The sequence below is a fragment of the Lactuca sativa genome, chromosome 3, assembly GCF_002870075.4.
Source record: "Lactuca sativa cultivar Salinas chromosome 3, Lsat_Salinas_v11, whole genome shotgun sequence".
NCBI lineage: Eukaryota > Viridiplantae > Streptophyta > Magnoliopsida > Asterales > Asteraceae > Lactuca > Lactuca sativa.
In genome coordinates this window covers 38,312,995-38,385,083 of record NC_056625.2, presented here as the reverse complement: position 1 = coordinate 38,385,083, position 72,089 = coordinate 38,312,995, and the positions used below count along the sequence as shown (strand labels likewise).

The window sequence follows — 72,089 nt, the reverse complement described above, 5'->3', positions numbered from 1 at the left end:
TGCGAACAGACTCTAGTATCACAATTGGTACGAAGGTTTCTTCGTAGTTAATGCCTTCTTCTTGGCAATACCACTTAACAACTAGTCGTGCCTTGTTTCGTATCACATTTCCCTCTTTACCTAGTTTGTTACGAAATACCCATTTTAGACCGACAACTGATACATCCTTTGCAGTGGGAATCAATCTGTAGAACTTTTTTTTGTTCGAACTCATTGAGATCCTCCTGCATTGCTTACACCCAATCAGAATGATCAATAGAAACCTTAACATTTTTAGGTTCACTTTTGGAGAAAAACGAATTAAACATGCAATATTCCACTTTAGAGAATAATGCAGTATGCTTCGCCTTTTGTTGTGCTCTTATAAGAGCTCCTGAAGATGATTCTCCAGTTACTTGTGTTTTGGGATGATCTCTAGTCCATTTGGTCAAAGTAGGGTAATTAGGATCATAGGTTGGGTCCAGTTCAGCATTTACATCCTCAAATTCTGACTGCACATTCGAATCATCATTCGTACTTTCATTCTCCCCCTCGAATGATGTATGTTACTCTTCTTCTGGAATTGGATTCTCCCCCTGGATTTGACTTTCATGAGTCACTTGAGGAGTTGAATGCTCCCCCTGAAAAGGTGTACCAGGTGTGGAGGTTGATGTAGAACCCTCCCCCTGAAATGGAGCATTCGCAGCTTGTGGATCTTTCGGATTATGAGGCTCGCTCTTATTTGCAACTTCATCGATAATTTTCTTCAATTCATCCCTCTTGTCATCTGCTACTCTGGATTCCGAAGATATCGCTTTCTCTATCTCCTCAAATAAATTCATGAATTCGTCGTAGAGATTGGAGGGTGGAATCGTTACTGGATTCGGCTTGGGAAAGATCTCCTTTGATTGATTGTCATCCTTCTGATACTTCTTTAAATAATTATCATCGAACGTGAAATAATAGGTTTCTTCTATCTTTTTAGACTTTTTGTTGAGAACCCTATATGCTTTAGAAGTCATAAAATACCTTAAGAAAATACCTTCATCAGCCTTCACATCGAATTTGTTCTTTTGATCTTTGGAATTGAAAATGAAGCACCTGGAACCAAATACAAGAAAGAACTTGACATTAGGTTTGCGATTATTCAATATTTCCTAGGGATTAATAGAAAATCGCTTATTGAGGATTGATCGATTTTGTGTGAAGCAGACTGTTCCAATAGCATCCGCCTAGAAGTAAAGTGGCAGATTCGCAAATGGTAGCATGGTTCTTGCAGCTTCGCACAAATGTCGGTTTCGTCTTTCAACGACCCCATTCTGTTGAGGAGTGTAAGGAGCTTAAAAGTTGTAAGTTACTCCTTTTGCATTCAGAAATTCTTCCAACGCTTGGTTTTGGAATTCCAAACTGTTGTTACTGTGAATGTTACGAACCAGCTTTCGTAGTTGTATCTTAATCTGCTTTATAAAATCCTTGAGCTTGGGAGTGGCTTTTGATTTCTGCTTAAGAAAGTGCACCCAGGTAAATCTAGAAAATCATCAATAATTACAAGTTTATATTTGTTACCACAAATGCGTTCAATTGCAGAAGGAACAAAAAGGTCTATATGCAAAAGTTCAAGTGGTTCTATGACTTTGGTGTTCACAACTGTTGGACGACTCTTCCTACTCTGCTTCCCTAATTCGCAGGTTGCACAAAGATGCTCCGTATTGAATTTCAAGAGTGGAAACCCTCGCACATGATCACCAAGAACGATTTTATTGATGTCTTTGAAATTGAGGTGCGAGAGTCTACAGTGCCACAACTAGCAATCATCTGAAGAAGCTTTCGCAAGTAGGCAGATAGCAGGTTTCCCTTTGATGGGGTTCAAATTTTAGAGGCTACATCTCGCCTTTTCTCTTAGACTTTAGTAGGACTATTTTAGTCATCTTTTCAATGATCTCGGATCCCTCTTCGTCAAACGATACTTCCAATCTAGTACCTACAACCAGTTGAGAGACACTTATTAGGTTGTGTTGCAGACCTTCCACGTATGCTACCTTGCGCATAGAAAATTCTCCATTCGTGATCATTCTGTATCCCTTGACTTCTCCGACAGAATTATTGCCGAACTTCACTCTTCCTCCATCCTTTAGTGTTGTAAACTCTCTCGACTCTTCCTTCCTTCCTTTCATGTGACGCGAGTAGCAACTAATAATGTACCATTAGAGCCAAATTGTTCGTCACGAATCACCTACAAAAGTCAAAGAGATTTAGAACCCAAAGTTGTTTGGGTCCACGTGAGACTTTCACATGAAAAGTAATTGCAACACCAACTAAATAAAATCTTTTAATGAATGTGGAGTTATCTTTATTTGTGATTTGAAAAAAAAAAGTGATCCTATTATATTTTAAGTTCTTATCCTTTGTGGATATTTTCCTTTGTTTATCTTGGATTTGTTGCTTCACAAACATCTTCTCAATTCTCTTTCGGTTAGTTTCAGACCTCTTGAAAGAAATTTTAGGCTCTGAAACTACTTTTTCTTTACCCTTAACATCTTTCGATGTCTTCGGTGAATGTGAAGCATACTTGTTAAGAGAGAAGTGAGACTTTGACTTCTCCAAAGGTTTTGCTTGATTTGAAAAAGAGGGTATTTCAAAAACGTTTTGTTTTGAAACTTGTGGAGACTGAGACTAAGTTTTTGAAAAACTCCTAGGGTTCGGATGTGAAGAGAATTTCGCACTTGGATTTCATGATTTTTCTTGATAAACAAATTTCAGGTTTTTGGATCTCCAGAAATGCTTTCTTTCCTTTAGATTTTTATTATATCTCGCATTTCTTTAACGTTTTGAGAAGCAAATAACTCAGAGGACTCATGAACACTAGCCCTAGGTTTCAACTTTCTAACAAGAGTTTCAGCTTGTTCAGATGATGTATCATTTGGAACATTCTTGGTTCCACTCGGACTTCCTTTCGCGTAGCTTGAGTTGACCTTGTTCAACAGCTCTTCTACGTATCTTCCTTTCATTCTCCGAGAGGTCACTTTAGAGAGACCTTTGGTTTCATCTGCATTGTCAACGGGGGTTGACAAAAAATATTTGTCGCACCCATCAACGTTGTCTTCTTCTACCAGGGACGTTAGTTCTATAGTCTGATTTTTGTTCAGTCCGGTAGTTGCAAAAACTTGGTTAGGAACTTTTCTAACCTTTTGGAAAACTAATGCTTTTTCTTTTAAAATCTTTGGATTATTTTCATAAATACGAGCAAACTCAACTGAATTTTCAGAAATTAAGACTTTCGCAGGTTCAGGTTCACTTTTAACAAATTCTGACCAATCAACCTCATCCTCCATAGAGATCTCACTCATGTCACTATGAATTCAAACACATTTTCAACATTAAGTTTATTTTTTGAATTCAACTTAGTGCATAGAGAGTCAAATTTTTGTACAATTTCAGATTTGATTTTCTCTTTATCTTTTTCATCAAAAATTTGTCTTAAAATTTCCTTATGGTCTTTGGACTGTATGTAAGATTCAGTTTTGTCCAGACCGATTTTGTAAGCATCCGAGACTTCTTCTGATGACACGATTGATTCTCACCTGTAACAATCTGCATCGATTTCGTCCTCTTTCAATTCAAAAAAGGGAAAATCAACTTGTAGATTTTCTTTCCTATTTCACAGTCAATATGCAGTTGTGTAATGTAAAAATAAAGACGTTTTTTGCAATTAAACAAAAAATGTTTTGTTGTTTCAAAAGCCCCAAATTGTCATGTTGCGAATAAACTAAATCATCCCTAGACCTAGCTAAATCCGACTCTAACTTCTCAATCCACATGCGCCTCTCTTCACTTTCATTCGAAACCCTGCCGAGTTGATTGGTTGAGTTCGAATTAGTTAAATGTTTTTGTTTTAGACAATCACGGAAACTTGTGTAACACTAGCCAAAATAGGTCAATAACAATCACATGTGATTATGCCAATCATGTAATGTGACTATGTTAACCTAGTAATGTGGTAAGAATTTTATGTAGTTCATGATAAATTCTAATACAAATATGAACTTTCTTTATGATACAACTCAAAGTATACGTCCATACGATTCCAAAAATATAGAGAACATCTGAATCTGACTTCGCATGAAGAAGTTATGATAAACCGAACACTATAAATCTCTATAATAAGAGGAATTTAAAATAGACTTAGAATTAGCTATTTAAGTCTAAAATAGAGTTTTAGTACTTGTAAATACCTACGTGTGCATATAAATAACGTCAAAAACGGAGTTTGTATGCAAAAGTTATGGCATTCCGAAGATTTAGCTTTTAAAAACCCCAAACTAGCTATTTCACGACGTGAGTTTTTTGACGCTCACGACATTCTGTCATAATTTGGAATCTAGAAGCTGCGAGAGGATAAGATCCAATTCACGACGTGAGCTTTATGACACTCACAACGTGAGGTGTCATGGCCACCATTCAAAGCTAGGGACGCAAATGGCAAGTCTACGGAGTGAATCATGACACTCACGACGTGAGTGTCATAAAATCTTACTAAAAATAGCCATTTCGACCCCAAGGCTTAGTACACCATTTCTTTCATTCTCTCTTGTTTTCGAAGGCCGTTTTCCCCTCCTGAGCTTGAGTACGACGAGCCTCTAACCGTTTAGATTCTATAATCACGCTACTAAGGTGAGTTTCACAGCCCCACTTTCTAATATTTCGGGGGAAAACGCATGCTAGTCATTGTATATATGTTATTATTATGTCTATATGATAATCGAGATATCATTGTTCTAAATATAACACTTTGAATACATACAACTATGATCAATGTAGATCTTGAGTTATACTTAGGATTCTATATATATTTTGTGTGCGATATAGTTCCGAAGTTATATTCGGAAGTTTTATATGTTAAGTTATATAGTATGTTGCAATTAATAGTTTTATGTCAAGATAAAACTAGATATGTTATATGTTGTTATTATTAGTTTTATGTCAAGATAAAACTAGATATGTTATATGTTGTTATTATTAGTTTTATGTCAAGATAAAACTAGATATGTTATATGTTGTTATTATTAGTTTTATGTCAAGATAAAACTGGATATGTTGTTATTGTTAGTTTTATGTCAAGATAAAACTAGAAACGTTATATGTTGTTATTATTGGTTTTAATTTAAGATAAAACATGGTTCTTACTTCAAGATATAGCTGTTATACTGCCTAAATATTATGAACTTAGGAGTAATGTTTAAAAGCATAGTCTAGTGACTTAGGGTTTCAGACATGAAAATGCATTTGTTCTTAGAGCTACAGGAAGCCGTCAAAGTCTACATGAGCTACCTCATTCATCAACTAAGATTGGGGATCTTAGTGGAAGTCCTCTGACCTGTAACCGTTAATCCCGTGTGAGCGAGGAAGTCGTGTATGAATAAGATACGGGTTGACGACCCCACTCGTGGTTGTTAATTACAACCCAAGACAAGCGAGTGACGATTCGTTCCTTTTATTTTTATTCCGGCGTCGATGAGGTGTACGGTGTTGTTTCTCATGCTAAATCATGAGTGTATTGTTTCTCATGGTAAATCATGAGTGTATTGTTTTGTCAGAGGTTTTGTTGTCAAGCAGCGGTTACGGACTCATGGTAGCAAGTTGTTAGAAGCATTATACTTCGTCTTTATACAAGTATTAATGTTAAGTATAAGTTTCCCCTACTTATACCCTAGGTACTATTTATATTAAGTAGATAATTATACCTAGCACACATACTCGTATAGAATTGAAATAGATTTATACGTAGTGGTTTTTCTCGTATAGAATTGAAATAAGATTTATACGTAGCAACTTTTGTTTGTATGGAATTACAAACACTTATATTTATAGTATATGAGACTTATAGGTATATACTTATTTGGTAAGTAAACGTTTATACCTAGGATATATATAGTAAACGTTGGAGAGTCAAAATTATACTTTCAAAACTATACTTTTGAACTTGAGAAAAAGTGTTATTTTTATATGGAGTCAAAACCTGTGAACTCACTAACTTTATGTTGACGTATTTTTAAATTGCATGTGTTTTCAGGAAGTTGATAAATATGATACGAGAAATGACGTTACACTGTCCGGTGTTTCCGCCGACGGCCGGGGTGTGACAACTTGAAAATGTAAATCTTAAGTCTTTTAATTCATTTTCATACCGGGAGATAGGAAAGTTTAGATATTCGAGAATAGAATTTACCTTACTTATCATCTACTCACATTCACTGATTTGCTCAAAAACAGGTTTCACAGCAAAACAATTTTCCGAAGCATATCCTCTTTGCTCTGAAACTTCATTGCTCACCATTAGGCATCTTCCCCTAAAGTGTGAAACATCATCCTTCTCAATGAAGCTTCTCCCGTGAGTAGGTCTGCGAACCTCTTCGTCCTCTGTATTAGTCGACCACACTTCAACCTATAACAAACCAATTTTTCAAAATAAATTTTTCATTTTTAAATAGCCCAACACACTTATCCATAAACCATGAAATCTTAATAGAATTATTTATAAATTTTATATCCATAACAATATTATTTCCAAACATCAGAGTGTCCCATAAAAATACATGAGAGAGAGTGCATGACACGCCATTAAGCCTTGCCCTTGCCCTTAGGCTCTGATGTACCTGATACAAATCCACAAACTATAAGCTAATGCTTAGTGAGTCCCCCAGAGCATACCCCACACACAATCCACATAACACATATCATATTAGCTATAACAGCTACATAAATCACATAAGCCATGCATACTATCATATAAGGATGTCGTGGGCTCATCCAAGTGTCTTATACCTTCATGCCATGGGCTCCCCCATGGTCTTTACCAACATGCTATGGGCTCCCCCCATGGTCTTTACTTAGGAATGTCACAGGCTCCCCCACATGGTCTTATATTCAACTGCCACGGGCTCCTCCTGGGGTCTTCCATACAATAGCATAATAATCAACTAGCATATCATATATCACAGAAGTATCTATCATACTACATAACTCATACATAAACATATAAGGATGTCGTGGACCCCCTCCAGGGCCTTACTCCAATGCGCCATGGGCTCCCCCACATGGTCTTATAACCAACTGCCACGGGCTCCCCTCGGGGTCTTCCATGCAAATATCATACAATCAATACCATACCACTTAGCATATAGCTAACTATCACACCACATATCTCTACTACAGCTAGTGTACCACATATCATAAAATGGGCTGACCTTGGTGCCTTAGACCCATTGGTATGGTGAGAAGACTCACCTCTTGAATGTTGAACTGACAAGCTAAGATCCAATATTTCCCACTTGCTACTCCAACTCAACTGCCTATAATCATCATGTAATTAACTTGTCACAATCCCGGAATACCATAAAACCCTCAAAGTCAACCCTGGTCAAAGTCAAGGTCAACGATCAATGTTGACCTCAACTCGTCGAGTGCATCCAACAACTCGTCAAGTTAACCAAGTAACTCTTCAACTCGTCGATTTACCTAAGTAACTCGTCGAGTTCCTCAATGACCAAAAGACTGAAAACCCATGCACATCGAAAACTCTAATCCCTCACCGAAATCACCCCGAATATCGAAAATGGGTATACCCTACCCGACTCGTAGTGTTGACTAAGGGACTAGACGAGTTCCTTCAGTCCTTTTTGTGTTCAGTCCTTTCCAGTGGTATCCAAGGTCCCAACCTTCAGATCTAACCTCCCTTAGTGCAGATACCACGTAAAGTTGCAAACTTTAAGTGCATTCAATGCCCTCCAAGGCTATAACACCAAAACTAAGCTTTTTACAAGGTTTTAGTGCATTGAAAGGGGCTAAGCTAGATAAAGTGAGCAACTTTATGTTATTGGGGACCGAGAGAGGTCCAGATTTGGAACCATATCCTTGTGATAAGTCCAGATCTGAGTTTGACTCCATTTTGCACCAAAAATGGCCATTTACTTCCAAGAAAAGGGATCTAAGTAACTAGAGATAAAGTTCACGACTTTATACCTCAAAATGATGGCCAATACAGAGCAGATGTCGGATCTACCATTTCTTTCTTTGCTCCTTCCTCTTCAAACTCTAAAATCCTTCACAAGGGCACAAATTTCACTCTCTAAGGCTCACACACACTCAAGGAAGCTCAACTATGCGGCTAGGGTTTCTTTTTGGTTTGCAAGGAAGAAGAGGGAGGCTACAAATGAGCCATAAGTCCTTTAAATAGGATGTAAACCCCTGAAAATTAGGGTTTCGCTCTACAACACCTACTCATCGAGTCGGGGCCTTCCGACTCGTCGAGTAGTATCCAAGTCCCGCGTCCTCGTAATAGTCTCTACTTGACGAGTTGGAGCACCCCAAATCACCGAGTCCATGCACAAAAACCCTAAAACTTAGATAAATTAATTAATACCTGGAACAAGTGTTACAAAACCCTTCTAAACTCATCATCATGTTCCTTCATAATCAAAGCAGGTTTAGCATCATCTGCATTTTTCTTCTTTTTAATTTCCTCCAACTTCCCGAGAAAATAAGCCTCATCATCCTCGTCCTCTTTCTTCTCATTCATTTTTCTTAAGATGCACTCCTTAGCCAGATTATTTTTGCCATGACAATAATTGCAGTTATAGTCGGAGTCTCCCACAAGCTTTTTCTCCTTCTTCACTTCTTCCTTTTGAGAGTTGGTAGAACTCTCATCCTTCACCTTCTCTGAGTTGTAACTTCTCTGCCAGTTTCCGTTTTTGTTGCGTCCAAAGTTCCTCTTTGCGAACCTTTTTGGATTGGACACCATCATAACATACTCTTCTTTTGAGAGTTCACAATTTGAGAGATCAGACTCTGAATCATCATCAGAAACTTTCTTACCCTTTGCTACCAAGAGCTAACGAACCCATTCTAGAAACAACTTTTCCCTCACTTTTCACTTCATCCTCGTGTGACCTTAGAATATCAACAAGCTTTAAAAAGGAGTAGTTTTTGAACAGCTCATGCGCTTTAACCTTTGACACCATAACCTTACATTCAAATCTCAACTCATTCATGAACGTGACCTTCTGCTCTATCAATACACATTTAATATTATGCTTCACCATCCTACTCAAAAGATGGTTGTAACGGTTGAATGTTTGGTCTAGTTTCTCCTCAGGATTTTGAACAAAAGCTCCAAACTCTGAAAGTAACAAACTATAAATAGAATGCTCAAGATCAGTGTAACATCCGGATTCCCAGGTATAATATTTTATTCCTTATTTTTGGAAGTTGTGAGAGGACTCGACAAGTTGGTGTTTAAACTCACCGAGTATGGTCGCGGATTCGTATCCGTGTTCACAGCCGGACTCGGCGAGTCCATGATGTTTAATGAAACCCTAATTTCCTAGGTTTGGGACCTATTTAAAGGCCCTTAGGGCCGTCATTTGCGGCTACCAAACCCCATAGAGAAACCCTAAGAGATCTAGAGCGTTTGTGAGGAAGGAGAGGCCATTTGTGATCATTTTGTTGGTGAAATTGCAAGAAGGAGGAAACCAAGGCAAGAGGAGGCTGAAGGAGGTGTGATTCTGGTGATTTTAGAGCTCATAGACTTCATCTTGAGGTATTTTTCGGACCTTCTTCAGTTGTGGTGTTGATTTCCTAGAGTTAGGGTTTTCTAACCCCCTTTACAGGATGGATTGTGGAGCAATTGGTCCCTTCTCGAGTTCATGCTTTGGATCTGGACTCAAAGGAGTCCAGAGACCTTAACCCTTGGGGCTTTTTGGAGTTATTTTGGGAGTCATGAACTTAGGATGTTATTTTGGGACTAAATCACCAAGTAAGACCATCTAGATGTTATTTGAGTGTCAAGGTCTGAACTTTACGTGATTATCATGCTTGGGAAGGTCAGATCTATGGATTTAGGGAACAGATCTGACCTCAGGAGGTCTGTGGAGTTGGTGCATGGCATGAACTCGCCGAGTCCGAAGATCAGACTCGGCGAGTAGGGTGAGGGTTTTCCGTAAATCACTCAGTGTGTAGACTTTCCGAGTTGGGGATAACTCAGTGAGTCAGAGGGGGGATTGGAGGACTAGAGTTCAAGGCGGAACTCGTCGAGTTGTTCTTGAGACTCAGCGAGTTGAGTCGGGGTGGCCCCGCGATTCATGCCAGGTGTGACTCGTCAAGCAAGAGTAGGAACTCGACGTGCCAAGCGGGACTAAAGAGTTAGTGGACACGTGTAGACTCGTCGAGTCACCCAAGTGCACTCGACGAGTCGGGTCAAAGTTTGACCGTTGACTTTAGTTGACTTTTAGGGTTTGGTCAACAGTGAAGCCTTTAAGCCAAGAGAGGGGTAAAATGGTCTTTTACCCTTATGAGGGTGTTAATAAACGTTTGAGTATAGTTATATTTATGAGATTATTTACTTTATGTGATTAGGTGGAGGCTAGATCATATTTCTACCGAGTTAGAGACTTATCGAGACACCTGAGGTGAGTCTTCTCACTATACGTACCTAGAGTGGTATTATATGTCGACCAGAGGGTCCTACGTGTTATATATGAGATTATGTGCTATATGTTATATGTATGTTGTATGATGTTATAATTTGGACCAGAGAGTCCAACGATACAGATCGGGCCGGAGGGTCCAACGAGCTATGACCGGACCAAAGGGTCCAAAGAGCTACGGGACTGGAGGGTCCCGCTGAGACACAACGACTTAAGGGTTGTATTCTAGCCTCGAGTGGCATATGTGTTGTATGCGGTATTCTGGGGAACTCACTAAGCATTTGTGCTTACAGTTGTTTTGTTATGTGTTTCAGGTACTAGCGAGGACCGTGGAAAGGCGTCGGCGTGATTCGTACACACTAGAGAGAGAGTTTGATTTTTATGATCTTGGGATATGTTATGTTTCAAAAACTACTGTTGGAAATATTTGAGAATATTTTTATATGAAATTGGTTGATGAAAAATGAAAATTTTGTTTTGAAATTTACGTTGTTACAATCAGCATCACTTGAGTAGAGTTCCCTAAGCCTTTCCCATATTTCTTTTGTTGTTTCACAAGAGCTCACTAAGCGAAATGTATTGCAGGAAAAGCAAAATGGATGATCCCCATAGCCTTAACATTACTGATTAGCTTGTATTTTTCATAATTAGGCACATCTACAACTTGTAGAAGAAGATCATTGTACTCGGCATGTGTTTTGATATCCCTTTTTGTACCAGTATGAGCAAACGTCTCCTTGGTTATGGCATCCCATATCAAGGATCCATTATCTTCAAGCCCTAATACGTAATTCTCAAAGTGCAGTTCCCATACTTCATAATCGTTTGGAAAGAGTATAGGGTTCCTTGTTGTAGATCTGATGCTGCTTGAGAGATTGATGGAGTTAACGTGACAATCATCAGGCTGCATGTTGTCGATTCAATAAAACCTGTTAAGAATTAGATGTGTAACCTGAAATCAAATTTAGGTTAGACTATAGATCAAGATTCAACGTCTACTATCAATAACAACTATGAATAAAACTAGAACAAATCTAATAAAAGCAGAAACCCTAATGAAACTCGAAAGAAGATTTGCGTAGATTTACACAATCTCTTGCTCTGATACCAACTGCTATAGTCAAGATAAGTAGATGGACATATTTCAAACAGGTAATTGAATCATAAATAAAGAACATGATGATCAAAGTTGTGTTGAATAATTAAAAGCACTGCCTTAGAAGAGCTCGATGAAGAACTGCTACTGTAAAGGCAATGTAGGGTTACAAGATAATCGACACTAATCATGGTGCATGCATGCACTATTCATAGCTAAACCCTAATCATTAAAGACACCAAGTGGCCAGGCCCAAGCCATTACATAAAATGGACTTTATAAAATAATTACAATTAACGCAATCCAATGACCCAACACATCTTAACATGCAGGATCCAAATATACTCGTTCTAGTGCTCGATTCGTCTTGTATGAACTTGAAGATGAAATGTACAGTGGCCTGCTCATGGTGAAGAAGGAAAAGATCCCTCCCTTTCGTACTCACAAAAAGTGTCAACTTGATCTTACCGTGAAAACCCCGACATCTTGCAAAAGGAAATCTCCTGACGTTTGGGATCTTGAGCATGTTGGAACAGATGAGGCACTAAAGAAGTTGATCTTACTTTCCCAATCCGTAAGCATACTCATTCTATTTTTCATTTTGTCTTATCTTTTACTCACAGCTGACCTTCTTAGTTTATTGATCACGTCTCTCATTTCCATGAGGATCTCAAGGTTAAGCTCGCCCAAACAGACCATGCCTTGAAGGAGCAGGAAGCAGTCAACAAAGAGCTCCTGCAGAAAGTGGAGAAGTTGTCTAGGGAGAAAGCTGATAAGGAAAAAAAAGCATGTGGCTGAAATGGACGACGTGATTGCTAAGGTGAGGACAAGTACTGCCGTTATTGTTGTCTGGGAGGAGAAAATTAAGGTTGCAGATGATCTTGAGAATGCAGGATCCTAGAATGTGACTGGATGGTGTGAGGCCTTGGGCAAATTTACCGGCAAGCCCGCTGGTACCAGTTAGGATCCTGCATCGCAGCCAAAAGAAGGAGGAGAGAAGATAGAGGTGGCTTCGGGTGGTGATGATTAATCTGCATCTTAAGATAGATTTAGTTTAAAAACAATTTGAGTAAATTTGGGTCTGTAAAACAATATTTCACTATTTTCTTTTGTGGGTTGGGTGGGCACCCCTTTTATGCTATGGTTGTTTTATATTCTTTTGTTTGCATGGTTAGTTTATGTGTTCATAAAAATAGGATTTCTAGGTATCCTTGCGTATTCAGAATAATAGAAAGAACCCTAAACAACCTGAAAATTGTTAGTCATCAAATTGAAATCTTAAAATTGTTAAGATATTTTTAAGATAATAAACCTTTGAACATTACATAAAAAATATGATTTTAAAGGATAGATAAAACTTGGTGCTCCTTAGGGTTCACAATCCCTTGAATTAGACATGGAAGGATCCTTACTTGAAAGATCCCTATTAAGGTTCTACTTAGCGAATCATGGAGGTTCCCTCTTACAGGATTAACTATGAATAATCCCAACTTCAAATGCAACATGAGAGGATCCATGTTTATAAAGCCTTAGATGTTTCCTAGAAAAATCCTATCTTTTGACAACACAATTACATTCAAAAAAAATTTGAGGAGAATTCCAACTTAAGATAACACATTAGTATTAAGAAGTAACTAGGGAAAGTCCCAACTTATGATAAACTACAGCAAAATTTATAGGGGAAATCCTAACTTAGGACAAGACGTATGTGTTATAAACTTTAGTAAATTATAGGGGAAAATCCCAACTTAGGACAACACATAGGTGTTATAAAATTTAGTCAATTACTAGGTAAAATCCCAACTTAGGATAACACGTAAGTGTTATTAACCGTATGAAATCACTGGGGAAGATCCCAACTTAGGATAACACATAAGTTTTATAAACCTTATGAAATCACTGGGAAGATCCCAACGTAAGATAACACGTAAGTGTTACAAACCTTATGTTTAAACGTTAGGATCTTGACATATATTCAGAAACAAGAGGGTTGCCAAGTCACTACAGCGTGAAACGATCCCCTTATTCACATCCCGTAGTAAGATTTTGTGCGTCCAAGCAAGGTGTAGAAACCTTAACACGTATGAAAGAGGTAATTAACTCTTTAAACCTTAGTGTGGATTAAGTACATTTATTCATAGGGGAGATGATCAGTCTCTATTCGCAGTTGTCTTGGATAATTACGTATTGCAATTGTCAAGATTACAAAACCAAATATCTATGGGGATTTCTGAATGCTAGGATCCTCGAATGTCAGGATCCCTATGTGTCAGGATCATTGGACGCTAGGATCCTCGATTTTCTGTATATAGAAAACGTTAGCTTGGGGTGGGCATTATCTTGGCTAACACCCCTCCGATGTTTAAGTAAGTATTGGCTTTCAGAAGAATAAAAAGAATTAGATAAAAGTAGAGGGTAGAGAGAGTATACCTTGAGTTTGTTTGGAAATTATCAATATAACTTACAAGAAGTATGCTTTCAAATGGATGGAATTCCAGGATCTTGGCAGGATGTTACCTTAAGGGTAGCTAGCCAATATACCCCCTTTCCTGCTTTTGAATCAATGAGATATGGTACTTCCAATTTAGGTGCCAATTTACCCACACTGTGATCCTTGGTATTTTGGAATGTTTTCCTAAGTACCAAGGTAGGAAAGTCACCTACCTGGAACCTTCTAACTTTGATGTTTTTGTTATGTGCTTTAGTAATCCTCTGTTGATGAGCAGCAATGTGGATCTTGGCAAGATTCTTGAATTCATCAATAGCGTCAAGATCTTGGGCTAGGATCCTATTATTGTTCTCTTTTATTCTGCAATAGATATCTTGTTTTTGGGATTACTGCTTCGGTAAAAAATACATATTCTGTTCCAAACACCAAAGAGTATGTAGTTTGACTATTGGCTACCTTTGAAGTGGTCCTATCTACCTATAGGACGAGATTAAGTTCCTCTGCCCGTCTTCCTTTATTCTCATCTAACCTCTTCTTTAGATTGCTAACTATGATCTTATTTTTAGATTCAACTTGACAATTAGCTTAAGGTTGAATAGGAGTGGACATTATCATTTTAATCCCCCAACTTGCACAAAAGTCTCTAGTCTTTTTGCTTTTGAACTAGGATCCATTATCACATATGATCTCAGAAGGGATCCCAAACCTAGTTAGGATATTTCTTTTGATAAATGAGACCATCACCATGTCTCTTACTTGAACAAAGGCTTCAGCCTCTATACATTTCGAGAAGTAATCCATCATGATTAACATGAATACCTTTCCCCCAAAGGCTTTGGTAACTTGTCGACTATATCCATTTCCCATTTCATTAATGGCCAAGGGGAAATGATAGGATCTAACGATTCTGCTAGTTGATGTAGGATGTTGTTATGTCTTTGGAAATCATCACATTGGGCGTGCAAGAAAGTATCCTTTTTCATTGTTGGCCACTACTATCCGGTCCTTAATGCTTTGGAGCATAAGAATTTTCCCCCAGTGTGGTTTCCATAATCTCCTTCGTGTATATCTTTTAGAACTTTTACAGCTTCGTGATCTTCTAAGCATCTAAGGTATGAACCTGCCATGGATTTCTTGTACAGTCTTCCATGGATCATCACAAAGCGTGAGACCCTCATCTTGAATGCTCTCTCTCTCTCTTTTTCTTGTTTCTGGATTGCGCCATTTTATAGAAATTCCACAATGGGATGAATCCAAGATTTGGAGCCCTACAGAGGATCCTGAATGTTGGGATCCTGGCGGTAAGGATCCTGAGGAAGTGGTTAAGGGTCAGGATCCTTGATTATTGTCATGTTGGTTGTTTGGTCATGGTGATTTGGATCATCTGGTTTATTGGAGGGATCTACTATCATTGGGATCAGTATATGGGTTATAAGAATTCTGACTTTTGGCGGGATCCTAAGGGAAGATCTTAGGTTGGCTAGTGCATATGCCTCAACATTTTCATCTTTAGGAACTTGGCTTAGGCTAAAAGCTTCGAATTTAGAGGCTAGCTTTTTAAGAATCTGGAGGTATAGTTCCAGTATTTCTCCTTTTACGACATAGGATCCATTAAAATGATTAGTTAATAATATGAAGTCAACAAATACCTGAAGATACTTGATTTGAAGATCCTTGGCCAGTTGTAATCCCATGATCAATGGTTCGTATTCAGCTTCATTGTTGGTTGCATCGAATTCACGGTTGAATTCCTGGGATATGATGTCCCCTTATGGTGATTTTAGTATGATCCCTAGGTATATTCCTCTAAAGTTTGAGGATCCATCAGTGAAGAGTGTCCATTTTCCCATGCTTTCTTCTTTTTGGAGTTCTTTGCTTTCTAACTCTACTTCAGGTTGTAGATCATCACAAAAATCAACCACAAAGTCTGCTAGTGCTTGTGACTTTATTGTTGATCTTGGTTCATACTTAATGTCATATGTGCTTAGCTTCACGAACCACTTTTCTATCCCACCTGACATCTCTGGTTTTTGCATAACTTTCTTGATAGGGTAATTAGTTCTCACATGTATAGTGTTTGTTTCAAAATAATGTCTTAATTTTGCGGAAGTAGTTACTAATGGAAGTCTCAGCTTTTTATATGGGAATATTGTTCTCTAGATGTAGGAGACTTTTACTTACGTAGTATATGGTATGTTGATCCCCATTCAGATCCTTGGCTAAAACTGCATTTACAGCGTTAGATGATATTGATATGTATAGGAGCAGTGGTTCACCATCTAGTGGTTTCACTAGCAAGAGTGCATAACTTAAATAGTTTTTAAGTTCCTGAAAAGCGTCTTCGTGCTCTGTAGTCCACTCAAATATTTTGTTCTTCTTCAAGATATCATAGAAAGGCTTGCACCTTTCTGAGGATCTTGAGATGAACATGTTAAGTGTTGTTACTCTTCCTTGTAGTCTCTGTATATCCTTCATCGAGGATGGGGATCATAAATTGTTGATGGATTTTATTTGCTCAGACTTGCTTCTATTCCTCTATTAGTCACCATCCAAGGAACTTTCCTGACCTCATTCGAAAGTGGCATTTGGTAGGGTTCAGCTTCATGTTATATTCGTCTAGTATGATTATCCTTGAATATCTGGTTGACTAACCTTTGGTATGTCGCACCTGCACTTTTAAGACCTAAGGACATACCAATATATAGCGATGAGAGTCAGACCAAACCCGGATTGGTAGACCTGGACCCGAAAAACCAGGGAACCGGTTAACTGGATTTTGTAGGACTGGAAACTGGACTGGTATATAGGAACCGGTTCCGGTTCGATTCCGGGTAAGGTACCGGGTAAAGTGGGTATCGAATCGGAAAACCCGGAAACATTCAAGTACGTCGGGTGGAATCGGGTAAAGTGGGTCTAGAACCAAAAAAACCCGAGAAATCCGAAATTTTTGGTAATTACTTAGTGGTTGAACTTCAAAAAATTTTAACTTTGATATCCTATCTTCAGGGAACTATAAGTCATTGAATATTAAACCAAAAATGAAAAAAAAATATAGTCTAAAATCATGTAAAAACTATAAAATACATGTTGCAAAAAAAAACTAATGATAATCAAACTTCAAACGAATTAGATATGCATTTTATAATTTCACAAAATATAAAAATAAAGCTAAACAAAACAAAAAATTCACAGCATTGATATCAAAACTTTGGGGGACTATAAGTAAATGAATATGAAACCCAAAATGACAAAATTATAGTATAAAATCATGTAAAAGCTCTAAACTACATGTTACAAAAAACCTCATGATAATCCGACATCATACGAATTAGATATGCATTTTTAAAATTTCACAAAACATAAAAATAAAGTTGAAAAATAGAAAATTCATAGCATTGATATCCCGACTTTGGGGGAGTGTAAGTCAATGAATATGAAACCGAAAATAAAAAAATTATAGTCTAAAATCATTTACAAACTCTAAAATACACGGTGCAAAAAACCTCATGATAATCCGACTTCAAACGAATTAGATATGCATTTTTAAAATTTCAAAAAATATAAAATAAAGCTGAAAAACAGAAAATTCATAGCTGTGATATCCCGACATTGGGGGACTGTAAGTCAATGAATATTAACTCAAAAATGACAAAATTATAGTCTGAAATCATGTACAAAATATAAAATACACTATGGAAAAATCCTCATTCCAATCCGACTTCAAACTAATGAGATATTAATGTATTAAACGTTTCATAAAAAACGGTTCCAGTCCCTAAAACCGGTTCCAGTTCCTAACCGCTCCGGTTCTTAAAGTCGGTTTACCTGGACCTGGAGGAACCGAAACCCATATTACCTAGAACCTGAATAAATCCATTCTTTAAACCCAAGACCTGGACCAGTTCTACATATTCTGGTTCTAAAGATTCCGATCTGATTCGGATTCTAAATCTCATCCCTAGCAGTATATACATGTTGGGGTAATGAATACGGTATCCTCTTGGTTGGATGGTTCCAATTAGATTTGTTGGAACCCTGCTGATGCATCCATAAATGTTTAGCAGTTCATGGCCACAAGTAGCATCTATCATGGAGTCTATGTGTGGTAGGGTAAAAGGATCCTTAGGACAAGCCTTATTCAGATCCGTACAGTCCACACATGCTCTCCACTTTCCAGTCTACTTCTGCACGACAACCACATTGGCTAGCCATCTTGGGAACTTAACTTCATTGATCATCCCTATTTTAAGGATATTTTCTACTTCATCTTGGATGATTTGGTTTCTTTTGGGTGCAAACTCTCTTCTCTTTTGGTGTACTAGTCTGAAAGAAGGATCAATGTTAAGTTTATGAGTTATAATATTCTTATGTATACATGTCATATCCTTACACTTCCAGGAAAATGTTTTGCTTCTATCTTTCAGGGAATGTATTTGCTTGATTTGTTCTGGCATCGAGGATCCTATGAGGACTTTGGCTTCAGGATCCTCGAGGTTCAGGGGCACTTCCTTTATATCATGCTCTCTTATTTCTAGCATCCCTCGTGCCCCCTGCTTTAATTGATATCCTTGTTGTGGTACTGTTGAAGATTTCATCGAAGTCATGTAGCACTCCTTGGATTCTTGTTGATCACCTATGATTTTACTGTCCCCCAAGGAGTGGGCATTTTGACACGCTGATGGTATGTCAACGGGACACCATTCATATTGTGGATCCATGGCCTACATAGTATAACATTGTAGGAGGATAATGTATCGATTACAAAAAAGCATTGCATAGAGTTTACCCCCTCTATGTAAATAGGTTATTTTATTTTTCTGACTGTATGTTTTGTTTCTCCACTTAATCCAATCAGCATTGAGGATCTTTTGACTATTACACATTCAGGGTTGTTTATCCCTTTTAAAGTGTCCATTAGTATGATGTTAACTAAGGATCCTCCGTCAACAAGCATCCTTCTGACAGAATGGTTAGCAATGTAAAGAGTGATCATCAATTCATAGTGATGAGGATCCTAGACATCTATACTAGCTGTTTCGCCGAAGGTGATCTCTTTCTCATTTGTGACCGATGTGTTCTTTTGTGGCCTTTCTTCTTTCTCCGTCTTTGACCCTTAAGCATGTCTTTTTGATGCAGAGTAAGAGGTGCCACAAATGTTAGATCCTCTAGAGATTACATTGATTACCTTAGAATTTGTAGGAGGGGATCCTGGTTTTTTTATGGTCTTATGAGGATCCTGATCCTTTTCTTTGGATCTTTCTTTTCTTCTGTCGAGGATCTCCTTGAGGTATCCCTTACTAAGTAGGTAACTAATTTCCTTTCATAGGGCTTTGCAATCTTCATTAATGTGACCAAAATCTGTGTGTTATGCACACCATTTGGACTTGTCATTCCAGGTGGTGGGCTTTTCTCCCTTTCTTGGCCATCTCGCTTTGTCGCCAAGATCCTGAATGGAAAATATTAGACTTGAAACATCCACAATCAAACAGTAGTCAGTGATCTTTGGAAATTCTTCTTCCTCCCCTTCATCTTAAGGGCATTACCCTATGATGATCGGGGTCTGGAATAAGGTTTAGATTTATAGGATCTCTGGGTTGAGGATTTGACCTTCCTGTTGGGGTTATCGTATGAGCTTGGTGAGTTGCTCCTATTTTGGATCTCCTTATCTTCTTTGAGCTTTATGAACCTTAGCACTCTACTTCTTGCATCATTCATTCTTTTTCATAGAGTCATTACAAGCTCTTCGCAGAAAGGAGAGTCTTTCTTTAGTCCCATTTTGAAGGCTTCCACGGAAATTGCCATGTTGATGTTGGGGATACTTAGAGATTACCTACAAAACCTGTTCACGAAATCCTGAGGGATTTCTTAGAATCCCCAACCACCTGATAGATATCACTAGTTATTATCTCAAATTTTCTGCTACAAGACAATTGGTTGTTAAAAATATTAACTAAATATGCAAATGAAGTAATATAGTAAGGAAGAACATCTAGCAGCCATTTCAAGGATCATCTTGTAAGGGTTGAACCAAAACCCTTGCATAGACAAGCTTCCTTCAAGTGTGTGGGAATGGGGGCGATCTCTATTCTTTCCCAGTATTGTGTCGCATGCTCTTCAAGATTCGTGGTCCCATCATAAGGCTTCATGCTGGGAGTTTGGAAGCGCTTTGGGACCTTGGTATCAGCGATTACAGGAGCGAATCTCAAGATCATGTGGCTTGTTGCTGAGACTTTCAGTAAAGGTTGGTGTGACATCCCCATTTTCATGTCCAGAAAAGACCGATTTGTTTATGCCTTATTTAAAATCAGAGTATCCTTTTGAAGAAAAGTGTTGTGGAATTTGTTCCCAGAAAAACATAATAAATACGTTATCAAGCATTTCCGAAGAAATGTACTTTTATTCATTTTAAAACATTGATATGTCATCTTCAATACATAAACATAAGCATAAACAGAACTTAGATTCATTATCACTAGTAATTTATATCTCCTTAATCCCTCAGTATAATGTAACCTCATATCGACCCCTATGATACAAATAAACTGAGTGGGTCAGATTGGAAAACCTGGTGAGTACATAGGGTTTTCAACCCACAATAATATAATTATTATGTTTAATCATCAAACAATTAACCCAATTACCCATCCCCATTATCTTTTTTACTCTTAAGGATTTACCCTAAGAATCAGCTATTCCTCGTTCATTCTTTCCTAAGGATTATCCTAAGGAATCGGCATGAAGTCCATCATCGCCATGGTTTATCCAACAAGCACTAAGTCCATAGTCACTAGGATTTAGGCACTAAGTCTGCATAGTCGCCAGGGTTTATACAACAGGCACTAAGTCCATAGTCGCCAGGGTTCAAGCACTAAGTCCATAGTCACCAGGGTTTATCTCGTTTATTGTCAGTATTATTTTTGAAAGTCCACTCGCAATACATGTCAATGGGTTTTTAGAGTACACCGGGTGAACACATAGTTCACAACACCTACAGTTTGCGAGCCTTCTAGTGCTCCACTGGATTGTCTAGAATAGTCCGTGGTTGTCATCCATACTCTGCTAGATGATGAGGCCAACGCTTGGGTAAAGGCTTCTCTCATTTTTCACCTCTCAACCTCATCTCATGATCTATTTCACCATTTCATCATCCAACTCATTTTTTATCTACCCATCTTTACCCCTTGTATTTTATAGGTATAACATACGTATAGAGTTTAAATCATTTAAAGCATGTATAATAATGTTCATCCAACATAGATAACAAGTATATAGATAATATGCACACATAGCACGTAATTTATATAAAATACTTCATATCAATGTGTAAGATGAAAGTAACTATGCACTCACTTGTTAAAGTGACGACTCGAAATTCGAGCAGCGCTTCGCTTCTTAATAATATGATTTCCTTTGATGAAACCTAATATTATTACCACTAGATTTTAGTCTAATATTTATTGAGACTAATTATTAGTCTAGATTCGTCATTAACTTAGAGTCTACTTCATGATCTATCAAGTAAGGAACAACCAGGTAGGATCATATCGGAGTTAGGGTCCATTTGGTATACGAAGTATACTGTTTGGAAATCCCACTTTAAACACCTTACTAAATCACAGCCTATACATCATCCCCATAAGTAGATCAATCAGTATAGCGACTTTGAATCACTGATAAATCTTATTTATAGGTTCATAATAACGATATTATATTTAAACATAAGCAATACTTAAAATAGGGTAGGCGTACCTTACCTACGAGGGGGTTTGGCAAGGAGTCGGGCTCTGCAGGGGCAGAACTTCCAAGCCGAAAGCTCTTCTTCTCGGAGCCTTCTGGCGCTCCGGGACTCGCCTCTAGCACTTAGGAAGTGTTAGGGAAAGGAAGAAATGGTTCGAGGGTAATGGGAGAGAAAGAATAAGAAAGGTGTGAAGAAAACGAGTGATTTGAGCCTCTATTTATAGGCTATTTGGTCCGATTCACGTCGTGAAAAAGGGTGCTCACGTCGTGAGCTTTGCGCAGGCTTTAAGCCGAAGTCTGGTGCTGATACGTGGCGTCGGACGCAGGTAAAACATCCAATCTTTAAAAATTCATGAATTTCGCATATGAAATCCGTTTTTGATGTTCTATATATCCACCCATAGGTAAAGACGAGATCCATAACTTTCCTTTTGACTCCATCGGCTAATTCTTGACTGATTTAAAATTTAAAAGTAAAAGAAGATTGTACTGTTAAATGACTGCGTAAAATTCATAACTTCTACATACAAACTCCGTTTTTGTATATCTTTTTATTTTTGAGCTCCTACTGATGAGATCTTCAATTCTCCTTTAGGTTGCGTTGGCCAAAAATCGATCGATCTAAAATTCGAATTTCGGGTTGTGCACTGTTATGCCAAATCTTAGAAAAACCATAACTTCCTCATACGAAGTCAGATTTGGGCGTTCTTTTTATGTACGCTCTCGGTTTAATGTATACAACTTTTATTTAGATATCTAAGGCTAAAAACTAGTTTATCAAAAATTCAGTTTTTACATTTCGCGATGTCGTGCCGGTTTTGCCATAAAACTTCGACGACCCATAACTTCTTCGTTATAACTCGGATTTAGGCATTCTTTATATGTATGGAACCCCTGTAACATATTATATAACTTGGTTAAGATTATTTATTACAAAAAATATTTTTTCAAAAATTTGTTTTCGACACTTATTGTCTCTAAATTGACTAGCCCGAATCTGCGGGCGTTACAGCTGGACTACTCCGGGTATGATTGAGATCATCTGTCGTAGCTATTGAAGTTCTTTGGCCATGATCGGGCTCATTCCTGCATCAACATCCACCGAGTTAGTAGTAGATGTATTATTATTGATGAAGTTACCAGGATCCTTCTTATTGGGAGTGACGAAGGTTTCGTAGGGATCCTGGGTCGTATGCGCTTGATCTTTTTGAGTTGCATCCCAAATGGGAGAATAGGCCGGTGTCAAGGATACTATCTCACGACAGTTTGTCGAGAATCCCCTATTGTTAAAGTTCAACATCTTGGGCTGCACGATCGAGGGTGTTGTTTCTTGAGGATTGTGGATCTCTGCCCCTATTCTCTCCTTTTCCTTAAGTATCGTCTCGTTGTCCTCCTGATGCTAAGTGACTTTTCGTTCCAATCTCTTCATTATAGTGATGATTTCATTATTGGAAATCGATACAGGAGGATCCTAAAATTCTTGGGTAGCGAACCAAGATGTGTTTTCTTTGATGCCTCAGAGGTTTTCTTGGGAGCTCCACCTGGGGGTGGAGGAAGATTTTTGTAGGAAATGGGAGGAATGGAGGAATATGATAAGGCTGGTTGCATAGACATGATTCTCGAACGATTGTGAACACCACGGTCCCACGGTGGGCACCAAATTGTTTTGGTCAAAAAATGATCAAGTATAATTCGACCAAATTTTATGAGAGGTTGTGGTGTTAGTGTAGTGTAAGTGTAAAATAGTGATCAAAATGAGACAAGTGAGGTATAAGGAAATCCCCTGATCCTTTATAGGATCTCCGACATAAAACCTTGGGAGGTGATAATGATCACCTTCCTTGATGTGTTTTATTGATTTTAATCTGAGATTACAAAGATGATGAAGGTAATATGAGTACAAGTGTAATGCTAGAGCTAATTGTGTCTGTAGTGTAATACTTATAAGTGTTATTTATAATCTAAGTTAATTAACAAGAAGTCCGAGATTTTCGGGATCCTCCTTGAATAGGTATTTACACGTTGTTTGACTTAGTATCCTCGCATCTTAAGCTTGGTTGAAGCGAATTTCCGTTCAGAATGAGTCTTGTGTTAACTAATTTTGCACATGTGGGAAAATAAAGAAAAATATAGTCATTATAAGTGTTAAGAAATATTAGTAGTAATAATCAGGATCCTATGATATGTTTAAGGATCTTGAGGCAATGAGGCCTCATAAATATTTAAGGATCCTAAATGTGATTCTAGATTCCTGCCTGTAACTATATATATATATATATATATATATATATATATATATATATATATATATATATATATATATATATATATATATATATATATATATATATATACACACACTCACACACACATATACATATCAATTTTCGACTTTGTTTAGTGTTTACAATTTTAAGGGGATGATATTAGTCATTTAAACGTAATCAATAGTTAATACCATATTAAATTAAACAAAATATAAAAATTTATTTAATATAATTACTTAGTAAACTAAAATAATTACTTTATTCATTTCTTTAATATACGACAAAATTGTCACATTTCTTTGTTAGTCTTTAACACAAAAGTTTCATGTGTTTTTGCCGGACTTTAACTATTACACTTGAATAATAAAAAAAAAAGTAGATATATATTTTTACTGATTTGTATAAACCACACTTGTTGGTAACCAAATAGGTTCGTACTAAGTATATTTAGTATGATACGAGTAGTAAAAATTTTGTTCAAATTATAGTTGGAACGGTAAACAATTTGAGGAAAAATAAATCGGTACCATAGCGTATTTATCCATTGTTGTTCCTATCATTTTTCGGGTTCCTAAAGTATTTGGAATCCACTTTAAATGAGAACTTTTTTACTGCACACTATTTTTCAAAAAAATACGACACAAACCTTTTAGGACCGACGAATTATTGTGCTGAAAAATCTCAACATTTTTACCTATGTGCATATCCATATTTAAAAAAGTTATAATTGTCTTAGTCACCGCTTGTGTGTTTCTTTGGAGTTGTTTTTTCGGTGCATATGCTTGTTTTGGTCAAAAAGTGATCAACTGTATTTCGAACAAAGTGTATAAGAGGCTGTGGTGTTAGCGTAATGTAAATATCAAATTGTAATCAAAGTGAGACAAATGAGTTACAAGGAAATCCCTTGATCCTTCGTATGATCTCCGACATGAAACTATGGGGGTGATAATAATCACCTGCCTTGATTTACTTTATTGATTTGAAAATGAGATTAGAAATAAGATGGAGATAATACAGGTACAAGAGTAATGCTAGAGCTAATTGTGTGTCTTGTGTGCTAGATACATGTGTCATTTATAGTCTAGTATAAGTAACAAGAAGTTCGATAATTCTGGGATCCTCTAGAATCAACATATGAACGTTATTTGACTTTGTATTCTAGGTCTTTTTCCTGGTTGAGATGACTCACCGTTGAGAATGGGTCTTGTGTTGACTAGTTTTGCGCGTGTGATAAAAATAAAGAAAATGTAGCCGTTACAAATGTTAGTACTATTAGTGGTAATAGTTAGGATACCAAGATATGTTTAAGGATCTCGAGGCTTCAAAAATAATTAAGGAACCTGAATATGAATTAAGTATCTTGCCCATAACAATTGCCCAAAATTATACCTGCAAAATATTGAGGTTTGTTTTACCATATTTAAAGGTAAATTTTAAAAATAATAAATGAAAGAGATAAGAGATTTTAGTTTTATACCCTCATCGGATAGGGTTTATCTATCCAATGTTAATCATCACGCAGTCAAATCGTACCCTCTCTCTTCTGCCATTGGGTTAAATAGGGTAATCCTCTCAACTCCATTTACCTTTCCCAACACGTCTTCGGCTACCTTCACAGGTAATTTCATCCCCTTGTTTTTGTTTTGTATTCTTCTTTTCTCCGATCATGGGTAAGAAGATTTTCCATTCTCGCGCCATCATCACTGCTCCTCCAAAGAATGACTTTGTCGATCAGGGTATTCTAGTCCATTATGAGGTCCGCTCCTTCAACGACTAGGACATGCAGTCCCTTAAGGCCAATGGAGCTTTTCCCTCTGATGCAATCTTCAGGTCCTTTGATCCTTCTATTCAAATTAATTTTGTTTCTCCTTCTTCGGTATGCTTTCCCGAATATCCCTTTTCTTTGGGCTTCAAATATCCTTTTTTGGGTATTGTTTTTGATTTCCTTCAAGCGACTAAGTTTTCCTATGTCCATGAAATGCCCATTATTTGGAGGATTTTGAATTGGATCGAGCGAGTGATTCATTCCCACAATCTAGACATTGGTCTTACTGAGTTAGCATTTGTTTATGACCTCTCTACTTTTGGGAGTTCTCATTTTCTGTTTAGGGTTAAAACCAACATATACCCTCTTATCTTGAAAACCAAAAACGACGATGGAGCCTGGAAGGAAAAGTTATTTTTTGTAAGGCGAGACTCTATCGATGATGGGGATCTCTTGCCTAAAGCTTGGGTTGAAAAGAGTAAGATCTTATTTCTTGACCTTGAGGATCCAAGGATTTACGTTTCTTACTTTGATTATTTTGATGCAAGTTATATGTTTGGTGAAGCTTTTCCTGTTGTTGAGGATATTGAGGACAACGTGAGGCATTTTCTTGCTTTACCTATAGACGTCAGATCATTAAAGCTTGACTCACCTAGTCTTTAAGAAGGTTCATCTACAACATCTTTGATGGATACTAGTAAGGATCCTCCTTAGTGTTTTTATCTATTTTATCATCACGGTCCTAATTTTATGGGGCTCGTTCTTATTGTATAGGATCCAAAAGCACTCGTTCTATGATTCATCTTGTCCGAACTTAAAGACGACATGTCCAACGATTTGCTCGTGGTGAAGAAGGAAATGGTCCCTCCTTTTCTTCCTCCTAAGAAGACTCAGCTAAACCTCACTGTGAAGACCCCGATATCTCGCAAGAGGAAACCATTTGATGCTTGGGATATTGAGAATATTGGAACTGAAGAGGCGTTAATGAAGCTGATCTCTTTTTCTGCATCTATGAGGATTCTTGTGTTCTTTTCCATTCAGTTTTACTATTTATTTACTGGGGCTCCTCTTAGGTTGTTGATCATGTCACTCGCTCCGATGAGGATCTCAAAGCCAAGCTCACTCAAATAGAGCATGCTTTGAGGGAGCAGAAGAGAGTCAATAAGGAGCTCCAGCAGAGAGTGGAGAGGCTGTCCAAGGAGAAAGCTGAAAAGTAAAAGGGGCAAGTGGTTGAGATGGACAACATGATTGTTGAATTGAGGATGAGTGCGGCTGTTGCTGTTTGGGAGGAAAAAATTAACCTTGCAGACGATCTTGAGAATGCAGGATCTTGGAATGTAGCAGGATGACGTGAAGCCTTGAGCAAGTTGACTGGAGAGTTTGTTGGTGCCAATCAGGATCCTGCAACGTAGCCGAAGGAAGGAGGGTGAAAGACAGAGGTGGCTTCGGGTAGCGGTGAACAGTCTACAACATGAGATTGACTTAGTTTGAAAAAAATTTGAATAAATTTCGATCTGTAAAAAATATATCACTCTTTCTTTTGTGGGGTTGGTGGGCAACCTTTTATAATATGGTTGTTTTATATTTCTCTACTTGCATGGTTAATTTGCTTGATATGCTTGTAGGATTTCTGAGGATCCTTACATAGTTAGGATCCTGAAAAAAGTTCAAATATTACAAGAACCTTTTAATATCTGATTAGTCATCAAACTAGGATCTTAAAATAATCAAGATCTTTAAGGATAAAGAATCCTTTTTATGTAGGAAAAATAACTTTAAAGGATAGGAAAAATAACCTTAGGATTTGCTACCATTTTACTTACGAGAAGTCTTTAAATCCTATATGATATTGAAGCTTCCATATGGAAAAGATCTTGGCTTTAAGAGTTAATCAGGGAGTATACTTGATCGGCCTCAACTTAGAGAACTCGAGAAGGATCCCACTTTGCAAAATAACTCTATCTTGGAGAATGACTGGTAAAATTCTTTTTTTGTAACAAGATAATGCTACAAACCTTGCATATTTTCTAGGGAGTATTCCAATTTTAGACAACATGTTAATGTTACAGTTCTTAGCATATCACTAGGGGAAAATCCCAAAACGTACGATAACATGGAAATGTTATAAATCTTAAGTTTTTTCTGAGGAAGATACCAACTTTGGATAACACGAAAGCATTATTAACCTTAAGAAATCATTACGGAAGATCCCAACTTAGGATAACACGTAAGTTTTATATACATTTTGTTTAAATGTTAGGATCTTGACATACGTTTAGAAATAAGAGGGTTGCCAAGTCACTAAAGCATGAAATGATCCCATTATTCACATCCCATAGTAAGATTTTGTGCGTCCAAGCGAGGTGTAGAAACCTTAACTCGTGTGAAAGAGGTAATTAACTCTTTAAACCTTAGATGGGATTAAGTACCCTTAGTGGTAGGAGAGATGACCAGTCTTTATTTATAGTTATCTGGATAAGTACCTATTACAATTGTCAAGAGTATAGAACCATGTATCTATTGGGATCCTTGAATCCTAGGATCCTTGAATGTCAAGATCCCTACATGTTAGGATCCTTGAATGTTAGAATATTTGAATTCCTACAAAAATCAAATGTTAGCATGGGGTAGCCGTTATCCTGGCTAAATCCCCTTTGATGCTTAAGTCAGTATTGGCTTTCATAATAATAAAAAGAATCAGATATGAGTAGAGGGTAGAGAGAGTGTACCTTGAGTTTGTTTGAAAATGATCGACATAACTTACATGAAGTATGCTTTTAGGTGGATGGCATTCCAGGATCTTGGTAGGATGTTACCTTTAAGGATAGGTAGCCAATATACCCATTTTCCTACTTTTGAATCAATGAGATAAAGTCCTTCCCATTTAGGTGCCAATTTATCTGCACTAGGATCCTTGGTATTTTTGAACGTTTTCCTAAGTACCAAGTCACCTACCTTGAATCTTATGACTTTGATGTTCTTGTTATATGCTTTAGTGACCCTCTATTGATGAGCAACAATTCGGATCTTGGCAAGATCCTTGATTTCATCAATAGTGTCCAGATCCTGGGCTAGGGTCCTTTCGTTGTTCTCTTGATCTTGCAGTTGAAATCTTGTTGTTGGGATCACCACCTCGGTAGGGATCACAGCTTCCGTTCCAAACACCAAGGAGTATGGATTTTGGCCAGTGGCTGCCTTTGATGTGGTTCTATCTGCCCATTGGACGAGAGGAAGTTCCTCTGCCCATCTTCCTTTCTTCTCATCCAACATTTCTTTAGATTGTTAACTATGATCTTATTGTTGGATTCAGTTTGACCATTAGCTTGAGGGTGAACAGGAGTGGACATTATCATTTAATCCCCCAACTAGTACAAAAAGTCTCTAGTTCTTTTCCTTATGAACTGGGATCCATTATCGCATATGATCTCCATAGGGATCCCGTACCTAGTCAGGATATTACATTTGATAAACAAGACAACATCCTTGTCTCATACTTGAACAAAGGCTTCAACCTCTATCCATTTCAAGAAGTAGCCTATCATAACTAGCATGAACACCATTCCACCAGGAGCTTTTGGTAGCTTGCCAACTATATCCATTCCCCATTTCATGAATGGCTAAGGGGAAATGATAGGATGCAACTATTATGTAGGTTGATGTAGGATGTTGATGTGTCTCTGTCAAGTGTCACATTTTTGGTCATGCAAGAGAGCATCCTTTTTCATTGTTGGTCAATAATATCCGATTCTTTATGGTTTGGAGCATAAGGATCCGCTTGCCATAATCTCCTTCGTGTATATCTTTTAGGACTTTTGCAGCTGCGTGATCTTCTAAGCATTTAAGGTATGGACCTGCCATGGATTTCTTATACAATCTTCCTTGGATGATTAAAAATCATGAGACCTTCATCCTAAATGCTTTCTTACTTTTTTCCTCTTTGGGTATTGTGCCATTTTGGAGATATTCTGCTATGGAATGGATCTAAGATTTGGAGTGTTGTGGAGGATCCTTAATGTTGAGATTCTGATAAACGGGATCCTGGAGAAATGGTTGAGGGTCAGGATCCTCGATTATTGCCACATCGGTTGTTTGGCCATCGTGATTTGGATCATCTGGTTTATTGGAGGGATCTCCTATCGCTAGGATTAGTATATGGGTTATATGTATCCTAACTTCTGGTGGGATCTTAAGGGAAGATCCTAGGTTGGCTAGTGCATCCGCCTCAACATTTTCCTCTCTGGGAACTTTGTGTAGGCTAAAAGTTACGAATTCAAAGGACATCTTTTTAAGGATTTGTAGGTATAGTGCTAGTCTTTCGCCTTTCACTACATAGGATCCATTAAAATGATTAGTTAATAATAAGAAGTCAACAAATACCTTAAGATCCTTGGCCAGTTGTAATCCGATGATCAATGCTTCGTATTCAGCTTCGTTGTTGGTTCCATAAAATTTACAACTTACTACTCGGGGTATGATGTCCCCCTATGGTAATTTTAGTATGATCCCTATGCATGTTCCTCTAAAGTTTGAGGATCTGTCAGTGAAGAGTGTCGATGCTTCCATAATTTCTTCTTTTTGGAGTTCTTTTTTCTCCAACTCTGCTTTGGTTTAGAAAAAGAAATCTACATGGAACAACCAGAAGGGTATGTTGCCCCAGGACAAGAATCAAAGGTTTTTAAACTACTAAAGTTGTTATATGGGTTTAAACAAGCCTTAAAACAATAGCATAAAAAGTTTGACCATGTGATGTTGGAAAGTGGATACAAGATTAATGAATGTGACAAGTGTTTTATGTTAAAAGCACAAGTGAGAGTTATGTTATCTTTTGCCTTTATGTTGATGATATGCTTATTATTGGTAGCAATGATAAAAAAAGGTTTGATCAACAAAGAACACTAAACTTGTGTGCAAGTGCGCGTCCTATGGGTTTGAATGCACCACTGGTCAACCAGAAAAGTTCAAGGACCTTTTGCAATTACTTTCTTTTCGCTTAACAGTAGCAAACCCTAATTAAAGACTATTAATAATAGATTTCGGTTTTCATCTATCAATTAATTATGCTATTTAATTGACTCTTATGTTTTGATGTTTAATGAAATCAAAGACGATTTACAGTATAAACAGAGCTTCTCCTTAACTGTTTCATTTACACCAAATGAAATGAAATCACTCTCCTCCCCTCTTACGATTCTACTTTTTCTTTCATCTCCTCCTGCAACCAAGGTAACTTCCTAGCCAAGTGAGGTTCTGGTGACCTATAAGAGTCATTTAATAATGTTGTATCCTGGTAAACCAACACCCATATAGGGAAAAAATTTAAGGAAATTGTGTCAAACACAAGCCTCAATAACAATTTCTGATATTTGTTATTTCATGCATTTTGGGTTATATTTCTCCTAACATATATATATATATATATATATATATATATATATATATATATATATATATATATATATATATATATATATATATATATATATATATATATATATATATATATATATATATATATATATATATATTCAAACTTAATGACATTATGTGTAGTGACTCTAAAGTTTGTAATCTTTTAATTTAATTAAGTGATTGTTTTTCCTTTTATTTTCTGGTTTATATTATACGAGTTGAAAAATACTATGGAGCAAAATTAAAGAGCAAAATAGGATAGAAGGATTTGGGAGCATGGAGAAAAAATTGAAGGATTTTAGGATCATTTATATGAAGGATTCAAGGATTTAGGATACAAATATATATGAACACTAGACGAATTCTTGCGCGTTGCGCAGCGAAGATTAAAAACATATTGTTAAAATATTGAAAAATATATGTTTAAAATGGTTATGTTATTGACATTAACTTTGAGATAATATTTTTACACTAATTTATATATATATATATATATATATATATATATATATATATATATATATAGGCTTAGGTTATTTTGTTTTTACTAACTATTGTGTGCCAGAATGCACAAATCTGGACCACCGGATGGAATAGAATCAAAGATCATGATTTTAGGGTCTATGATATCACAATAGGGTAACATGTACCATATAATCACACAAATTCCAACATAAGGGCATTTTAGTCAATTAACCTATATTAAAAAAGGAAATTTTCAAATTTTTAGGGATACTTAATTCCTTTATTTTTTAAAATCTGAATATTTTAAATTAATTCAAATTTAAAAATCCGATTTTATTCTGTCAGAATGTTAAACATTAATTAGTAAAGATATTTTCGATTTTATTCTTGCGGAATATATTTCCAATGCATATATGTTTGATAATTAACCTGATTTAATAATTCAACATATATTATTCATATACATTAGAATGTGAATACAAAATCATATATATTCTTACAAACTAATAGTCTTATACAATTTACTATAGTTATACATATTTTAACAAAATATCATCAAAAATGAATAAAAATATTAAGAAATAACATTCTTAAATATACAATTATTAAGCAAATACACATGATCTTCATCAATGGTACAAATAATGCACTTGATTCAAACTATGATGAAAATGTGATATATCATCGTAAGAATGTAATTCTTCGCAAAATATACTTGTTGTTGAACTCGATTCCAAATCTTTCTCTTGTATGATCAATATTGAATTCCTTCTTCAAGCCATTCTGAAAGAATAAGATGCATTGTTCATTAGTATTACCAGTGAAGCTAATGTACTTGTTGTTAACAAACATTCTGAAAGACATTGTAATAGAATGCATTTATACAAATAAATTCTGACAGAATACAGGCATTAATTATTTAATAGAAACTATATAATAGAGAATGATAGCATATTCTAACATAATGTATTTCATTTTTCTTATCTTGCAATATTTTTTACTTTTCCTATCTTAACAAAAGGATATTAAAATCGAATTCTGTCAGAATAATAGACATTCTAAGAGTTTTGACAGAATATATACCACATGACCAGATGCTAACAGAATGTATTTCATTTTTCCTATCTTGCAATGTTTTTTTTAATTTTCCTATCTTGACAAATAAGGAGAGATTGAAATCGAATTCTGTTAGAATAATAGACATTCTAAGAGTTTTGACAGGATAAATTCTCTTTTAGGCATTTCCACAAACACCTTTCGTGCAACATATATAGATAATAGAGAATCAAAGCTCCAAGTATAAAAAAACAAACATCCACCAAGTGCAGATTTCTATGTACTGTGAGTGTGGCTTGTCCTTCAATCCCAAATAAAGAAAAGAACAAAATCTAAATTAAACAACACCAATTGAAGAATCGTTTGACAATCCATCTAAAGTGACAAAGAGGAAAAGATAACAGTTGTGTGTATGAAAAACGAAAGAGATAGACCTGAAGAGCTTGAAGGGTAGAGAACTTGAAATCGAGTTTTTCGCCTGATTTAAAATCAACATACGAATGCTGAAGAGGAATTGCGCTTGTGAAACCTATTCATCATCTTAAGCTTCATGTAACGCCCGTAGATCAGGGCTAGTCAATTTAGAGACGATAGGCGTCAAAAATAAATTTTTAATGAAAGATTATTTAGAATGAATAATCTTAACTAAGTTGTAGTATATGTTACAAGGATTCCGTACATATAAAGAACGCCGAAATCCGAGTTATAACGAAGAAGTTATGACCTGTCGAAGTTTCGCGACAGAATCGGCACGACACAGCGCGACGTAAAAAGTGAATTTACGTTAGAGTGATATTTAGCCTTAGCAATCTAAATGAAAGTCGTATAATACGTTAAACCATGAGCGTGCATAAAAAGAACGCCCAAATCTGACTTCGTATGAGGAAGTTATGATTTTTCTAAGTTTCGACTTAGCGGTATGCAGCCCGAAATACTCGATTTGAGATCGAGCGGTTTTTTAGCCGAAACAATCTAAACGAGAATCGAAGATCTTGTTGTTGGTATCGAAGCGATGAAAAGTTAGGCGAGAACGGACGTCAAACGAAGAAGTTATGACTTTATAACGAAGTTTTCCTGTCCGGGCCTACTAAAAATAAATAATAAAAATAAAGTCAAAATTAGCCGACGAAGTCTAAACGAAAGTTGTAGAGCGTAGTCTCACCTACGCGTGGATATAAAGAACGTCGAAAACGGAGTTCGTATGAAGAAGATATGAATTTCCGAAGTTTATTAAATAATTAATATTTAAATTTAATTATAAAACCCGGTATTATCCGAAGGGGGAGTCACCGGGCATATCCGAAGTACGCCCAGCGTACTGCTGTACGCCCCGCGTACAGCGAAGCATGATGACCTTCGCACTCGAGTTCTTCGGATGACGAACGCAATGACGATTTCGGACCAGTACGCCCCGCGTACTCCGACGCTCCAGCCTCCTATAAATAGGATGCGAGGGTTCCGGGCTTATTTGCTCATTTCTCCTCGTTTTTGTGCCGAAGCTCTGCGTATAAACCCCCGAAGCCATCCCGACACCCCGGATCTCATATCCAAGTTAAGAAGGAAGTTTTACGCTCCCGAGATCCCGTGAAGTGCGATTCCCGAACCGAAGCTCTGCCCGCGAGAAGTCCGGTTTTTGTGGAGATCTTCCAGATCTACCGAAGAATACTACTTCTGCAAGTTGTAGTGCTGTCCGATCATCTTCTGATCAAGTGAGTGTGTGGTCACTTTCTTCTAACACATAAATATTAAGTATTTTCTATAAAATACGTGCTATGTGTATAATATAAGTTGTTTACATGTGTGAGTGTATACTACCTTTCATAAACACGATAATAATACAAGTATGGTTTGAGTGTATTAAGTATATTGTGGTTTATACGTGTGAGTGTGTAGTTATTTTCTTCTAACACATAAATATGAAGTATTTGTTATAAAATACGTGTTATGTGTTTATATATTGTTGTTTATTTGAGATGAGTATGGAATGAATGTTTTATATAGTTTTTAAATGAGTTAAACGGTATATGTATTTTATATCTACAAATATGTTGGGTAGAACATGGGTAGATGAGATAGTTGGTATGTGATAAAATGATGAGGTATGAAAGATGATTAAGAATGATATTGGTAGATGCACCAATTAAAGAATGTCATAAAACTAGCAGATGCGCTTGAGAATAATATCGGTAGATGCACCAAGTAATGAATGCCGTGATCTTGGCAGATGCGCCAAATAGAGATTGTCATAACAATAGCAGATGCGCTTATAGGATAATCTTGGTAGATGCGCTTCTAGGATAATCTTGGCAGGTGCGCTTATAGGATAATCTTGGTAGATGTGCTTATAGGATAATCTTGGCAAATGCGCTTATAAGATAATGTCGGCAAATGCGCCTAAAAGAGAATGTCATAAACCTGACAGTCGCGCCTCATAGTGTATGACGTAATCCTGGCAGAGGCGCTTAAAGGATAATGTTGGCAGATGCGCCTTATGTAGCAATGGAAGTTTGTGTAAATTCCTTAGGTCAATCCTTAGGAATGAATGAATGACGAGTAGTTGAACTCCTAGGGTAAAATCCTAAGAAAGATAACAGGGATGAGTAATTGAGTTGATTGTTTGATGGTTGAATATAATAATTATATTATTGTAGGTTGAAAACCCTATATGCTCACCAGGCTCCCAAGCCTGACCCACTCAGTTTTTCTTTGCATTACAGGTAATGGCACAAGAGTATAAGTTGGTGGACTTGACGAGAGATTTTGGATTATAGGCCAGTAGTTATGAATAACTATTGTAAGGTCTATTTCATATTGTTTATGCTTTTGGTCTGTATCGGAACACGACATCCCGAGGTTTTATTATTTAATGAAAATACATTCTCTTTGAGAAACGTTTTGATAAATGGTTATCATATTTTATTTTGGGAACAAATTCCGCAACCGTTTTCTTTAAACGATCACTCTGATTTATAAAACAAAGCATAAACAAATCGGTCTTTTCTGGCTGTGAAAATGGGGATGTCACACTTCATCATCTCCTTCATTCTAACTAGCATCCAATCTTCATAATCGTTTGAACTTAGAATCTTCATAATTAGATGGTGATTTTAGGGTTTATTGTGGCTGTGGTGGTCGTGGTGTCCGATGACTTTTGTGATTTAGGGTTGGGTTGTGAAGAAGCGGAGCAGAAGATGAAGGCAGGTCGTTCTTTCTCGTTTTATTTTGGTGATTTTAAAATCAAATCCCCCATTTATCTCAATTACCATAAATTTAGAGTCATGATTTACTAATTTACCCTTTTTAATTTATTTAATGATTAAATTATTCCTAAATTCCTATTGGTTCATTTATGCATACAATAGTTGCTAAAAACATTTGAACCTAGCTTTCTCTCTCTCTCTCTCTCTCTCTATATATATATATATATATATATATATATATATATATATATATATATATATATATATATATATATATATATATATATATATATATAATCTCTATTATTTTGAACAATAATATTTATTGACATCAACCCACATTCCTCATTAATAGAATTAAATATAATTATTTATTTAATATTATTTTTAACAATTATTATTATTGATTAATTATATTTTTACTTATGCGATCATTTTCTAATTACAATAATGACGTTCATTTAAAATACAATTTATTTATAGCTAAATGTAATTTATAATTTGATGTTATTATCATTTAAAATTGATATTAATTAGTTTTAAACCACTTATTATTAATAATAAGTTAAAGAAACTTTTAAGAAACACTTAATATTATTGTTAAAATGTGAAACTTACGCTAAATAATAAAGTCATTGTAACGACCGAAAAATACAACCAATTTTAAATTTTTCAAAAACAACTCGATTCCATTAAATCATTACAAAAAGGTTTTCAATACAAAACATTTAGCGTATTCCTAGAATCACATTACTACAAAATCATGAGGAGCAATACGATCACGCCTTCGCCTTGCCACGGTCTCTTGAAGAACCTGAAAAACATAAAACCACAACTGTAAGCCCGAAAGCTTAGTGAGATATCCCCAAAATACCAACCACTTATACCATACATGCATAACATGCCACAACATATCTGATCACAGAACAGCCATGCACTTCGGGTCTACTGTGTGATTGGTCTGCCGCACCGGCCTACAGTCCACCTGGTCCACCCTCTGAGTCTAGCCATAAACCTCGAGTCTACAGTGTGATTGGTCCGCCCGCACCGGGCCTTCAATCCACCTGGTCCACTCTCCAAATCTAACCACATACATCGAGTCTGCAGTGTGATTGGTCCGCCCGCACCGGGCCTTTAATCCACCTGGTCCACTCTCTGAGTCTACAGTATGACTGGTTCGTCCGCACCGGGCCTTCAGTCGGCCTGGTCCACTCTCCGAGCCTCGGCACGTCTGGTCCGCCCTCTTGGGGCCTAACCAGGATACCGACCTAACAGGTCACCAGCATAGCATCTCCCTATCTCTCAAGATACCGATCTTAATCAGGTCTCTAACATATACCATCCTAGCTCTCAGGATGCAAACATATCAAAGCAGTAACATAACAACAACTACCCAGATCTCAATCCGATAAGGGCCGGCCTTGGTGCCTTAGACCCTGTTGATATAGTGAGGATAACTCACCTCGAAACTGCCAGCTGAAAAGGATAAGATCCCGCTGCTCCAAACTCCGACACGAACTCCTCCACTGAACACCAAAACACTCAACTCAATAAATACCCTTAATTACCAAAATACCCCCGAAAGACAATTGGTCAACCCTTGGACAAGGTCAAAGTCAACCCCTGATTGACTCTACTCGCCGAGTCAACCCGATGACTCGCCGAGTCCCCAAGCTCAGGACTTCCCTCAATCCGCGACCTAAATCGCCGAGTCACCCCAAGACTCGCCGAGTCCAACAACTCTGATTCCACCTGCACACAACTCACCGAGTCATCCCTTGACTCACCGATTCTCGACTCGACCAGAAAATATTGGGACTCTTTGACAAGACTCGCCGAGTCCAAGAACAGACTCGTCGAGTCTAAGGTTATCTTCAACCTACTCGCCGAGTTGTTCTTCCAACTCGTCGAGTTCCAGCTCATCTTCAAGCAACTCGTCGAGTCCACCCATGTGACTCGCCGAGTACCACCGGTCTGAATCCATACAGAAGCACTCCAGGCCATGCAATTGATCCAAAACATAGATCTAGCCTCCTACAACCCATCCATCACGTAAAGTGGTAAACTTTACGTGAATCCAAAGAGATCTAGGCCTTTAACACTTTAGGGCTAGGGTTTGGGACATGATAGCTTCACTACACACTCAAACACAGGGACTTTCAGGCATTTCAACCCTTCTCCATTCCAGATCTGAGGTAGCAACCTCAGATCTAACCTCTAAACTCCAAAACACCAAAAGAAAAGCTCCCCACAAACCCCATAATGATGAATCCATAAGAATAACAGCCCAAGGATGAGATATTACCTCAAAAGAACGCCCCAACTGCAATGGAACTCGAATCCAAGCAAAGCCCCTTGCTCCAAGCCTCCTACCCTTCAAGATTTCCTCAACAATTGCTTCTCCAAGCTTCCCAATGCAATATGATCACTCACACACGAAGGCTAAGGGTTTCTGGACTTGAGGATGAGTAAAGAGGTTAGGGGAATGAATGTTATGTTCTTTATATAGGGCTCAACCCCGAGAATTAGGGTTTTCTCCACTCAGCGCCTACTCGCCGAGTCCACCTTACTGACTCGCCGAGTCGGTCACTTAACACGCGACCAATTCGCGACTCTACTCGCCGAGTCCACCCATGGACTCGCCGAGTTCCCCTTCCAATTTTACTCTTTTAGCCCTTCAACTATACTCTTTGCTATTTCGGGATGTTACAGTGATAAGATAGACAATTTGCATTTCAAAAGAGACTTGCATGGATAATATGACATATCCATGTAATTTGATTTTATTATTTATAACTAGAGAAGAAACCCCGCGTTGCGGGGTTCGAAATGGCAAAGGAAACGACAAAATCCCCAGAATCACATGTTTACGTCCGGTGGCTACTTGTAGCTACACTACCCCGAATGAGAAAAAAAAATCAGACTTTTTAGTCAACTTCCCGCCTCAAGTATAGCCATATATCTAGAATTTTTCAAAAAATAAATAAATTTAAACATAACAAAATAAAACAAAAGAGGACATTATAATGTCCAAAAAAAGATAGTCATAGTCGTAGACTTACCCAAAGGTTCCCAAAAGAAAAGAAGACATTATAATGTCCAAAAAAGAATAGTCAGAAGACATTATATAGTCATAGACTTACCCAAAGGTTCCCATTACACACATTGTGACATGCGTATTAGTGTACATTGCTAACTTTGCAAGCCCAAAATCTGCCACCTAAGTGAGTGCCAATCTCACAAATATAAATATGCATTTCAAAAAGACTTGAATTACTCTATATGGTTTTCTGTTTGTTGCAAACAAATCATTGTTATTGTAGAAATGCAGAAAAAAGGAAAACTATATTTTGCAAACTATGGTTCGAAAGGTTAGTAAGATACCTGGGCATCAAAGCTACCATCTAACAGAATGTCAGATGACTTAATATCCGTGTATGATCTTCGGATGACCCGATACATTTTATAAGGCGTCGCATAGCAAGGCACTAACAGGAACGAAATGCAATATAAGAGGCCAAATCATGAATTCATTATCCAAAAAATTCTATTATCTCACTAAATAACTGAACTCGTGACTAAATCACAATATATATATATATATATATATATATATATATATATATATATATATATATATATATATATATATATATATATATATATATATATATAATTGAACCCAAAGTGTGTGGGATTTGCTAAAACATACCCCAAGTATGAAGAAGCTAATCAACCTTCGCCTTCATCCCACCTCTCATACAAAGAGAAATAGATCAGTATCTAGAACTGCTACTTTTTTTCAACTAAGGTAGGGGATGTAGATCTCTTGAAAAAGAAATCAAAATAAGTGAAATTAACTTAAAAAAACTTCATACGACTTTAAAAAAAAAAAGAAGCTCATGTAATGGACACATAATCTATGTAAAATCTCAATCAATAAAAAGTTATCCAGTAGACTTGTACAATTAACTTTAAAAAACTTCATACGACTCGTACAACAAGCACCAGTAAACAACAACCTCACTTGGTGACTGATTATATTCTCCTTGCTGGACCACCTTCGATACGTTTTTTTCCTTTGGCTTTTTCTAGCAACTTGTATTCATCTTCCAGATGCAATGTATCATAGTCGATGGATCTCCACCAGTAGCCCCCCCCCCCCCCCCCCCCCCACCGACAGTTGTGATTTCACTACCATTGAACCCCAAACAGAATTCTTGCTCTTTTATGTTTTGTTTCCTGCAATCAAACACATTCCTTGAATTTCAAAAGAAATTCATCAGGTCCTTATACACATTTGAAGGTTAAAAGCAAGTTATTTGAATAGAGGTTTGAAACCTGAAACTGAACGGGCCTATCGGTATGACAATGGACATGGAAGAAAATGAAAGAAATGGATAAACATCATTTACTTAGACAACAAACTTAAAATGGGATTAAGACAACAGAGCCTGTACCTTTTAGGTTCAGCTATCATTATTTCAATCTCAGCCACACGAATCAGAACGTCACCTTCAACCACTTTCCAAGAATCTTCAACATGATCATAAACTTTAATTCTAGCACTTTCTAAAGAACTTGATGGATCCAAAGCATAAAGATCATTATCAACAATCACACTTAATTCAGTCCCGGTTTGTTTCATGGGCCACCCTTCTCCCATTCCAACCGGCATATCAACCCAGGAATTAAATTCCGGATCATAAACTTCACCAACAACATCAACAAAAAAAAGGCCAACAATATAAGCATTGAGGAACATATAATTTCCCACGATAAGTGGTTAATCCGGTTGCTATTGGTTTACGTAAATAATCTTAAAAAGCGGTTAGTAACACTTGTGCTTTTCAAAAGGGCATATTTGGAATTTCCGACCATAACCCGGTTAAAATCCAGCTGGAGATCCCGAAAAGAACTTGAAAAGAGACAGGTGTTCACTTGCCTTGCAAGAAAGTAGGAATTTAATGGTAAAATTATAAGGAAATTAGAATGGTGACATGATAATCTATTAAACATTTTAGAGTTTAACGGATTAGTCAATGCTTTGAAATAACATGTTGGTTGAGGAAGATCTGTACACTATATATCCCAAGTATTACATCTAGTTTCCTCATGGTTATATGGTTTGTGTTATAGTTATACAGTTTCTCCAAAGCAAATGACATAAAACCCTAGAACAAAAATAAACGGATATATCACAGGGACCAGAAGCGTAATTTACTAAAAGTAATGGACTTACAGCAGCTCCCTGTCAGAAAGTAGACCAATTTTTCTTACACCAGGAACTCCTCTCCTACTGAAATGGAAGTACAGAAAGACCTGGTGGCCAAAAAAAGGTAAAAAAACAAATTAAATCAACATACAAAAAACAATCAAAGTAAATTCGTATGCAAATTCCTAATGTGGAATACAAAAAATAAAAGTATGTGAAATAGAATGTATAAAGCTAAAGTAAAGAGGAAAGAGATCTTAGTTTTCCCAGCATTAATTATGAAACTGTGGATGTATGAAGCATGTGTAATTGAGAATGGAGTGGAACTAATGTTACCGATTTTTTGAAGCATTTCATCAAGCGCTTGATGTGCATCTTCAAATCTGTCAAGTATGAACAAAAAAAAAACAATTTAATAAGCCCCAAATTTGTTTTTTTTTTCACACAGAAGGTTTCCCATTCTGAGATCCAACTTCATCAAAACATAATAGAGAAAGTTTCCCTTTTTAGTTTCAACTTCATGAGTTTCTAAAATTTTCGCTAAAGGAATAATCTACGCACACTATTGTGTGCTTATAATTGAGAAAAAACTAAATTGTACCAATAAAATTAAGATCGATAAAGGACTTGCCAGGAGGTAGTTTAGGTTGAACAGACAAGGAAACTAATCAACTGTAGGTTGCTAGAACTGCAGATACATGTAGAAAAACGCAAGTAACGGAGTTCAGGGTCGATTTGAGGAGAATTATCATCATTAGCAACAACATCATTGGACTTCCTCTTGCCTGGAACGTGAGCAACATCTTTTAACTCTAAATCCAAACCAGATTTATACCAGAAAAGCTTTGTGAGGAAGATGATAATGAACAAACCCGAAAATTTGACAAAAAAAATTCGTAGAATTTGATGAACAAAATTACTGTGGCGATATTCCTGGTAAAGGTATTGGTAGATACACGCAGATGATGCTATTGTTAACTGTGCTGAGGTGAGCGGTGGGAATTTGGAGCAGCAGAGTAGAAGAATCCGGAAGTAACCTGTGTAGTAATCCAATGAACGGTAGCCTGATCAGGTACTGTTCGGCTGGAAGAAGCGGGGAATATCGGACGATGGAGTGAAGAGCAGAAGAAGTGGGGAATGCCACCGGCTCAGATGGTTTTCATGAGGATTCGAAGCGAAGATATGGAGAAGAATCGAGAAACAGCAATTAAGATAAACATCACAGAGAAGTGTGGATTGTTGTGAAGGGATCTAGAACAAAAAAAAGCGGTGGAATATAACCATGGTACACTAACTAACCTATGAACTACCCTATGAACCAAGCTACAGGTGAGGTACTGTAGCTAAGATGAGAGAAATTTAATTTATATATATAATTATTGCTTATTAATTTTAAAACCACTTATTATTAATAAGTGAAAGAAACTTTTGAAAAACACTTATTATTATAATTAAAATGTTAAACATATACTAAAATATAAAGTGATAAGATAGACAATTTGCAACTTAAAAAGGGCTTACATGGATAATATGACATATCCATGATTTTTAATTAATTATTTTATTTTGAAACAACATGAACATACAAACATGTATACAATAGTTAATTAAATATTATATATATCATCTTCCATAACATATGATCGATAACATGAATCTAATGTAATTTACATTAAAATTTCAACCACAATATATAATGATATTCTTAAAAGAATAGTTAAATCAAGAAAATACAAAAAATAATCGGTATATAAAAAACTTACAAATTAAAAACTTCAACATAATAACATGACTCGAAAAATTGTTCAAAGCACTCAAACCAACACAAAAAAGTTTAAACTTGTTTTCTTTATGAATTTTGTATGTGATTTGTATTTGTGTGTTTACTCAAAAAGATTGACCTTTTTATAGTAGAGTATCCATTAATTTTTTATTAAATATATTATATAAGTTATAAAACCTTTGAATTGTTAATCATAATTCAAAGATTTTTGAGTGGTATTTCATTAAAATAAGAGGTTTCAAATGCATGAGGTGTTTGCAAATTTTTATGGGGGTTTCAAATGCATGAGGTTCAAGGAAAAATGCTAGCTTTATAAGTATGTATGATATACACAACACTAGCTTGAAGAAGACAACATATCACGTTCAACTTCCTTCCTCTTAAGTGCATATATATACATATGCATGTCTATATGACATCCAATCAACAATTTCTAGCCGCATATGTAACTCCACTTGCATCCACGTCACCAATTTCTAGCCGCATATGAAAGTTCTCCAACTGAGTGCCTGGTAAAATGCTAAATGCTAAGACTCAGCATGAGTTAGTATTGGGATAAAAACGAATGCAAACCGATAAGTTTGGTATTTGAGTTTTGAAACCTATTGGGTTTGGTTTTTGGATGGGTTAGGTTTTTGGTTTTGAGGATCGGTTCTTGGGGTTTAACCTTGGGTGATGAGTTTTGTGGGTCGGTTTTTCGTAGGTTTGTGTCGGTTTCTGTTCGATTTTTAAACCATTAAGTTAGTTTTAATGTGCAAACCAACCCAAACCGAATTTTTTGGTCTTGAAAAATCTAAACCCAAAACCGATGGTTTAGGTTTGGGTTTGGGTTCGGTTTTAGTTTCTCAATTTCGATTTTATTTGTTTTTATCGGTTTTTTTAGGTTTTGGTTTCGATTTTGCTAAGCCCTACTAAACGCCTTATTAAAAAACTTCTATTAAGTTTTTTAGTTTTAGGGTATATTTGGGTTGGCATTTTTATCACAAAAGTATTTTTAGGAAAAATGTTTACTGGCTTATGACCTTTTGAGAAAGGAGTTTTTAAAAATATGTTTGGGGTGACTTTTATGGTAGAAAAATCTGAAAAATCAATAAATTGGTTTTAAAAAGTGTTTGATTTAACTTTTTAAGTAAAAAAGTTAATTTATTAAAAAGTTCTTTAGTTTTTTAGAAAACTTTTTTTTTCATATAAAAAGCTCTAAAAAGTTGTATCAAAAAGTTATTTTTAAATATTAAACTCTTTTTTTAACTATTTTGAGGGGGTGTTTGGCTTAGCTTTTCACACCAAAAGTCCTTTTTGAAAAAGAAAAAAAAGCAAAAGATGTTTGATAAAACTAGTTTTAAAAGTTACTTTTGAAATATTTACATATGAAAAAAAAAATCTTAACTTTTTATAATTTTTTCAAAAAAAACTTTTGAGATTTGAAAAACTAGACCAACCACCCTGAGAAGAGAGGCCGATCCAAAACACCATTGTAAAATATTTGATATTGAAATAAAACCATTTAAAATATATAAATATTAAGACTTTAATGAAATGTTGTAAAGTAAAACAAAAACATAATTTGTTCCTGGTGTGTAGCGACCTCGAGCAAGGAAAGTGTGAAAATATGGTGAACTTCATGTTGTACATCAGCGCGGACCTCGAGAATCTCACAAACTTTCAGCCTGCAGGAGGTGTCGATGATCCTAACTTCACCTACTACTTCAAGGTTTTCTCATTTTTCATTTTCATGGAGTTTCGCATCATGTATCATCGATTCTTCGTTACTCGAGTATCCTGATTCCTTATGTTTCTGTGATTCGCTTTTTATAACTTTAATTCTTGCTGAAATCTGCGAATCATTGTTGTTTGAGTTTGTTTGTAGCGGTTGGCATATGTAATCTATCTGTTTGATCTATTCTGTTTTGCAATTAGGGTTTCAAAACATTTTCGCAGTTTGTCTTATTCGTCTGATTAAGTTTTTGTGGCTTTGAATCGATCTGTTTAAACGATCGAGTGATTATCCATCCATTAACTTTAATTCACTGTACAAGTAAACTTGTTAACATTATTAATCAATTCGTAATGCGTCTTCACCTAATTTTGGTTGGCCTTTAACTTGATTATATCAGATTCTGTTTTGATCAAGTGTAAAGGAAAATTTCTGCCTTTTTTGGTGATAATGAGCAACCTTGATTGATGTTTTTTATGTATCCAATTAGTTTGATACTCCCAACAGTTTCTTATCTTTCTCACAATCCAAATTTTTCCCCAAACAACTTGTTAATTATACCAATCTTTCTGATACAAATCAACTCTCACAATTGTTCACATTCAAACAATATCTTCTTCCACTTGGCTTAATTATAGCTAATTTTGAAGTTTGTTTATGATATAGCTTCATCTTTCAAGAGTTATAGCCATTCTTTTTCAGTATCTTCACTATCTTGCATGTTTGTTCATGTTTAATTTTCAATTATCACATCTTTCTTTGTGGTGTGCAGTTGAAATGTGAAAACTGTGGTGAGGTGACTGAGAAGGAGACATGTGTCAGTCTGAATGAGACACTTCCTCTACCAAAAAAGGGTACCACTAATCTTATCCAAAAGGTTATATATCATTATCATCTCTTTACATTTAAATCAAATTCAATTTTGAAAGAAACTAAATGGTGTAGTTTATTATTTATTGTGTATCAGTGTAAGTTCTGTAAAAGGGAAGGAACAGTGACAATGATACCTGGTCGAGGATCTCCACTCACTAATGAGTTGAGTGAGGGAGGAAAGCATGCTGCTTTGATGGTATTTGACTGTAGGGGTTTTGAACCTTTGGATTTTGCATTCAGTAGTGGCTGGAAAGCTGAATCTGTAAGTCCTAAAAGTATTTTATATAAATATTTCATCATATGATTTTATAATATTTTCTTTGTATAGATTGAAGGAACAAAATTTGAAGATATTGATCTGTCTGGAGGGGATTATGCTGAGTATGATGAGAAGGGAGAGTGCCCAGTCATGATCTCTAATGTGGCTGCTATGTTCAAAGTCGTTGACTTGAGTAAGAAAAATTTATAAATAATAATAATAATAATAATAATATTATTATTATAATCATTATGTAGATTATTACATGATCTGCTGTTTGAGTGGAACTTGTGGTTTTTATTTTGTATCGACTGTTGAAACTGGTGGTATGCATAATGGAAGATCTGTGCAGGGTTGGATTCAGGGAATTTAAGGTTTTAAATTAAAATTGAGCGTTTCATTGAAGCATAAATGTTCGCCTATTTATGCTTCATATCATGCTGCATTACATATGGGAGACTATATGTATTATGTTGCAATTTGCATGCATGAGACATTGTGGCATGACTGATCGATCGTGTTGATTTCATATATTCCATGATATCTGATTATGAATTGTCAAATGCATATCACATGGGTTGTGAGTTGAGCGTTAAACATGGGTCATGTTGTTGTGGTGGGATTCTTGAGAGATGTTAATATGAGTTCGTGTTGATCATGTCTACATGATGCTATCATGCTATTGTAAACCCTTTGACTTGGAAATTTTCTAAAGATAATATATATATATATTTGATGGAAACCGTAAGAAGTTATAGATGCAAAGTTGGACACCATTATAATTTGGTTAGATTAAACCAGATCAATTAAGGCGGTTAACAAAAAAGGAAAAAAAAAATTATATAGTTATCAGAATGCATTTTGAATTTTTAATGCTTTAAGTGAACAAATCATAAAATATTATAATATTGAAGGTGAGGGAAAAAAAAGTAAAACGCAAAAAAATAAAAAATAAAAAAATAAAATAGATTTTGTAGTTTGCCCTGGACACTACCTCCGCGATTCACTGTAACACTGCTACTTCTCAACTGATAGATTTCGTTTGTTTCTAGTTATGGTCCTCCATGCCACCTTATTTTTTTCAAAATATAAAAGGTTGATTAACTGTAATATGTTGACAAGTTCTTTAAAAAAAAGGTTATGTTTGATCATTGGTATTAAAATTAATGGTATACTTAACTTTGATGGTAGCATGATTCTATACTGTACCATCTGGTCTATCTGGTTAGCCAGAAATGATAGGGTGTTCAAAAACTCTTTTACTGCTCCTACGAACGTGGCGGATACCATTATCTCCACATCCTACAATTGGTACAAGTACAGGAGCTCTTCGGGTTATGGCAGTTGGGCGGAATGATGTTGTTTACCTTTCGAACATTTTTTGTAATTCACTTGTTTTTTACTTGTTTTTTCCTTCCTGTTTCTAAAACTTGTTTTGCTTTATCTCTCCATGATTTAGTCACTTGCTAATCATGGGTTTTATAATAATATTTGCTGTTTCCAAAAAAAAAAAAAAAAAATTTGTCACTTCAACCAGTTTGGACGCACATGGGTTTGAATTATGGATTCACTATTGTATGTGTGTTGTGGATATTTCAAGTAGAGGTTGTTAGGAGGTCGGCCTTGAGTTGAGTGTTGCACATTTATTGCATTGTGTGTTTGTGTGCATCCATGAATTAGTGATTTTACATCAATATACTTATTTGTATGATTCATGCATTTATCGCATATGTGTATTTCCATCCATCTAGATTATAAGCCTTAAAATTGTATTTTCGGTGGCTTTGTAGGAGGATATAACATGACTATTTTCGCTTTATTTCAGAGGTATTATCCAAATTTTAAATTGTTAGAATTTTGTGAACTAAACACACTCTAGGATTCTATCATATCCTTTATTATCAAAGACACATGCAACCACTCCACCCAAGCCGTAATATCCAAGACACCCACATGCATAGGAATATTAAGCTCCAACCATCGAGACAATACATTCCAAGTCCTCGTCGCTATCTCACACTTAAAAAAAACAAGTGAATAAGGGATTTGGTTTGTAAAGAACAAGGACATAGAACCAAGGGGACATTTATACCATTAGAAGCTGAATTCAGTCCAAGAGGCAACCGATCAAAACAAAGACGCTAGAAGAAAATGTTCACCTTTTGTAGAACAAGTTTATTCTACCTTGTTTCCCCATTTCCATCCGAGAACAAGAACTCTTTGATTTGCTTTCTAATCTCACTCAATGTAAAATCACCGTCTATATTCAAGTCCCAAAACCAAGTATCTAGCCGAGAAGACAAATGGAAATTCAACCAACAAAATCGACATTGCTTCAAGTTGATCATATCCAAGACCAACCCTAACATCTCTATGCCAATGCCATACCCACTCTTCTAACCTCCAACGATCTTTTATCTCACAATCCTTGTTTCTGTCAAGCGAAAAAACGACACGGAACCACACACATAAAGTGATATTTCCTACCCAAACATCTATCCAAAACAAAGCATCCTCATCGTTCACCAACTATCTTCGCAAACAGGAATGAGGGACAATTCATTTTTCATGCATTTTATTCAACGATAGCATAATCCTAGACCAGATCACATGCCCACAAGATTGATCTCCTTCCAAAATACATACATAATTTACATGCCCCACTTTAATAACATGTACCCATAAAGCGGTTTTCTCCATGTCCAATCACTATCTCCATTTTTGGAGCAAAGCATGGTTAAAACCTTGTAGACTTCCAATGCCAACCCTTATTTCTATTTATAAGCAATAACAAAATCCGAACTCACCCGATGGATTTTATCAAGATTATCTTCATCATCCCAAAAGAACTTGGATCTAAGAGCCTCCATGCAATTTTAAACTTGCGCCGACATAAAATTGATGACATATAGTAAATACCATGTCAACCAAGGACACACAAGAGAAGCATACATATACCACCTATATATGGTGTAACGACCGTAACGACGAACTAGACAGTTAAAATATAATAAGCGACAAAACGACTTTTTGATAAAAGATTATTTAAGATAAATAATTTTATACAAAGTTATAGTGTATGTGACAAGGATTTCGTACATATAAAAAACTCAGTAAACCGACTTCGTATGATGAAATTATGATTCTTTGAAGTTTTGCGATTAAACCGACGCAACTATGTGTATCGTAAAAAGTGAATTTTTGATATATTGCTTATTATCCTAAGTACTCTAAAAAAAGTTGTAGAAATCATAAAACCAGGAGTGTACATATAGAGAACTTCCAAATCTGACTTCATATGAGGAAGTTGTGAATTTTCGAAGTTTCGATGCAGTGGTGCAGACACAGAAATCGAAATTCAAATCGGTTGACTTTTAGCCGAAACCATCTAAATGGGAGTTGAAGATCTCGTGATAAGCAGTTCGTCGATATAAAGATAGTCGAAAATAGAGTTCGTATGAAAAGTTATGAATTTTACAAGGTCATTTTCGGTGTAATCTTCGTAGACTATTAAATTTAAGATCGGTTGAGATTTAGCCGACGAAGTTTAAATGAAACTTGTAGTACTCAGAAATACAAACGTCTGGATATAAAGTACGTCGAAAACGAAGTTCGTATGACTGAAATATGAATTTTTAAAGATGCAGGCTTACCTACTCACTTTGCCACGTTGCCCCACTACCTGATCGCCACATGTCTATTTTCTATAGGCTGAGCATGCCGACCAAGACTATGCGTGACATGCACCACGTCTCTGTACGGCGCGCCTATAACAACCCAAAAATACAGATAAAAATTTTGTTTTTAAATTCATTCAAAACATACGATAATCATATCAAAACAGTCGAAAGTGTATCATAGCAACATTTTATCAGAGTACAAATTCCCAAAATCACATAATACGGAAAACCATATGTGGATGCAGTGCGATCAGGCCCTGCCCTTCCCTTTCGAGCTGGACGTACCTGAAACATAAAGTGAAAATTGTAAAGCTTAGTGAGTTCCCTCAAAATACCCCATACCAAACAAACATATAGTCAAACATTTGGGTGCTTGCAATCCCCTTCGGTCTATTTCAACCGGATACAATCAAGCATATTTGGGTACTTGCAATCCCCTTCGGTCTATTTCAATCAAATACAGTCAAGCATATTTGGGTGCTTGCAATCCCCTTCGATCTATTTCAACCGGTATCGGGTCTATTTTACCCCTACCACTACCACATAATATCATAACAAAAGAATAACAGAGTCATCAAGCAAATACTGTCATAACTGACAATTGTTACGAAGACAATCATCATACTACATCATAAACTAGTGGGTCGACATTAGTGCCTTCGACCCACGTATACAGTAAAGGAAACTCACCTCAGATTGAAGGTATCAAATCACACTCAAGGGGCTTACTCTAAAAATCCTCTCTCTAAATCACAAGTCTAAAACCCTAATTAGAAAGTTGGTCAACAATCCAACCTGAGAGTCCAAACCCTAAATCCTGGCCTTAAGGGAAAAAGTCACTTATTCCTTGCCTTATTGAGCCTAGCCCGTCAAGGTCCAAATGTTGCTAGTCACGAAGCCCAACGATAAACTATGTCCAAATTGGGCTCAAGCCTCAAAGGCCCATCATAGAAAAGCTTACGGCCCAACAAGAGCCCAAAAATCCCTAAGTCCCACACGGACCGAATAAACCCAAGCCCACTCTGGTGAGTACGCTCAGCATACCAATCAGTACGCCCAACATACACATTCCTCGTACCCGTCGGGACTTCAGAGGTGTAAGCGCAACGTACCCCTAGGTACGCCCAACGTACGCTTTAGTTGGCCAAAACCTTTTCTATGGTCTTAATCAATTAAGACCTAACGTCTAAATTTTAGATCCAGGATTCTTAAAGTGCATTAAGCCATAAAGTTGCCAACTTTATGCTTTTGCATGTCTTAATGGGACAAATCTTGGATTAAACCACATTATCCTCATGAAACCACATTCAATCACATGATTGAACTTAATCCATAAAGACTCCATTTTTATGCTTAAGGGACCTTAGAAACACTAGGATTTAGCATTATAACCTACTGGAGTAGCTCATATTTTCAAGAAATACCTCAAGGACCATTTTATGATGAAATAAGCCCTAAACTACAAACTAACACATGGAGTCATCAAGGTAGAAGCTTTTTACCTTCAACAAGCTAGATATGATGAGAAGCCCATGGATCCACAAGCTCTTTTTTTTATATAATTCTCCTTCACAAATCTTCTTCTTCTTCTTCTCTAAGCACCATACACACACACACCAAAATCATACACACAAGCTCAAACTTTAGGGAAAATGAATTAGAGTTTCAAGATATGACTCAAAAGACAATGGAGGCTGAAAAGGTGATGAACATGAAGGACTTATTCAACTTAAATAGGGTGCAAACCCTAAAAATTAAAGTTTGCTTATGGTTTGAGTACCCTTTGTGTATGCATGGGTACGCCCAGCATACGTAGGGGTTATCCTGATCCGTACATGTAGAGGGAGTACACCATGCGTACCTTGAGTACGCCCAGCGTACTCTTTTCTGGTCCAAAATCAAATGAAATAATTGCAAGAATTTACCTGGCGAATCCAGGCATTATAACTCTCTCCCACTTGAATCTAACTTCGTCCTCGAAGTCCAATGTCACAAATAACTCAGGATAATGATCCTTCATTTCTTTCACTGGCTCCTACATCCACTCAGAACCCTTGAGTGTTGCCACTGAACTTTTACCAACTCAACAACCTTATTCCTCAAGGTTTTCATCTTCTAGTCAAGGATCGCTACCGGTCTCTCAATATAATTCAGACGATCATCCACTTTGATGTCCTTTAACGGAACCACTGTGGAATCATCAACCAAACATTTCCGAAGCTGAGAGACGTGAAAAGTACTATGAATTTGACTAAGCTCATCCGGAAGATCCAAATGATAAGCCACTTGGCCCACCCGGGCCAAAACCCTGTAAGGACCGATATCCTTGGGGCCCAACTGGCCCCTATTCCTTAATCGGATGACACATTTCCAAGGCGACATCTTCAGGAGAACCATATCTTCGACTTGTAGCTCTAGATCTGATTGGCGCTTGTCGGTATAGCTCTTATGTTGACTTTGTGCTGTCTGGACTCTACCCTAAACCTGTTGAATCATATCGGTCGTCTTGAGTACCACCTCGGTACTCCCCATGATCCGCTGACCGACCTTGCCCAAACATATATAGGTCTTACACTTCCTCCAGTATAGCATCTCAAAAGGAGGTCGATCGATGTTGGCATGATAACTGTTGTTATACGAAAATTCTGCTAACGAAAGATATGTATCCCAACTAACACCGAAATCCATAACACATGCCCGTAACATATCCTCCGATGTCTGGATGGTCTGCTCGCTCTAACCATCAGTCTGCAGGTGAAAGGCCGTGCTGAAATGCAGAGGAGTACCTACTTCCTCGTGGAACCTCTTCCAAAACCTGGAAGTAAATCGAGCATCCCTGTCGGATACTATAGAAACCAGAACCCCATGTCGTGCCACAACCTCCCTGATATAGATATCGGCCAGATTTTCTGCCGAAATGCTCTCCTGCATCGGAATGAAGTGCACGCTCTTGTTCAATCGATCCACTATGACCCATATCAAATCCACTATGTGCGCCGTCCAAGGCAACTTCGTAATGAAATCCATGGTAATCTCTTCCCATTTCCATACGGTAATGTCTAATGGCTGCATCTTGTTATGAGGCCGCTGATGTTCGGCCTTGACTTTCCTGCAAGTCAAGCACCTCTCTACATACCAAACTACATCTCGCTTCATACATGGCCACCAATAATCAAGACAGAGATCTCTATACATCTTTGTTGCCCCGGGATGAATAGAAAATCTCAACTTGTGCGCCTCCCCCATCAAAACCTGTCGCGCACCACCCCAATTAGGAACCCACACCCTCCGATGGAGAGTCAATAACCCTCGACTATCATAAAGGAAACCACCTGACCTGCTTTGGGTGATAAAGGATCTCACAATCATAATCTTTCACCATATCCAACCACCTACATTGCCTCATGTTCAAATTTGGCTGGTCCATCAAATAACTCAGGCTCTTGTGATCCATGTAGATAGTATAACGAAACCCATAAAGGTAATGCCGCAAATCTTGAGGGCGAACACCACAGCCCCCAACTCCAAATCATGTGTAGGGTAGTTCACCTCATGAGGATTCAACTACCTCAAAGCGCAAGCAATAACGCGACCCATCTGCATCAGAATTGCACCCAAAACTATTATCGACGCATCACAATATACCACAAAATCCTCAACACCCTCAGGGAGGGTCAGAATCGGCGTCTCACATAGTCTTTGTCTCAGAGTCTCAAAAGTTGTCGGCTGCTCAGGCCCCCAACAAAAAGTGATAGTCTTCTTCATCAATTGATTCAAAGGAATTGCTACCTTGGATAAATCCTGAATGAATCTCCAATAGTTACCTACCAACCTAAGGAAACTTTAAATCTCAGATGGCGACCTCGGAACCTCTCATCTCATCACAGCCTCGACCATGGTTGGATCGACCAAAATACAATTCTGGTTGACAAGGTATCCCAAAAACTGCACCTCGTGCAACCAGAACTCACACTTAGAGAAATTCACATACAATCTCTCCCTCCTCAGAGTCTCTAATACATCCCTCAAATTCTCCTCATGTGTCTCTTGGGTCTTGGAATAGACCAAGATATCATCAATAAACACAATCACATACCGATCCAACATCAATCTTCATATGCGGTTCATGAGGTCCATGAACGTGGCTGAAGCATTGGTCAGCCCAAAGGGCATCACCACGAACTTGTAAAGGACATAATGAGTCTGGAATTTCATCTTCTGCACATTGTCCTCTCTGATCCTCATCTGATGATAACCTAAATGTAGATCAATCTTGGAAAACCAGGATGTAACCTGAAGCTGGTCAAACAAGTCACCACTCCTCATGGGTGGATAACAGTTCTTCACCGTTAGCTTATTCAACTCCCGGTAGTCAATACACATCCTATGTGACCTATCATTCTTCTTACCAAACAAGATCGACGCTCCCCATGGAGAACTAATCGACTGAATGAATCCTTTTTCTAATAGCTCCTGTAGTTGCGCAGACAACTCATGCATCTCTAGAGGTGCTAACCGATAAGGTGCTTTGGCTATCGGAGCAACACTAGGAATCAGGTCAATCTGAAACTCCACTTGCCTCTCCGGAGGCACTCTAGAAAAATCATCAGGGAACACATCCGAATATTCCCGAACGACCGACACATTATCCACAGTCTGTTGTGTTTTGATATGAAATATAAGTTTGTTTTTCACAAAAACCGGCAACGGAAGACTTTAAAAATAACAAGTTTATTTTTAGTTCGTAACAAAACCAAACCATCATGGATCTATTTGTAGAGGTTAGAATGAAATGAAAACAACCATAGGATGTTTTATAGATAACATTTGAAGCCTTTAAACCCACTTGGTTTTGGGGTGTTGATGAAGATGTAAAGATCAAAGAACATGATCTTCTCTACAAGTATCCACTATCAAGATTAAGGCACTCGGAATGCTAGTTCCTTCTTGTATTCTTGAGTGTCTTAACCCTTTAAGTGCTTAACTCAAATAATCACTAAAGGATACAACTCAAGAAAACTTTTAAACCACTAAACTAACTTCAAAAGAGAGAGTGTTGTAGAGGCATAAAACTCATGGTTTTAGAGAAGAAAAAGGAGGAAGAAGAGAGTGTTTTTCTTAGCCAAAATGCAAGCCCCATGCATCTCTTATATAGTCCATGTAAGGTAAGGCCTAACCATTAAAATACTCTAAAGTAATTGCTAACCTTTAGAAGCATGGGAGACAAAACATGGAGGTTGAAAAGCACCCCCATATTTTAATATTTTTGGCCATACCTCTTGAAAAGAGGATGATTCTTTAATTTTTATAAAATCTAAGTTTATAAAATATAAACTTCGTCTTTAGGTAAAAGACAAAAGAATTCAACTAGTCCAAAATGTTGTGCATGACTTATTAATTCATATCATATGAAAATAATAATTAGTTATACTCTCTTATAATTATTATTTTCATAAAACAATATTATTCCCTAATTAAAATACAAGAATCGATATTATTTTTAATAATCACATTAATAATAAATATACAAAATGTGCCAACTTGATAAAGGTGTGACCCTATAGGATCATATATTATTAGCAATATCACTCCATAATGATTCTTGGGCATATAGATTCAACACAGTCGCCTTACCCTTATCCCGGGTATCCATAACATAGGAGATGAATCTGAAACAACCTTGCTAAAAATAGCGCCTGACCCTAGCTGTTGAACATATAACCGGCCTGCACTGAGCGCCCTCTCCCTAGACCACTACCTCTCCCCTACTTAGGGTCCGAACACATACCATCTGACATTCACAATCAATCACTGCCTCATTGGGGCTCAGCCAATCCATCCCCACTATAACCTTGCTCCCATGCAAAGGAATAGGAACCAAGTCAACCGGATACCGCTCGCTGAACAAATCCAAGACACAACCCCGATGAACCTTAGATACTCATACAGGACGGTCATCAGCAATCTCAGCCTCTAATGGATATTCCAGCTCCCCCGGAGCATCGACAAACCTCTTGTTAAGCATAAGAGATACGAAAGATCAGGTAGCTCCCGAATCAAACAATATCAAGGCAGAGATACCGTTCACAAGGAACGCTCCTAAACAAAACACATAAATATAAGCAGAGAAATCAACATAAATAAAGCATTAAGGAGAAGATACATATCTGTCACTGCATTTGGTGCTGCACAAGCCTCCTCGGTTGTCAGCTGAAAAGCCATGATCCTCACAACAGGCGCATCTGCCTTGCCCTGGCGGCCATCAATAATCTATAGGTTCACTGGATCATGTGCTACTAATGGGCCTCCTGATGCTAAGCTCGGGCAGTTGGCCTTCTTCTGGCCCCTCTGATTGCAATGGAAGCAAATTAGATATGGTGTTAGGTGGTAATGATAGTAGTCGTGTAATCCTTGCTAAAATGCCATATCTTGCCACACTTGTAGTAGCCCAAACCACCCGCTCTACAAGCCCCATCATGTGTCCTGTCGTATTTTCCATTGCGGCTCCGGCCCTGCTGGCCTTCGACCAAGAATCGAAACCCTTTGGGTTTCTTCTCTGAAACCCCAATCGTCTGCCCATTCTATGCCCATTCATGTCGTCCAGAGTCGGGCGGGCAGAAAAACTAAAAAACTCTCTGATGTCAGATCTCAGCATGTCATGGTATCAGGTCTTCATCATCTCCTCATCTGTCGTATAATGGGGTACCAACAAAGCTCTCTCTCAGAACTTGACTATGATCTCTGCCACAGTATCATTCATCTGTCTCATGTCCAGAAACTCCCTAGCTAATTGTTGCACCTCAACAGCTGGTGCAAACTATGCTCGAAATCGGGTCACAAAATCTGCCAAAGTCGTGGCCTCGATGGTTGGTGTGACATCCCCAATTTCACGGCTAGAAAAGACCAATTTTTGTTTATGCTTTGCTTTAAAATCAGAGTACTTCTTTTATTAAAAGTGTTGCGGAATTTGTTCCCATAAAACATGATAAGTACTTTATCAAATCATTTCCAAAGAAATGCATTTTATTCGTTTTAAAACATTTGGGATGTCATGGTCAATGCAGATACATAAGCATAAACAGAACTTACATTATTTTCACTAATGATTTACATCTCCTTTAATCTCTCAGTGAAATATGTCTTCGTATTGATCCCTGTGATACAAAGAAACTGAGTGGGTCGGGCTTGGGAGCCTGGTGAGCACATAGGGTTTTCAACCCACAATAATACAGTTATTATATTCAATCATCCAACAATCAACCCAATTACCCATCCCCATTATCTCCTTCATTTCTTAAGGATTTACCCTAAGAATCAACTATCCTTCATTCATTCATTCCTAAGGATTGACCTAAGGAATTTATCCAAAGTCCATGGCTACCAAGGTTCATACAACAAGCACTACGTCACATAGTCGCCAGGGTTTATACAATAGGCACTACGTCTCATAGTCGCCAGGGTTTATACAATAGGCACTACGTCTCATAGTCGCCAGGGTTTATACAATAGGCACTACGTCTCATAGTCTCCAGGGTTTATACAATAGGCACTACGTCTCATAGTCACCAGGGTTTATACAATAGGCACTACGTCCCATAGTCGCCAGGGTTTATACGATAGGCACAACGTCTCATAGTCACCAGGGTTTATACAATAGGCACTACGTCGAATAATCGCCAGGGTTTATACAATAGGAACTACGTCTCATAGGTGCCAGGGTTCACTCATAGCATTTTCATCTCACATCAACTATTTCATCTACCCATGTTCTACCCAACATTTATCTTGTAGATATAAAATACACATACAGTTTTAATCATTTAAAACCTATATAAAACATCAAATCCATACCCATATCAAATAAACAAACAATATATAACACATAGCACGTATTTCATAGCAAACACTTCATATTTATGTGTTAGAACAAAGTAACTACACACTCACTTGATTAGATGATGCTCGGACAACACTACGGCTTGTAAAGTAGTATTCTTCGATGAAACCGGGGTATCTTCACACACCGGGCTTCTCGTGGGCAGAGCTTCGGCTTGAAACTCTTTTCTTCTCGGGATCTTCGGACCGTCGGGACTCGCTTCGGGTATCGGGGATGGTACCGGGGCTTCGGGGGTTAAAAGAAGGCTTAAAGATGAGTAGAGTAGGAGAGAGGTTGATAAATTAGCAACCAAATCCAACTGCCTTCGGTTTCTATTTATAGGGCTGAAATTTCAGATTTCACGTCATGACCTTGGACGTCATCAGGTGCGTAGTCGTGATGTTCAGTCTGTCATGCTCCAGAAGACATTAGCACTGAGTTCACGTCGTGAACCCCTTTTCACGTCGTGAACTCTGACACAATGTTGAGGTTCGCGCCCCGAACTTCAGAAATTCATAACTTTCGTATACGAGCTCCGTTTTCGACGTTCTTTTTATCCACACATAGGTGAGATTATGCTCTACAACTCTCGTTTAGACTCCGTCGGCTAATTTTGACTTTAATTTTTATTATATTTATTTTAAGTAGGCCAAGACAGGAAAACTCTGTTATCAACTCATACCTTCTTCATCCGACATCTATTTTCGTCTGTCTTTTTACCGTTGGACTACTATCGACGAGATCTTTGATTCTCGTTTAGATTGTTTCGGCTAGAAATCACCCGATCTCATATTCGAACTTTGGGCTGCATATCGCTAAGTCGAAACTTAGAAAAATCATAACTTCCTCATACAAAGTCAGATTTGGACTTTTTTTATGCACGCTCTCGGTTTAACGTATTCTACGACTTTCGTTTAGACCGCTAAGGCCAAATATTGCTCTATCGTAAATTCACTATTTACGTCGCGCTGTGTCGTGTCGGTTCTGTCACGAAACTTCGACAGGTCATAACTTCTTCATTATAACTCTGATTCGGCATTCTTCATATATCCGAAACCCATGCCACGACCACTACATCTTAGTTAAGATTATTCATTCTAAATAATCTTTTATCAAAAATTCACTTTTGATGCTTATCGTCTCTAAATTGACTAGCCCGGATCTACGGGCGTTACAGTTGGGGCTCCAAAAGTATAGCCAACCTCCTCCCACCAATCACTGGCTCGCTCCCTCATACATCCTATAGCAAACCTCACCTTCGACCCCTCGGGGAAGAAGCTCGCTATCTGGGCACACTCAATGTTAGTTATCCAACGCCTGGCTGCAATGAGGTCCTTCACCCCCAAGAAATCTGGTGCCCCACATCCCCTGAAATCCTTGAAAGAGAGAGTGTGGGTCCTAGAGTGGATAGAAGCCCAATCGACCCTGAAGATCCAAATGCGATCCTCCATTAGCTCGATGATACCCTCCTTGATCGACTCGAACATCACCGAGGTCGCATCAATGATGCCTCTAGTGACCTCTGATGTAATGAACTCGCGTAGCCTCTCATCAATTGGTTTGGTGCCCGTACCCGAACTAGATCCAGATCTATATCCTGAACCCACTACTCCATGACGTGTCACCGCCATACTGAAATATAACCACATAAAAAATTAGTAAACACTTGAGAAGGTTCACACTCTTGAGCTCCCTAGATTCATTACGGTATTCCTGGTCTCGAGTATAAATCATGTGATTCCAGTAGTATCTGACCAGTACTACCTTCCAGACCTATTTATACGCTCCTCCAGGACTACCCAGAGTCCTCCACGCCACTCATTCCCATCTAGCACACTCCTCATACTATAAGGCGTTCTACAAACCAATACATCTCCCAGGGACTACTTAGGGTTCCCTTCCTTACCCCTTTCTACTATCAGCTGCAGAAGGAACTTCTACTAATACCATCTAGCTACCACATGAACACAATTACATACTATCGGTACTAGATAATTCTTCGAATGAAAGGTCCCACACTACAACAGTTTGACTCAAACAAGAGTTACGCAATAGAGTTAAACCTATCCTTCTAAAATTATCCAATCTCAATAATATGTAACCTAATGCATTCACCGACTAGTTAGTTGGTACCAATAGAATTTCCTAAAGCACAAATCATGTAACATTCGAGCATCAAGCAACTCAAATCAGAACATAACCTATACATGCCATCCTATCAAATAACTGATTTGATACTAGCATGCAAATCTATAAGCTCATACAAATAGGCACATAAAAGCATCTCTCCTAGTATTATATCATGCAATCCTGAGCAGATCCTTAGCCCCTAATCCATCATGAAATTCTCATATCATAGCATAAAACATATAACATGTATGGGTATTTTGGAAATACTTACTTGAGCTCGACTGATTGCATGCATCGCACCCCTTTTCTCTTATTAAAATCCCTTAATTAAAATGTTTCTTTTTATGGAAAATATACCAAATCCTCGTTTTGAGTTCAGGCACACCCGGGAGTATGCCCGAATCCCTCAAACTAAGGCTCTGATACCAACTTGTAACAACCCAAAAATACAGATAAAATTTTTGTTTTTAAATTCACTCAAAACATACGATCAGGCCGGGCCCTTCCCCTTTGAGCTAGAAGTACCTGAAACATAAACTGAAAACCGTAAGCACAAAGTTTAGTGAGTTCCCTCAAAATACTCCATACCAAACAATTGTCACAAAGACAATCATCATACTACATCATAAACTAATGGGTCGGCATTGGTGCCTTCGACCTATGGATATAGTGAAGGAAACTCACCTCATATTAAAGGTATCAAATCACACTCAAGCAGTTGACTCACGAAATCCTCTCTCTAAATCACAAGTACAAAACCCTAATTAGAAATTTGGTCAACAATCCAACATGAGAGTCCAAATCCTAAATCCAGGCCCAAAGGGAAAAAGTCACTTATATCATGCCTTATTGGGCCTAGCCTATCAAGGCCCAAATGTTGCTGGTCACGAAGCCCAATGATAAACTATGTCCAAAATAGGCCCAAGCCTTAAAGGCTCATCACAGAAAAGCTTACGACACAACAAGAGCTTAAAAATCCCTAAGTCCCACACGGACCAAATAAACCCAAGCCCACTCTGGTGAGTACGCCCAACATATTTATATTCCTTGCTCCGTCGGGACTTCAGAGGCATATGCACAACATACCCCAAGGTACGCCCGGCGTACTCTTCAGTTGGCCAAAACCTCTTCTATGGTCTTAATCAATTAAGAACCAACATCCAAATTTTAGATCTAGGTTTCTTTAAATGTATTAAGCCATAAAGTTGCCAACTTTATGCTTTTGCATGTCTTAATGGGGGCAAATCTTGGATTAAACCACATTATCCTCATGAAACCACCTTCAATCCTTGTATGATTGAACTTACTCCATCAAGACTCCATTTTTATGCTTAAAGGATGTTAGAAACACTAGGATCTATGATTATAACCTTCTGGAGTAGCTCATACTCTCAAGAAATAACTCAAGGACAATTTTATGATGAAATAAGCCCAACTACAAACTAACACACAGAGTCATCAATGTAGAAGCTTTTTTTACCTTCAACAAGCTAGAAATGATGAGAAGCCACTAGATCCACAAGCTCTTTTTGATCCAATGCTCCTTCATAACTCTTATTTTTCTTCTTCTTCTCTAAGCACCATACACACCAAAAACACACACACACAAGCTCAAACTTTAGGGGAAATGGATTAGGGTTTTGAGATATAACTCAAGAGACAATGGAGGCTGAAAAGGTGATGAACTTGAAGGACTTAATAAGCTTAAATAGGGTGCAAACACTAAAAATTATGGTTTGCCCCTGGTTTGAGTACGTCATGTGATGTATGGGTACGCCCAGTGTACGTAGGGGTTATCTCGACCTGTGCGCATGCAGAGGGAGTACGCCGTGCGTACCTTGAGTATGCCCAACGTACTCTCGTTTGGTCCAAAATCAAATGAAATAATTGCAAGAATTTACCTGGCGAATCCGGGTGTTACAGCGTCTATGCTCAAAATTGCCTATAAATATCTTCTAAGTGTTCGTTCTTCCCTCACACCTCCAAAAAACTCTTAGTGTTTAGGGTATTTTGGTTAGTTTTGAGGTCCCTAATTGCCCAACAACTAGTAGCTATCAGGTTAGAGTTCTGCCAAAGAAATTTCTGGATTTTTTTTAGGAAAAATCTCTGTCACGTCAGAGGAAAAGCTAAATTACTAAGGCGAAGTTCTGCCCAAATTCTGAGGCATCCATTTTTATCAAGTGAGTGCATAGTTACTTTTATCTTACACATAGATATGAAGTATTTAGTAGGGGCGTTCACAGGGCGGTTCGGCTGGGATAGTAATAAATTTGTGAACCATGATCACGTGGCGGGTACCTTACTTGTACTAACCAAAACTGAACCGTATTGCTAAAAAACCTGAACTGAACTGGACCATGTGAAGGCAGGTAACCACGGTTCGGTTTACGGTTACCCGCTAAACATAAAGAACCACATTAAACCAAAAATACAAGTAACATTTAAGTCAATTTTAAAATATTCATTCAAAACAAAATCATCCAAAATAAAATAGTTCAACAAGAGACAATTTAAAAGTGTTTAACGTAGTTTCATAATACAAAAAACATCCATAGTCCCTTCAACAAAACAAAAAAGAACACCAAACTCATCTCAAAATCAACATCAAACCTGAAAAAAAAAAATTATTACAAGTAAGAAACAAAACAACACAAACACACAAAACAACTAAAAAACAACACAAACACATAAAAACTGCACAAAACAACTAAAAACAAGCAAAAACTACCCAAAAAAACTACACAAAGCATCATAACAAACTTGATAAAACATCAATAAAATCTACACAAAAACAACATAAAATCACCAATTAACAATAATAAAAAAATCACAAAAAAAAACTGCATATAAACAACATTTTAAAGCACAAAAACAGTAAATATAAAAATTTACCTTTTTAAAACTTTAATATCCATAGTAAGAGCGGATATAGCTTGAGGCAAGTCATTTACTTCTGAAACAACAAAAACTATACAATAGATTGAATAAAACATGAAATTACAAAACTTATAAAAGCAAAGTCATACCGACTTCATAATTTTCAAGAGCTTCAAAACTTTCCTCAATATCAATAGGAACATTTTTGGACCTAGGCCAATTTTGAAAACATATTGTTACGCCCACAAATTCACGATACACATAATAAGTAAAAATTATTAGAATTAAAATCCTTGAATACGATAATCTATAGTTGTGTGCGCTCAGTCGAATCGTAAAAATAAGTGCGCCAAAACATATATATATATATATATATATATATATATATATATATATATATATATATATATATATATATATATATATATATATATATATATATAAAGTATACGTTGGCGTGAAGCCCAAAATATAAATTTCGTAGAAATCCGAGTTCATATGAAGGGGATATGAATTTTATGAGATACAAAAATCAACCACGTAATTAAAAATTATTAACGTCAAAAAGTAAAATGTACGAAGAAAATGGTTGACTTTTGGATAAAGTCACCAAAATAAAATTTGTAGTATTATTTAAGATAAGAATTTTGGTAAAAGGAACACCAAAATCGTAGTCCGAACAAGAGAGTTATCATTTTTGCAAAATCATTAAATCATATAAAAATAAGGTCTAAAAATAAAGTCCGAACTAGCCGATGGAGCCTAAAGGAAAGTTGTAGTACTTGTTGATGACTAAATTTAAGGTATCACCCGTCATGGTGATTACTCAAATTAGAAAAGAAAAACTCGAAATCAGAGAGATTGAAAGTACTCTTCTTTCAAGATCAAGGTAGAAAAACGGGATCAATTGTTGATTAATCAATTTCAAACTAATTAAGTTCAATCGACAAATACTATTCAAATCAACTCAATCGTGAACAGAGAAAAAAAACTTAGCACTGTTTTGAACATTGTTCTATCGATCTAATGTTTGATCAATTACTCCAAACCAGAAACGATTACTCCAAAAACGATTAAGTCGATTCCAATTCATCGATTACACTTAGTGATTTTGCAGTTCACTTAATTCAAAATGAAAACCGATGAAAACTGTTTGATCGACAATTCTTCAATTTGTGATTGTTGACAACTGAAGATCAGTCGTTCAATTAAGACCTCTTGTAAAACAGAAAAATGATCGATTGTTGAAATCGATTGTTGCACTTGTATCAACTCGTTTACAGAAACCTTTGTCTACAGAAGGTTTATATCGACAACAACTTTTTTCGAGTACCACCTGATGACCACTTGTTTCTATCGCTGAATTTTTTTGTTTATGGGCTCTGATACCAATTCAAATCAGAAAAACAAAACATATGGAACAACTCTTCAATTTTATTGAGAAAATATTACTCAAAAATTCAATTTGATTACACATAGATCATAACTTGATTCTATGAATTTATTTATAGGCCTAGACTACCAAACTTGTAGAATAAGACTGGAAAACAACTTTCTACGAGCCCTCCTGAATTGATCTTCCTTTTGTGTCCTACTTGAATTAGGAATTCCTAACACCTTAAACAATGGCAACAATGTATATGCAAAATCATTCACAAATAACTTAAAGAAAAAGATAAAGATATACAAACATTCATGGTTATGTAACAGTGATTATGTATATAAAAATAAAAAATGCTAATAAAAACAATTGTTGACCTTGGTGAAAAACAATTGTTGACCTCACCTTGATTACACTGTCTCGGAACTTGTTTCCCTACTATCAAACAATCATCAATCACGAAATCACAATAAAGTGATAAACAATCAAATTGGAGGAACCCACTTTATTTTGTTTGCGCATTGTCGACATATGCTCTACTCTTTTACTTCAAAAGTCATTTTGAAACTAATATCTACAGGTACTTTACTAAAAAAGGAAAAAAAAAAAAAAAAAAAAAAGCGAACGTGTATATATATGCAACCGGTGAACATAATTTTACCAGACAAAAATTACAATTTATACGGTCAATCTTCATTTAATGAAGAGGCTTTTACCCACAAACAGTTCAATATACTTAAAATGGGTTGAACTTTTTCAAATTTTGTCAATTTAGTTATTAATTAAATACCCATATTATATAACTCTAATACGGGAATACATTATATTATATTATATTATATTATATCATATAACTCTAATATGGGAATACATTATAGGTTATTACACATGTGTCTTGACTAGTTTTATAACAATAAATTCCTTGAAAAAACGTACAATAATTTAATCCAAAGACAAAAAGAAAATTTATTAAAGAAAAAAAGAAACTGCTGCCCAGTGTTCACGCCATAAAAGCCATCTCTCTCTCTCTCTCTCTCTCTCTCTCTCTCTAACATTGTGTAAGCAATTCTAAAACAAAATCACACGAACCAGACCACCATTACATAGATCTCTTCGCTCTTTCATACGTTTCGCACTTCCCCATTCTTGTATTCTTTGTCGCCTATATTTACTCCCACACTCCTGGATTCATTTCTATATATCTTTCTCTATCAGATACAGACACACCAAGTGCAAAGTCCTTTTCTCAATTAATCAATAAAAGTATCGGGTCAAATATCAGCTGCGATATCACTAGTTATTGTTGTTGGATGCTCTCTTTTTCTCACCAGTTCATGGTATGTTCTACTTCAATGTTTTCCCCCTTTTTTACTCAATCAGTTTGTTCTAGATCTTTCAATTAGTTTCGTTATTAGGAGTCTTTTTGATACTTATCTCAATCACCCATGTTATATGATATCAATTTGTAATTGGGTTTCTGCTGTTTTATGCATATTGATTGGTTTTGATGATATTCGTCTTTAAAGCCTTCGTGTTAGATGCGTCCTGGTAATTATCAACTCCCATAGATTTGACAATCCTTTAATTATTACGAAAAACTGAAGTTTTTTCGTTTCCCGATACAACTTTTTCGTTGTTTTGAGATCTCAAATTGCTACAAGGGGTTTGAAGAATTTTGTCCTTCAATCCTTTTTACCTTCTGCCAACTTTTTCCTTTTTTCCCTAAAACCCATTGTTATCATCGATTTGTAGATGGGTGTATCCTCTTTTGATGAGATTGACAGGGTTTCAACTGTATCATTTTAGAAAACACTTCCATCTTTATATTCTTGTGATAATTTTCACATTTCTTGGATTTTCTATTTTATTTTGATAACTGATATCAAAGATATAATCTTTAACTCGTTGTGATTTCTATTTCAGGGTGCAAGAAGGCTCTTAAAGGACTTTATGAGCCATAAAGCAACATACCCACAACCAAAATCTCATAGTTTTGTGTTATAAGATACAAATTTTGATTTTTATTATTATTATTATCAATGGAGGAAGGAAAAGATCCTCCTACAACAGTTATAAGTAGGTCAAACCAATCTAGGGCTTTACCACAAAGACTTGTTCAATTACTTGCTTTATTTCTACTTTTATGTTTTGCCATATCATTATTTAGTATATATATGATCCGTAAAACCGGAGTAGTAACAACAGTGACATCAGCAATCCCCATGTTGCAACCATGTATACAAGTACAACCAAAGAACAATCTTGACCATTGGATCACACCTCCTTCGAATCTTGTCCACACAATGAGTGATAAAGAGCTATTTTGGAGAGCTTCATTTGTTCCACAGTTAAAAAAGTATCCATTTGCAAGAGTCCCAAAGATTGCCTTTATGTTCTTGACTAAAGGCCCATTACCATTGGCTCCTTTGTGGGAGAGGTTCTTTAAGGGGCACAACAGTCTTTATTCTATTTACATTCATTCACTTCCATCATTTCAAGCTCGTTTTCCATCAACATCTGTTTTTTATCAGAGACAGATACCAAGTCAGGTATGTTGAGCCCTGCTTCTTGTTTCTTGTTATCTTTTAGCTTTAATGTATTCATGTTTATGAGATAGTTGCTTTAAAGACTTGTAGTTTTATGACTACTTAAGTATTACCATAAAAAGATGTGCAAATCTATAGGAAATATCATATAGATCAATTATTATGATTATTATCCACATTAACCCTTGTAATAACCCAATAATAACTTAACCTATTAAGACGTTCTTTATATGTTAAGTAGAAAAAGAAACACCCTTTAACTTAAGTTAGCTATATCTGGATGTTTCTTTTTGAGTTAATGCAGAAAGAATGACTTAATAGTGAAAAACACAGAATTGAGGCTTCCCCCAATTAAGTCCTAACATTTTACAAATTTACCCTCATATATATTTTTCATTTCCACTTAAGGAGCTGTTTCTTTCTTGTTTCTCATCAAATCGTGTGTGGGAAAAGTGGCTGAATGGGTAATGAACATCTGTTTGGATAAAGTGTTGTATATACTATATACATAAGGTTTCTTTGCTAAATAAACCATCTGAATGAGACTAAATGACCATTTTACCCTTACATTCCAAAAAGTAAAATCTCACAATATCTATCAATTGTAACAATATTCACCTATGAGAGAAGTTGGGAGGAAAATAGAAGAAGGGTAAATAGGTAACTTAACCCATTAAGTCATTCTGTGCCATCATCATTTTCTGATATACCTTTTAAACATCATTTATCCTGAGAAAAGACGATATTGCCCCTGTTGCAGATAGCGGAATGGGGTAGAATGAGCATGTGTGATGCAGAAAGGAGACTCCTAGCCAACGCACTTCTGGACATCTCAAACGAATACTTCATTCTTGTATCGGAATCATGCATTCCACTCTACAACTTCACCATAACATATCGTTACATAACACGATCCAAATACAGTTTCATGGGCGCCTTTGATGACCCGGGCCCATTCGGGCGGGGCCGCTACAACCCCAACATGCTGCCCGAAGTCAACATTTCCCAATGGAGAAAAGGCTCTCAATGGTTTGAAGTCAACCGAAAACTCGCATCCATTATCATATCCGATGTCACATTTTACCCAAAATTCCTCCAGTTTTGTAGGCCGGCTTGTTATGTTGATGAGCATTATTTTCCAACTTTGTTAACAATCCAAGCACCGAAACTCCTTGCAAACAGGAGTTTGACTTGGGTTGACTGGTCCAGGGGTGGGCCCCACCCTGCGACTTTTGGGGCGATGGATATTAATGAGGAATTTATGAAGAAACTTCATGAAGGTCGGGAATGTGTTTATAATGATAAGCCGTCTTTGATGTGTTATATGTTTGCAAGGAAATTTGCTCCAAGTACTTTGGAAAGGCTGCTTCGTTTTGCATCTGAATTTTTGGGGTATTGATTTGATTGGAATTGGAATTGGAAAGTTTTAAGACAGTTTTGTGGGATATATCATCATATATAGATTATGAAATGAATAGTTTCTTTTCTTGCCTAGATGTGAGGTTTTTTTTTTTTTTTTTTTTTTTTTGTACTTTATATTAGTTTTAAACGGAATCAGAAAACTGCCTTTAATTTGGTTGAACATGTTGACCATGTCAGCAAAACTGCAAAAACAAGAAGCTTCTTCAAAAAATTTCCAAAGAAACTTTTCTTTGTGGGTTTGGTACATAAATTGGTAATAAGTTGTGAAACAATGTCTGTATAAATTGGTGAAAATATATACCAACTTTGTTGCATAAATAATTGTTTTATTGTAAGAGACTTCAAAATCTTTTATTTATAAGTTGACGTGAATGTTTTTTTTTTTTTTTTTTGAAAAGTTTTTTCAGGAGTTTGTATGGAATCTGTGGATACATTGTATATAATTTTCAACTTAATATAATTTGTAAATGTGATGTCATGTGGTGAAGGAGAATGTTGACTGCATGTGAATCTTAAGCATTCCAGAATAAAAGAATACGTAATTGACTAGTGTCACAATAATTGCGATAAAGTTGACTCGGTATATCTATGTTCCATTGCTCCTATCCACAAATTGGAAGGTTTTACACCTTGTGATTTTGAACAATTTCGAAACATCATTAAGAAAAAAACAGTATTAATCAACATCATAGATGCATGAATTTGAGTTGTTTCTAGAAAAAAAAAAAAAAAAAAAAAAAACAACTTTTGACCAAAAATTATAGATATCTGTTGTGAGGGTCCACTACATGAAAATATCAACTTGAATGGATTTAAAACCAACATGTATACGAATTTTTGAAAAACTCTCCTACGTTTCCATTTAGAAACCTATTAGTTACGGAATTTTTTTTGATGTACTTGGTTAGAGCCCAGATGTGTGATTATCTCACAAGGATTTGTAGAAAATAACCCAACAAGCTCATAAAGGTATCATAAGCCTTAATGTACCAACTAGGGGTGAGCATGGTGCGGTTTGGTACGGTTTTTGGCCAAAACCGAACCGAAAACCGCAATTTCCGTTTTTTGAAGTTTAGAAACCGCACCGTTCGGTTTTTATGGAGTTCGGTTTTTACGGTTTTTTTTTCGGGTTTTTGCGGTTTGGTTTTTTGTCAGTTTTTTTATTTTGTTTTTGTTTTGTCTTTTTACTAAAACTCAGGTAACTCAACGAGTTACTTTGATTCGGATGAGAAGTGTTAATCATTTTTTGAGAAACTATGTAGAGATGAGGAGCGCCAAATTTTTCATCCCCAACAATGTGCGACTCCTCAAAGATGTGGGTTAAAAACCATAGACTTGACTCTCTTATATGAAATGTGAGAATAGTGAAACTTTTATCTCAAATACGATAAAGGATACTCTTATAAGGCTGACAAATTTAAAGTCCAAATGATATCTTGGAGATGAACCGATGCCACCACATCTTGGTTTGAAATTAAATAACATAACAACTCATCCAACATGCTTCTAATGTTTGAATATAATACGAATTAAATATAATATTTTTTTCACAGGTACATACGATAATATCAATTAATATATTCATAAAAATGATATTATCATCACTAATACTCTTAATATTAAAATGTTATATAAACATTATGTGTTCTTGTAAATATCACTATATATATACTTAAAAATATACAATCATCCTCTGATAAGATAAATATTTATATTTATAGAAATTTTAATTGTCATGAGTTCTTCGTTTTTATAAATATCAATACTTAATATATATATATATATATATATATATATATATATATATTCGGTACGGTTTTTTTTTTGCGGTTTTTGCAAGACTAGAAACCGCACCGCACCGAACATTTTTGGTTTTTTGCAAAGCTAAAAACCGTACCGTCAGTTTTCATTTCGGTTTCAGTTTTTCAGTTTCGGTTTTTGCGGTTTGTGGTTCGGTTTTTACTCAACCCTACCAACCACATTGCAAAAGATGGGATTATGTCCAAATGTATGTAAATCAGAGCACCCTATTTTGGATTTGGCTTTTATGTATATGTCTATATATGCATGATCCGATAGGAGCCTCACTTTGGAGATCGTAAACGGATGTTGTGGTATCTACATGACACGTTAGATCTTGGTCTTAAAGATTTATGCCTTCCAGATTAACCGATGATGATGATGAGAGAGGGATGCCATTACAGACATTGATCCATTTATGGCAGTTGTGTATATTTTAGTGACAATTTCCTCTTATGATGTTGAATATTGTGATGTTTCCGAGACACGGTAGCTTTGTAATCTTTTCCATGAGATTCTCTCTACAATATCTAAAGCCCACAATTGTATATTGTAACAATGTGAGAGTTGTTTTTTTTTTTTTTTTTTTTTTTTTTAATACGGTCTAATATATGAGAACAATTAATATTCACTTTTTGTCTGTAACAAAGTTGCTATTGTTGAGATTCGTGTGTGCTTCACGTTCCTTCGTTATCCCAATATGTAGATATATTCACCAAATATCTTTCCTCTCGATTAATTACTTAGTTTGAATGTTTAGTCTTATCACACCTTCAAATATGTAGATATATTCACCAAATATCTTTCCTCTCGATTAATTACTTAGTTTGAATGTTTGGTCTTATCCCACCTTTAAATATGTAGGTATATTCATCAAAGGCTTAGGTTATTGTATTCAAAGTAATTATTGTATGGATGTAGGATTAAACGTGAGCCAATCAATTTTTTAATTTTTAATACAAATTGAATAATATTAAATTAATATAAATAAAATAAAAAATCATCACATTAAATGAAACCGGGTGCATAAGGGTATTTGTGTACATTTCTCATCACCATTCAAATAGGAAACTACCTATATTGATCTCAACTGACTGCATAATCCCAAGAACATTGCATGAACCCGGATTCAAGTACCATTTCTATCGGAACACAAAATCAAAGAGTATTTACTAGAATCAACAAAAAATCGGTAGATTATGTTCTTGTTTTGTATTATAATAATCGATTCTCTAAGAGTTGTTTACTGAAGTTGCATTACGATATTTCGAAGAAGAAAAATTGGAGTAGAATGAGGAGTACAAGGTCGAGTGCTTTCAAGACGAAATTTAAGAACACACCAGCAATGGTGTTGAATCTAGATGAAGACGATGATGATTTCGTTTCTCCCCCTAGAGGTAATTTTTGTTTTTTTATTTTCGGTTGAATCCTTAAAATTTTGTTTGAATGTTTGAACAATGTAGTATTTGTATGTGTTTTTGAAGTTGTATAGAACAAAGTTGATAAAATATATGCCAAAGAGGCGTAATTTTTTTTATTAGAGTTTTGTCAAATTGAAAACAAAAAATCTTTTAGAATGTTTGAATAATAGGGGATGTGATTGTGGTTATGTAATAACAAGGGATGTGATTGTGGTTTTGTTATGTATTTTTGAAGAACATAAAGTCAGTTTTTGTTATGTTTCATGGCTGTGACTTTGGGGTTTTTTTTTTATTGGTTATGTTATGACTTCCATAATTTGTATTTGACTTTCAATTCTTTAAGAATAAGTGATCGTAAATGTATCGCATTCTGTCGGAATCAAAACATACATATTATTGTATGTGGTTGAATTATGGATCATTATTTTGGAAAATATTACTAAGTAAATGTATTTCTTTGATTCATCAATTGTTGCCCACGCTGAGCAAGAGCCTATTAATGTTGTTACTACAAGTGAAAAAAATTATCAAAAGGAAATATTGTACAAGATAAACACCTGTACAAGACAAGATCATTTCTCCACCTAGAGGTAGTTTTCTGTATTTAGTTTATGATTTATAATACAAAATTATTTTAGAATATGTTATAATGTTAATATATGGTATCCTTTAAGAATTAATGTACATTTTATCATTCTATCAGAATGAGTTATATTAATTGTATATTTTATTCACTTATAATTTATTTTTGAAAAAAAAATATTTTGTTAAAATAATTTGAAAATAACTATATGTTTTTATTTGATGAAGCAGTTGGTGAACAAGGTGAACAGATTCATATTAATATTGTTGGATCAAGTGAAATAAAGGTAAACAGGAAAAATTCTTCAAGATCAGAACCTAGAAAAGATAATATAGCTTCTGGACATTCAGGTAATTTCTTAATTTGGTTTATTTTCTTATTAGGTCCAGTAAAACTTGTAATTGTATAATATATAATTCTGTTAGAATTATTGTACAATTAAGTGTTCTAACATACTGATTTATAATATATAATTATGTTAGAATTAGTATACAATTAGAACTTGTAATTGTATAATATATAAGTTTGTTAGAATTAGTATACAATTAAATGTTCTAACAAACTGATTGATAAAACTTCTATTATATATTTAAATAACAGTTAATGGGTTATTAAATAATTATTG

General features: G+C 36.3%; 3 protein-coding genes across 32 annotated transcripts; 2 read left to right on the top strand and 1 right to left on the bottom strand.

The window, feature by feature from the left end:
- Positions 1-32,408: 32,408 nt before the first annotated feature.
- On the bottom strand, positions 32,409-41,508 carry LOC111905221 (F-box/kelch-repeat protein At1g22040). Of its 29 annotated transcripts, none has more exons than XR_008230743.1 (6): positions 41,456-41,506; positions 39,927-41,226; positions 39,617-39,658; positions 39,289-39,392; positions 39,048-39,124; positions 32,417-32,431 (listed from the first exon to the last, which is right to left on the bottom strand). XR_008230743.1 is itself a non-coding variant. In XM_052769217.1 (3 exons), exons 2-3 carry the CDS (start codon positions 40,667-40,669, stop codon positions 39,996-39,998), a joined length of 456 nt encoding a protein of 151 aa, XP_052625177.1. In that variant the 5' UTR covers positions 40,670-41,226; positions 41,456-41,506; the 3' UTR covers positions 39,826-39,995. The 29 variants fall into 29 exon arrangements, 1 of the variants encoding a protein (XP_052625177.1); XR_008230733.1 differs by lacking the exon at positions 32,417-32,431 and adding exons at positions 36,566-37,199; positions 37,367-37,430 and having other exon boundaries at positions 38,210-39,392; XR_008230736.1 differs by lacking the exon at positions 32,417-32,431 and adding exons at positions 36,566-36,718; positions 37,367-37,430 and having other exon boundaries at positions 38,210-39,392.
- A 2,934-nt stretch (positions 41,509-44,442) lies between these two features.
- On the top strand, positions 44,443-46,116 carry LOC111905220 (uncharacterized). Its single transcript, XM_023900911.2, has 4 exons — positions 44,443-44,613; positions 45,389-45,493; positions 45,584-45,751; positions 45,818-46,116. Exons 1-4 carry the CDS (start codon positions 44,512-44,514, stop codon positions 45,956-45,958), a joined length of 516 nt encoding a protein of 171 aa, XP_023756679.1. The 5' UTR covers positions 44,443-44,511; the 3' UTR covers positions 45,959-46,116.
- Positions 46,117-64,684: 18,568 nt separating this feature from the next.
- LOC111905219 (glycosyltransferase BC10) lies at positions 64,685-67,732 on the top strand. Of its 2 annotated transcripts, none has more exons than XM_023900909.3 (3): positions 64,685-65,029; positions 65,616-66,241; positions 66,999-67,732. In XM_023900909.3, exons 2-3 carry the CDS (start codon positions 65,732-65,734, stop codon positions 67,635-67,637), a joined length of 1,149 nt encoding a protein of 382 aa, XP_023756677.1. In that variant the 5' UTR covers positions 64,685-65,029; positions 65,616-65,731; the 3' UTR covers positions 67,638-67,732. The 2 variants fall into 2 exon arrangements, with proteins under 2 accessions (XP_023756677.1, XP_023756678.1); XM_023900910.3 differs by lacking the exon at positions 64,685-65,029 and adding an exon at positions 65,037-65,240.
- The last annotated feature ends 4,357 nt before the right edge of the window (positions 67,733-72,089 follow it).

Coding starts and splice junctions, on each gene's coding strand:
- LOC111905219 (XM_023900909.3), top strand. CDS start 65,732: ATGGAGGAAGGAAAAGATCCTCCTACAACAGTTATAAGTAGGTCAAAC. Junction 66,242..66,998: donor AGAGACAGATACCAAGTCAG/GTATGTTGAGCC, acceptor CCCCTGTTGCAG/ATAGCGGAATGGGGTAGAAT.
- LOC111905221 (XM_052769217.1), bottom strand. CDS start 40,669: ATGTTCCTCAATGCTTATATTGTTGGCCTTTTTTTTGTTGATGTTGTT. Junction 40,147..40,364: donor ATGATAGCTGAACCTAAAAG/GTACAGGCTCTG, acceptor GTTTGATTGCAG/GAAACAAAACATAAAAGAGC.
- LOC111905220 (XM_023900911.2), top strand. CDS start 44,512: ATGGTGAACTTCATGTTGTACATCAGCGCGGACCTCGAGAATCTCACA. Junction 44,614..45,388: donor ACTTCACCTACTACTTCAAG/GTTTTCTCATTT, acceptor TGTGGTGTGCAG/TTGAAATGTGAAAACTGTGG. Junction 45,752..45,817: donor GTGGCTGGAAAGCTGAATCT/GTAAGTCCTAAA, acceptor TTCTTTGTATAG/ATTGAAGGAACAAAATTTGA.